At 39.5% G+C, this 72089-nt stretch overlaps 3 protein-coding genes across 4 annotated transcripts; 2 read left to right on the forward strand and 1 right to left on the reverse strand.

Moving 5' to 3' along the window:
* The first annotated feature begins 537 nt into the window (after positions 1–537).
* LOC149822065 (putative transcription factor KAN2) lies at positions 538–5427 on the forward strand. 2 transcript variants are annotated; one of them, XM_089981003.1, is made up of 6 exons: positions 538–1117; positions 1370–1446; positions 2188–2233; positions 2399–2549; positions 3821–3881; positions 4967–5427. In XM_089981003.1, exons 1-6 carry the CDS (start codon positions 586–588, stop codon positions 5057–5059), a joined length of 960 nt encoding a protein of 319 aa, XP_089837129.1. In that variant the 5' UTR covers positions 538–585; the 3' UTR covers positions 5060–5427. The 2 variants fall into 2 exon arrangements, with proteins under 2 accessions (XP_089837129.1, XP_089837130.1); XM_089981004.1 differs by lacking the exons at positions 3821–3881; positions 4967–5427 and adding an exon at positions 3289–3635.
* Positions 5428–39778: 34351 nt separating this feature from the next.
* Positions 39779–47781, forward strand: LOC149822066 (4-coumarate--CoA ligase 2-like). Its single transcript, XM_089980719.1, has 6 exons — positions 39779–41013; positions 43838–44036; positions 44398–44543; positions 44704–44771; positions 46582–46684; positions 47400–47781. Exons 1-6 carry the CDS (start codon positions 39958–39960, stop codon positions 47511–47513), a joined length of 1686 nt encoding a protein of 561 aa, XP_089836845.1. The 5' UTR covers positions 39779–39957; the 3' UTR covers positions 47514–47781.
* Positions 47782–60110: 12329 nt separating this feature from the next.
* LOC149822067 (uncharacterized) lies at positions 60111–61262 on the reverse strand. The gene has a single exon (XM_089980210.1). It carries the CDS (start codon positions 61260–61262, stop codon positions 60111–60113), a length of 1152 nt encoding a protein of 383 aa, XP_089836336.1.
* Positions 61263–72089: the final 10827 nt, after the last annotated feature.

Genomic DNA, 72089 nt, shown 5'->3' on the forward strand with positions numbered 1-72089 from the left:
GTTTTTCAAGATTAGGAGACAATTTTAATAATTTTCCCCAACAGAGAAAAATGATTGGGTTTGGGTCCGTCCGAGTGTTAATGAGAGTTGTGAGACAAACCCACAAGGTAAAAAGGCAAAGACAAAGTCTTTTTGTCTCAAAGAAGAAAGAAAGGGGAAAAGAATAAAAGTATAATAAACTCATGCCCCTTTTTATTTCTTCTTTAATTTTTTTTTAACTTTATTTATTTATTTTTTCCGTCCATAACCATAATCATAACCATACGTACACAAATTAGGTCCCGTTTTTTTTTTTTCACCATGCATTTTTTGTTTCTTTTCCAAGTAGAGAGAAAGAGAGAGGGGCCTTCCTACATCTCTCCGCTATAGCTGCTGTAAGTGTCATTTTCTGTTATATCCTCTCATACCAAGGTGCTCAAAGGAGCTCAAGAATCATCCTCTCTTTTTTTTTCCCTCTCTCTCGTGTGTGTGAGAAACTCTCTGAAATTCACCTGAACCATCTATCCGTTACTGCAAATCTCGCCAGAAAACCAACCACCAAGCCGGAGATCCAAGTGGGGTCATAACCTACCCAACCTCTCCTCGATGGAGCTCTCCCACCCACCGCCCGATTTGTCCCTTCAGATCAGCCCCCCAAACGCCAAGCCCACCCCCACCTGGAGGAGGGACTCAGACCCAGATGCCCACCACATGGCCTTCTGGCACCACCCCAACCGCCTCAACCCCACCAAACCAGAAGCCTCCTTCGAGCTATCCCTTCCGAGCCCCAGGCCGCCGGAATCCGACGCCATTCCGGCAAGGTTGTTCCCGGACCCCGCGGAGGGAAAGGCCTACCACTGCATGGGTCAACACCATGGCTACGGATTCAGGCCTATAAGGGGTGTCCCCATCTACCATTCTCCTCATTTCCCCTTCCTTCCAGCCGAAAGTTTCACCACCTCCATCCCACCCGATTCGCTGTCGTTACCGTCTTTATCTCCGGTGGCTGCAATGTTTAGATCGAGGTTCGCAGCGAGGTTTCCCGCGAAGCGCAGCCTCCGGGCACCGCGGATGCGGTGGACGAGCTCGCTCCATGCGCGGTTCGTTCATGCCGTGGAGCTCCTGGGAGGCCATGAGAGTAAGCCATTGATGTTTTTGCTCTTTTAGTTGGGAAATATTGGTCTTCTGTGTGCTGCTATAGTTCCTCAAGCCGATCCAACGGCCGTGGATGCAGTTAGTGGGAAAACCAACGGTTGTTATCTTCCACAAAGAAGATGCACGTTGTCTAGCTAGTAATCAGGAATTGCTATTGCTGTCATTGTGCTTTCCGCGGTTTTTCTTTTTTATCTGGATTGAGTGGGGGATTAAATTTTCAATCTTGTTTCTAAAGGAGCAACACCAAAGTCTGTTCTCGAGCTCATGGATGTGAAGGATCTCACTCTAGCCCATGTAAAAAGCCATTTGCAGGTTCTCTCTCTCTCTTAATTTTTTGACCTCATAGTAAGGTTTATAGCTACACCCTCTAGGCACTTTGGAATGAAAAACAAATTAATGTTTATTTAGTTTATAGTTGTGCAACATATTTTGAACTCTAGGGAGTTCTATAGATGATTTGGTTCCTGACAAGAACAAATTCTGAACTCTAAAAGCCACCAAGATGAAGTTTTCAGCATTATTTATTTATTCATCTCCAAAACCATCCAGAAAACATGCCTTAGTGAATAGTAGATGTTTGTCTTCTCACATGACTCGAGATTTAGGGAAATGGGAAAGAACCCACAAAAGAAAAGGTGTGGGGAGCAGAAACTGGGACGATTCTGATACAGAAAACTGAGTGGAGACTGAGTACTGTGAGGCTAGCCGACGTGAGAGGTCCTAATATGAACAGTTTTCTAGGACGGTTTTCTAGGAGCACATCTCAATCATAAAATTATAATGAAGAGTTGAACACAAGGAAGAGAGAAAAATTTCCTTGTTCTCTTTTTGAAAGAAAAAGCTGGTCATCATTGCACAATGATATATTCCTTTTATGCGCTGACCACAGATAAACCCATGGTCAGCCGAAGTGGGCGAAACCATGACAAACCCTAGTCTTATGTAACTTTTTCCTTTATTTTTTAAATAAATGTTTCAATTTCGTGGTAGTAACAATTATTTATTTCTTATAGTTTATAAATTAGAATTATTATTGTTTTTTTCTGATTACAGATGTATAGAACCGTGAAGACCACTGACAAGCCTGCAATATCTTCGGGTGGGTATATATATATATATATATATATATATATATATATATATATATATATATGAGCTGTTTTTTTTTTCTACATATTGTTTTTGTCATTTTTGTGGCTGTTCTGGGCACAAAGTGAAGAATATGGTATGGAAGAAATGATGGGTGGTCTTCATCTTGGTTCAGGGAAGCTGGAGGGACTTGAAACGGGCCATGGTGGGGAAATTTCCGATGAGTTTTCACCGAGAAATGCTGCATCAGCAGATGGTATCAGTTCTAGCACCGCTGCTCGAGATTTCCAGTCGATACATCAGAGTTTATGGAGCAATTACTCCAGGTGAAATTCCTACACCGGCTATTGCCTTGGTTTATTATCTTTGATCACCTCAAACCATAGAAGACATGTCATATAGTGCATTTTGTTTGGAAACCAGAGTCATGTCATATGGATTACATATTCCTTATTTTGAACGGCATCCTGTATAAGAGAATAGAAGATGGGAACGCCATATCTGTAAGATGGTTCTGAAGAAAAAAACTGCAGAAATTGGTGCACGTGTAAGTTAGAAGCCTTGTAGTCAGCTAATTTGTTTATTGTGCCTTTGTTTGCAATTTTCACTTTGTACACTTACATGTTTAAAAATATACTTGGGCTGGAGTGTTGTGGAGTTGGTTCCCATTAAAAGATGTTGAAAATGGCACCCTTTTCTTTCTTGCCTGCAATCCAACAAATATTGGATTATCTAAATACTAATTCATGGCTGCGCTTTGGTTTTCACAAAACGAATTTGTAAGCTAAAAAACATATAAAGAAAACACTGATTTGCATTAACCATCACAGAAGAGTGTAAGCCATGGTCAACAGCTTTCATATCCATTTCTTTTATGCAATCATTCTTAGCACTCATTCATTTGTGCTTATGTGTTGATATTTTCAATCACATGAATTTCTCAATAAGGTAAATGAAGAACTTTTGGTTCAATATTTTATTATTTATTGTTTTAACTGTTAATTCAAGAGATTGAATTATCCTGATATGTTCTTGTTATGTCTTTTTTTCTTTTCAATATCATAGCAGTGTACGAAAAAATAAAAGTACAATGACACTGAAGGAGAGCCGGAAAAGGAAGGTTTAACCAGAAACTTATGTTTATCTGGCCATCATTCTAATAGTGAGTCACTGCTGATGATGACCATGAAAAGAGAGGATCAAAGAGTCTTGTGCTATCAACCATTGGTTCTTTGTGTCCTAGATCATGGCAGCATTCAAAATAAGATGAAGAAAGAAACAAATCAGTCGTTTCAATATTCAAATTAATAGGCTGAGATCCATATCTGAATGGGAAACTCCTATTTAGAGATAATTTTGGGTGCAAGATGCTGATAAATGAGAGGAAAAGGCATTCACAAGAGCCTTAAAAGTTGAGTCTGTTGCACCTTTCATGTAATTACTTTTACCATATAGGCCATCACATGCAGGTCTCCTTTATTTTAATCAGTACATAACCAAAACTCAAAATGGTTAATAGTGAAAGTTAATGCTTTCTTTTTTGCAGAATGTCTTTTGCTTTGATTGATGGAAATATTCTCTCAATGTTGGTTTGCAGTATGGGAGCTTGGTTGCAGGCAGGTTCAGTGGATTCCCTGTCCAGCATGCCTTATCTAAAGGTACCAACTCTGATTTTACACTCAGAAAATTGCTTTTTCTATTTTAACTGAAAATAGGGTGTTACCACCACCTTTAGTTTCAACTGAATTATCAAAGTACCTTTATTATTTAAAATCATGGGCTCTCTATTTCTTCATATTGTTCATCTGAAATCTAACTTGGGGAGTGAAAATTTGGGCTGGTATATATTGGACCAAGCAGATCTAGTTGGCTGTTTGCATCGACAGCCCTGTCCACAACTTCATAAATTTGACACAAAATGCAAGAAGCTGCAACCCAAGTCTAGGAGGCTCTCAATGGCCAAATGCATGCAGTTCTCCAACTCGGTTAATTAAGTTTCCTAATTTTTCTTATATATGATTTGAGACATCCATGAAGTTCCAAGTTTTGGTCATGACCCGCACGACCTGTAAACTGAATTCTAGCAGATTCCTCCATATTTAAGGAATTCTACAACCCGTGATCTAGATGCGTATGTGCGCGCGCGATCACACACACACACACGCGCGCATGTATACATAAAAAGACATTTTATAATTAAACTAGTTAACAAACTTCAAAGTCATAGTCACAATCTTATGATAAATTAAACTATATAAAAAATATAAATCCCTGAAAAATATTGGTATCTTTAATTTTAAAATATATGCAAAAATATGAGAAAAACATGAAAAATCTAAAAGTATAAATATTGCATTAATAATATAATATTTTAAAAATATTACATTTCTTTTGGGAATTATATCAGCTTTTCAAAATCTCATAATAAAATTGCGAGATTTTCAGAAAATGGCCGATATTTGGGACTATTCTTCAAATGATGATTGACTAGAGCATCTCATAATGGTAACTATTTCATTCCTTTGATAGATAGCAATGCGAGGGATGAATATGTTAAATTGCTTATATCTCAGTTTTTTTTGCTTTTCTTTACTTTCTTTTGGCCAACGGATAGTTTTTATACTCATGTGTATCTATCTATCTATCTATCTATATATATATATATATATATATATATATATATATATATATATATATTAAAGAAATGTATATGTGACCACCACTAAAATGCGTGTATTTGCAGGAAAAGAGCAGCACCCTAGAGCGCTCAACCACCCTTTCAGGGGCAATCTACAAAAGCCCCAACTTGGAGTTCACTTTGGGGAGACCTGACTGATCTATAAAATTTCACTTGTGCTATTTCTTCTTATACAACAAAAAAAGAAGAAATGGTTAAGAAAGAAAAATACAAGAGAGAGAGTGGATGAAGGAGAGATGCTGTTCTCTAAAGATGAGATTGAAGTTTAATTATCTCTACCATTCTCAAAATGTAAGGGGTGCTTTGCCTTTATGAGCATTTAGGATTCCTTTCAAAACAAGAACGTGCATGCATGAGATATAAAGAAAAGAAAGGCGAAGGAACGATCAGATCAAACTGTTCCTTCGTGATAAAGTGTCACAAAGCAAGGATTCTTTTTCTTGGTAATTGTACTCTTGCCGACAGCTGCAGCAGCCTTACCATGAATAATCGAAATTTTCAACAAGATGACCCTCACTCTTGCAAGCACTGCTTCCTTTTCTTTTCTCTCTCTTTCTCTATATATATTTGTCTAGTGCAGATGCTCATACTGTGGGAATGAGTTCAATCTCATTTTTTTAGAGAAAGTTCCATCTCATTGATTCATGCATTTTCTTCTTTTTTTTCTATAATAAACCGATCCATGCATTTTCAAGTAGATTGGATCGTGTGGATAGGTTTAGCAGGGTTCATTTAGTACTAAAAATGTCTTCAATATAACAACTTGAATGTAAAAAACCTTTTTCTTTATATTTACATTTTTTAGCAAGGCGATAATTTTCATTTTGGTGCACCTCATTTTTAATCTAAAAAGATATTTTAAATTTTAGATTTGTTGGTTCAAGGAAAATTTAAAGTAAATGAGCCATGATAATTTGATCCAGATGGTCAGCTAAGATTTACTTAATGGTGTATGAGTAATGAGGTGCTACTCATTGATACCAAATTTGTGGTGCCCGCATCTAGGAATGCACATGAGCCGAGCCTGGGCTGTTCAAACTTGGCTAGGTTCAAAATGTCTTCGTTCAAGCTCGAACCGAGCTTAATTAGAATCGAGCTTGTATGACATTATCCAAACTTAACTCAGTTCCGAGCTCGAGCCGAGCTTCAATGGTATTCCAATAAAGAATCTTATAATTTTTTTTTTTGTAAAGGTGAGATTCAATCCCCAACCTTTTTAACATTAACCAAGTGACTCACTACTAAGTCATTGCATGTCTTTTGACTATTGTGACTGAAAAAAATATATACATACTAAACATTTTTAGATTAACGTACAACAAGAAAAAGCAAAAGATGAAATTTGAACCCAACACCTTCTGATGAAAAGTCTAACGATAACAATGACCTTTTGTATTTTATTTGTAAAGATATTATATATCGGGTCCGCAACAAACCGAGCCTTACTGAGCTTGTCGAGTCGACAGGTCATCCAAGCTCCTTCATACACTTGTTCAAGCTCGGCTCATTTACGAAATGATCGAGCCCGATCCGGCTCGGTTTGGTGTGCATGCATCCCTACTCAGGTATGCACCAAAGAGTCTCTCTCTCTCTCTCTCTCTCTCTCTCTCTCTCTCTCTCTATATATATATATATATATATATATATATATATATATATATATATATATAAAGTGTTACAATGCACAACCATTTGTGCATTATAATAATGTGCACAATTAATTTTAAGACAACATATGACCTTAAAAATAGCTTATTTATAAAAAAATTTAATAGTTTTTTTTGTCATTTTGTAGATTATATTATTTAATTTAAACGTCACCAATTTACCATTCCATCGAAACCCCTACACATTTCCAATGCATGTTCCTTCTTTCGTTGCCCATCGATCACCCAACCAAAAAAAACATTGAAAAATAACAGCAATTCAATTCAGGGTGAGTACCAGCCGATTGTCTGTCACATTCAACATCTCTCTCTCTCTCTCTCTCTCTCACACACACACACACACACACATTTAACAGCAAAAAGAACATCATAATGCACCTGATTTACACTTGCAAAGTAGAATCAGTGCTGAACAAAGGCCCAAAAGCAACACTAAGTTGCAAATTGAAATTATGACCGGCTACTTCATCTTTGCTGCAGAATAACCCTGTATTAACAGAAACCGCCATGTTCGTTACCTTATGTTGCAGATCCCTACATTCTCATTTACTAAGACATTCAACTCTGCTGGATGTTGGGCTTGATGAGCTTCCGCTACCTGGTAGGGTTAAACTTCATCTAGAGCAGGGCTTTTGTCCTTTGTCCGCTTCCCTAGATAAGGTATTGGCATTGTCGCCAAGTGCCAAGAAGGGTTGCATCTCTATCACTATAAGGAAAAGTTTTTTTACCAGCACGTCACCATAGGCACCAGTAAAAGAGCATTTTCACTTGCGCTATTTTACTTAGTGCCAATGAAAAAGTGAGTTATATTGGCGCTAGATGTACTCCACCAATATAATAAAAAAATTTGTGCACGTAAAATGTTTGCGAGTGTAATGACTTTTTTTTGGCGCAACAAAGAAATGGGCTAGTAAAAAAAGTTTTTTTTGGCATACATAAAAATTGCACTAGTAAAAAGAAACTCATTATAAAAAAAAAGCTTTTCGCTCATTTGCAGGCTCTCTCTCTCTCACTTTGTGTCTCTATGTTCATCCACTGCTATGGTTGGCGTCCTCTCTCTCCCTCTTTCTCTTTGTCTCTCTCCCTTTCTCTATCTCTCTATGTTCACCACCACCGTCAACATCCTCTCTCTCTCTTTGTGTCTCTTTGTGTTCCCTCTTTATCTCTCTATCTGTCTAGCACCGTGTTCGATTGCTTATCACTGGTGGCATCCTCTCTTGTGTCCTTCGCTCTCAACGGAATCCTTGCGGCATCCACTTCGGCGTTCTTACCCAAGCTATGCTACATCTGATTTTTTATACATGCTTTAAATTTTAAGGATTTTAGATTATAATATATTTTTTTGTAATTTATTGAGTGAATGCATGCTAAATCTAATTTTTTAAGGTATATTTTATATTTTAGGTGTTTTAGATTATAATCTATAATTTTATAATTTATTGAGTAAATTCATTTTAAATTTGATTTTTTTTCTCATGGATGCTTTAGATTTTAGAGGTTTTGTATTTTAATTGATATTTTTATAATTTATTGACTGAATGCATGCTAAATCCTATTTTTTATGTATATTTTTTATTTTAAGGGGTTTAGATTATAATACATATTTTGTATTTATTGAGTGAATGCATGTTAAATATGATTTTTTCTCATGTATGCTTTAGATTTTAGAAGTTTTAAATTTTAATTGCTAATTTTATAAATTATTGAGTGAATGCATAATAAATTTAATTTTTTTCTCATGTATGCTTTAAATTTTAGGGGTTTTGGATTATAATCCATAATTTTATAATTTATTAAGTAAATGCATGTTAAATAATTTTTTTTTGTTTCAAGTATGCTTTAGATTTTAGGGGTTTGAACTATAATCCATATTCTATGCAATTTTCTTACTGAATGCATGTTAAATCCGATTTTTTTCATGTATGATTTAGATTTTAGGAGTTTTGCATTTTAATTTATAGCTTTTTAATTTATTAAAAAATTGCATGTTAAATCAATTTTTTTCTTTATATATGATTTAGATTTTAGGGGTTTTCTATTTTAATTCCTAATTTTGCAAGCTATTTAATAAAAGCATGCTAAATTTGTTATTTTTTTCATATATATGATTTAGATTTTAGGGGTTTTGCATTTTAATTCTTAATTTTATAATTTATTTAGTGAATGTATGTTAAATTTAATTTTTTAAAGTATTATTTAGATCTTAGAGGTTTTGTATTTTAATTATTAATTTAGAAATGCATAGAGTACTTTAATTTAATATGTATATATAACTATATATATGCATAAAGTACTTTAATTTTTTTTACATGATATCCAAAGTATAAATATCGATGTTGATATAAATTGAGTCAAGATATATATCCCTGGAACAAACATTGAAATTAAGCCCAATTAACATACCCATAGAAGAATGTCTACATGATAGTGGTAGGTTTTCATTTATTTGGTGATATGTTTGTGCTATGTTGTGATGTTCATACTTTTGTAATATATTGATTGAATGCATCATAACCCAGATTTTTTTAAGTATGATTTAAATTTTAGGAGTTTGCATATTAATCTATATTTTTGTAATTTTTTAGTGAATGCATGCTAAATCTAATCCATATTTTTATAATATATTTATAGAATGCATGCTTATTTTAAATCTTTATTTTATCATAATATTATTAACTTATTATTAATTTTTTAACAGATTCTTCATAAACATGTATCATTAAAAACATTGACATAGGAATAAACACATAAGGTTGACATTAATATGTATGACCAACCCATAGGATGCGAAACACAATAGCTAAGTAGTTTAATAGGAACAATCACACGAGATCCTAACCACACACCTTTATATTTTTTTCCTTGCATGCATTACCAAATTTTTACAAGGAGGATATTTAAACTTCTGTGGTGGTATGTATATTCCTTATACATATAGTATAATTTTTTAAAATTTTAGCATTCATTCAACTATATGTGATATATATATATATATATATATATATATATATATATATATATATATATATATATATATATATATATATATTGTTATTGCAGAAAAAGTTTAACATTTCTGAGATGATGAAAGTATAGGTGTTAAAGAAATATGCAAAAGCTTGGAGAAACTTCAGGTGCAAGCTTAGGAAGATCTTCAAACATCATAGTACACTCGATGAGCGCTTGACAACACATCCACCTTACATCTCTTCTGATTAATAGAAAAGTCCGATGCGTTATTTTAAATTATAAAACTTTAGGTTATGAGATGTCATCATTTCCTTATTTCATCAATTATAGAATTGTTTATACATATTTGAAACAAAACTTAATTCTTATTTTATTAGCTGAAGTTGTCTAATGTGTTAATTCATGAATTTTCTCTAATATTCTAAATTTTTAAGTTCAAATATAAATATGGAAGTTATGGAGGTTGAAGTTCTAGAGGGTTAAAAGAAGAAATATATATAGTTGTTTGTGTATGTATGCTTTAAATGTTATGTTTCTTGTAAGGTTAAAAATATGAATGTTGAAGTTATGGAAGTTCAAATATGAATATTGGAGTTAAGTAGGATTTAAAAAATAAATATATATAGTTTTGTGTGTATACGCTTTAAATATTATATTTCTTGCAGGACTTTAAATATAAATATTGAAGTTATTGAGGTTCATTATGGAAGTTGAAGTTATGGAGGATTGAAGAAAGAAATGTATATAGTTATATGTGTATGTATGTTTTAAATGTTGTGGTTCTTGCAGAGCTTCAAATGTAAATGTTAGAGTTATAGAGGTTCACTATTGAATGAATGAATGTATGAACTAATGTATAAACATATTCATTTGGTGATGAATGAATGATTATAAGAGTTGGTTTATATTAAATACAAAAAGTGTATGTATGTATGAGTAGATTCATTTTAGAATAAATGAAATGAATGAGCAAGATCATTTTAAATGAATGAAATGAATTGATGTATTAATTAGTTTATTTTTAAATGAATGAATAAACGTATGAGCATATTCATTTTTAACTAAATGGATGTATGTATGAGCATGCTAATTTTAGAATGAATGTATACATAAGCATGTTCATTTGGTGATGAATAAATAAATGTAAGAGTTGGTTCATATTAAATACAAAAAATGAATGTATATATGAGCAAAATCATTTTACAATGAATGAAATAAATAAGCAAGTTTGTTTCGAATGAATAAAATGAATGAATATATATATATATATATATATATATGAACTAGTTTATTTTTAAATGAATTAATCCATGAATAAATGTATGTATAAGAAAGTTTATTTTTGAATGAATGCATGAATAAATGTATGTATAAGAAAGTTCGTTTTTGAATGAATGCATGAATATATATATATATAGGTGTATGCTCAATTATTGAGTACTCATGAGTGCCTAGGCTTTAGGCTGCCTTTTACATATTCCAAACAAGCACACAGTATGATCCATTGACAGAACAGTTACTTGAATGCGTACAGTCACTAACAAGGAAACTAGGCACTGGCAGACTGCTTGGTGAGACATGAAATTGCTAGTGTTACAGTGCAGTGCCAAACTTCATTTCCATATGCTTGTAATTGGAAAAGTTGTGTGCAGTTCCTTTAAGGTACAAAAAGGTGAAACCTAACGAGACAAAGGAGATTGAAGCATAAAGAGACAAAGGGGAATTCAAGAAAACAAAAAAAAAAATCATAGTGGTGCAAAAAGCATGAGCTCATATGCACCGTGAAAGAATGTCAGGGTAGTACACATGGGCGTTCTGAATGTGTTAAAAAGGCTATGTTTGGAATTGCATGAAATATGACCAAGTTCATGAACCCCTAATTAGCTTCTTCATGTGATAACAAACATTGTTAACAATAGAGATCATGACGATATTGACGGTCACGATAATGTCAACAATGAGACTAACAGGCGGTTATGATGACCATGGAGATCACGATAATATTGGGCATGATAATGAGATTCTACTAGGTGGAGATCACAATAATATTGGGCATGATAATGAGACTCTAACAGGCAGTTATGATAAGGCCAAATGTGAGGCTAATACGGTGGAGACTAAGATTATCGACTAGCACAAATATGAAGCTAATATGATGGAGACCAAGATTATCGATAATCTCGATAATACAAAAGGAGAAGCTAATATGGTTAGAAGTGAAGGAGATCAAGATAGTAATCTTATCAAATGTAACAATCTTATCAAATGTAACAAAGAAAAGAAGAATTTAGAAAATCAACTAAGTAAATTCGATAGTTGTGTAATATTTTTAAATAGTGGAAAACTCCACATATGAGTCAGCATTGAGTGGAGTATCGTGGACATAGGTGATCGCTCACCGAACCATGTTAATATTGTGTGTTGTATTTTCTCTTTATGGTTAGAGCTTATTGCATCTTTGGTGATTGTAGTATCCTCAATGACGTCAACATCTATTGAATGCTCCACCAAATTCTCATATCCTTTCAACCTGAATGTGGCGAATTTCGTCTCAATTAAACTCTATCATTCAAATTTTTTGTTGTGGAAAACACAATTGCTTGGTCTTATTGAGAGCCAAACATAATTGGCTTTATAGATGACAATACTCCAATCCTGGCTCAAATCATAGATGGCATCTCAAATCCAGAGTTTATTGCCTGAAAAAAAAATTGACAGGCTGCTGTGAGGATGGATCATGGGTACTCTATCCGAGGAAGTGTTGGATCTCATCGTTGGCTGCCAAACATCCAGTGAGGTATGGAATACTCTTATCAAGGCTTTTGCTCACGTCTTCAAGGAACTTGAATTCCTATTAACGCAAAAATTGCAGTCATATCAAAAAAGGAGTCTCTTGGTGAATGAATATGTCAATGGGTTCAAAAAAATCTATGATGAACTTGTGGCCATTATCCAGCCTGTGAAAGATGAAACCATGGTATTTTAGCTCCTCAATGGGCTTGGTTATGAGCATGATGCATTTATTACAACTATACTAAAGCTGCTCGTTCCATCGTACGATGATGTGGTTGGCTTGTTTCAAGAGCATAAAACCATGTGCACCATACTTAAAGAAGGTGTAAATGAACACTCTACCTTTTTTGAGCAAAAATTTATCAATCAAAAGAATCTAGTTAACACAAAGCAACAGTTTAATTCAAAGGGATGTGGCTTTATCCAAGCTAGACAAGATAACAGTCAATTCAATAGAAATAAAACCAAATCCGGTTTTAATCAACCAAATGTCAAAAGAAATCAAGGAAAAGAAAAGGGGATCTTATGTCAAATATGTGGCAAGATAAATCATAGTGCTATCAACTATTGGCACTGCTTTAATCATGCCTATCAAGCTGAAGATGTTCTGCATGCTATTGCGGCAATAAAAGTTGCTAATAGCCAAGATCAAGATTTGTTTCATGACATGGGAGCCACCTCACACATTGTTGTCAATCCAAATAATCTCGAAACTTGTTCAAAGTATTATGGGTAAGAAAAAATTATGGTCAGAAATGGTGCTAGATTAAATATTACCCATGTTGGGTCTACAAAAATTGAAAATGGTGACCATTCTCTTCACCTGAACAACGTCTTGGTCGTTCCTGATATTAAAAAGAATCTGGTGTCTGTAAGCCAATTAACTTCTGATATGCCCTATTTATTTAAATTTTTAACTGATGGTTTTGTAATTAAGGACAAGAGCACGAGCAAGCAAGTGGTGATAGGGAGTAGAGTAGGAGACATGTATGGATTTGACAACTCAAGGAATAAGGTTGATGACAAAAAACAAGTTTTCTTTTTATTTATGATTTAGAAACTCCAGTTGGAAAGTTTGGCATCAACTACTTGGGCATGTGCACACACAGATTGTTGACTTTCTTGAAAAAAATAAATCTATTTCAATAACATCAAAGTCCGTTAAAAGTGATATATGTGCATGCTTCCAAATGGGTAAAATAAGTAGACTTCCTTTCATTTCTATTGATGACTATTGCACAAAGTTGTTTGAAAGAGTTCATTGTGACTTATAGGGACTTGCTTTTGTTATTTTCCATCAAAGTTTTAAATTTTATGCAGTCTTTATTGATGAATATTCTATTTTTTCTTGGATATTTTCTTTAAGACATAAATATGAATTATGCAACAAATTTATTGAATTTCATAAATATGTTTAAACTCAGTTTAAAAAACAAATAAAGATTTTTCAAACAGATAAAAGAGGCGATTTCAGGAGTATTGAATTCCAAACTTAAAGAAGAATGAGATTGTTCACTATAAAAGTTGCCCATAAACTCTAGAACAAAATGGTATGGCTCAATGAAAGCATTGGTCTATCATCGAACAGGGGTTGACCGTATTTTTTTATGCTCAAATTCCAACTCGATTCTGGGTGGAAGCTTTCTTAACAGCAGTATCAATCATCAATCGGTTGCCTACGCCCAACTTATCTATGAAAAGTCCTTATGAGAAGGTGTTTAAAAAAAATAGGACTATACAAGCTTGACAGTTTTTAGGTGCTGATGTTTTCCATATCTCTAGGACTATGCTACTAACAAATTTGATCTAAAAACGTTACCATGTATTTTTCTGAGTTATAGTGATCATCACAAGGGCTACCATTGTCTTTTCCCCCCATTGGGCATGTTTATACATCAAGACATGTTTTTTATGAAAATGTCTTCTCATACCATAAATCATGACTTCTCTTCTCTACAAACCAACACAGAAGTTAGCTTATAAGTATGAAAGAATGAACCACTCAGACTAACTCCAACTTGGTTGAGTCTAATGACCCATAGGATCTAAGAAACATTACATGTGAGTCACCACATGATGAAACGGTCATACAATGTGAGCCTATTCAAAATGACTTGGTCAGTGTTGCTTTTGAAGGTTCTCAATCTTGTGATCCTTCTCCTGTTGACATTAGCCAGTTGGTTGCCATTAGGGACAGTGTTGAAGGCCCCTCTGTCATTCCTTATTCTCAAATCCATCATATGGTCATTCGTATGAGGGACAACATAGTAAAACCCAATCCCAAATACTTTATTGCTCTCTTTGTGCCTCTAGAACCAAAGAGTCTCAAGGTTGCCCTTGATCATAAAGGGTAGCGTGATGCTATGCATGAAGAAATGTGTGCTCTTCATATCAATAACACATGGAAACTTATGCCCAAGGAGCCTGTCATGTATATCATCTGGTATAATTGTGTTTATAAAACCAAACTCAACAGTGATAGCTCTGTCGAATGGCTAAAAGCTCATCTTGTTGCTAAGGGATTTAATCAAATCCCAGTTGTTGACTTCCTGAAAACCTTCTCTCTGGTGATCAAGCTTGCCACCATACATATTGTTCTCACCCTTGCCTTGGCTTATAACTGAGATATTCGTCAATTGGATGTTAATAATGCCTTTTTACATGGTTGTTTTAATGAAACAGTGTTCCTTGAAGAACCTCCAGGATTTCAAGACCCTCAACGACCAGAATTTGTTTGTAAACTGAAGAAAGCCCTGTATGGGCTCAAGCAAACTCCTCGGACGTGGTATGATCAATTTGGCACATTTCTTCTCTCTCTTGGTTTCTTCTCCAACATTATTGACCCATCTTTATTTATTTGTAAAAATGGATCCATGGTAATTATTGTTCTACTCTATGTTAATGATATTATTTTGACTGACAATGATCCTTAGTTTCTTTGTCAGTTCATCCACGGTGTCAGTTAAGAGTTTGCAATGAAAGATCTCAAATTCTTGCACTATTTTTTGGGCATTAAAGTTCATTGATCCTCTGGAGGCCTATTCCTAAATCAAAAGCACTATGCCTATGAGCTTCTTGACAAGGCTCAAATGGTTGGCGTCAAGCCTTTCTCTATGCCCATGGTGACCCATGCTACTAGCACTATGGATGGTGACTTGCCTTTTTGGGATGCTATTTTTTACCAAAGTCTGGTTGGCGGCCTTAAATACCTCACTATGACTCGCCTTGATCTCTCTTTCAGTGTTAACTTTATTAGTCAGTTCATGCAGAACTCAATCAATGCTCATTTTTAGATGGTTAAGCGTATTCTTCGGTTTGTTCACGATACTATTGATCACGGGATCCGGCTGATATCCAATACATCCTTGTCATTATATGCTTTCTCAGATGTTGATTGAGTCAGATGTCCAATTACCTGATGCTCTACCTCCGGCTTTTGCACATTTCTCGAGAACAATTGCATTTCCTTGACTGCCAAAAAGCAACCTACTGTTGTCCAATCCAGTTTTGAAGCCAAATACCGATCGATGGCATCCACTACTGTTGAACTTATGTAGCTCACATTTTTTCTGTGTGACTTGAGAGTCTTTTTTCATCAAGCCCCTGTCCTCTTTTGTGATAATATTTCGTCACTTCAGGCTACCATCAAGCCCGCATTTCATTCATGCATGAAGCATGTTGAAATCGACTATCATTTTGTTCAGGAAAAAGTTATCATGGGGACTTTCATCACTCGTTATGTGCCATCACCAAAACAACTTGCCGACATTTTTACTAATCCATTACCGTGCACTCACTTCCTTGATCTTTGAGTCGAACTGGGTCTCTCTGCTCTGCATGTGACCAGTTTGAAGAGTACTGTTAATAATAGAGATCATGACGATATTGATGGGCATGATAATGTTGACAATGGGATTCTAACATGCGGTTATGATGACCATGGCGATCACGATAATATCGAGCACAATAATGTGACTATAATAGGTAGAGATCATGATAATATTGGGCATGATAATGGGATTCTAATAGGCGGTTATGATAAGGCCAAATGTAAGGCTAATATGGTGGAGACTGACATTATCAACAATCACAAATTTGGCGCTAATATGGCCAGAGATCAAGATTATCGATAAGCATAAATGTGAAGCTAATACGATGGAGACCAAGATTATTGATAATCTCAATAATACAAAAGGAGGAGCTAATATGGTTAGAAGTGAAGGAGATCAAGATAGCAATCTTATCAAATGTAACAAAGAAAAGAAGAATCTAGAAAATCAACTAAGTAAAGTTGATAGCCGTGCAATATTTTTAAATAGTGGAAAACTCCACATATGAGTCATTGAGTGGAGTATCATGGACGTAGGTGATCGCTCACTGAACCACGTTAATATCGTGTGTTGTGTTTTCTCTTTAAAGATGTCTGTGTAGTAGAAATGCTGGTGTTCATGAACTTAATCACATTTTCATCGTATGAAACTGAGTCCCAGATTTGTTTTTAGAGTGAAAAGATTAACCTTTTAGAAAGAAAATTGCAAAAAGTGTATATCGGTTAGAATTCAGGTGTATTTAGGACTAAAGTAGGGCATCCAGTAACTACCTGAGCAATTTAACTTTTGAAACCACTTGGTGCACTCTGACATTCTCTGTTCAGATTTTAGCAAGTATGCAGCTCTGTATGGTCTGCAGTATATGAGAACCATTTGCATTATGTGACAAAGGGGAAATGCTTCTTGCAATGTGCTTCCAAACAAAGATCTCTGTAATGTGAATAACTTATTCATCCCCATAATATTTTGTTCATTTGGGGACAAAGAAGTGAAATTTGAGTATAAAGGAAATGTGCTCATTCTAGTTCTCTGAATCATTGTCAAAGCCATGGGCATCTTGGCTTAGAGTAGGTATCATCAGTCCTTTCATGTGGGCACTGTTGTAACAGTTGAACCCAGTCATGGATGAGAAAAAAAAACGCAGAGCAGTTCTTGAATACCACTTGTTAGTTGCATGTCCAATGAGCAGCTAGACACTACCTCTACAAAGGCCTTGACTTGGATTTGGAGGCACCATTGCTAGGGCTGGAAACAGACGAGTCTCTCATGTCTCGGCTCGATTTTGGCTTGTAAATAGCTTGTTTAGACTTGTGAAATAGGCTCGGCAAGCTGAACATGAATAACAAGTATTTGCTTGGCTCATATAGGCACGTTAATTAGTAATAAATATATTTTACATATGTTTTATATCATAGAGTGTAGATAGTTGAAGTATTTGGCTTGCAAGCAATAGGTTTAGAGTTCAAACCCTATTGCTTATAGCTTTGGAACCATATTTTTATTTTGTAAATGAGACTAGTTTAAGTTTGATTCAGTAGGCTTAGAATCCAAATTCCGTCATTTTCATATTTGAACAATGCATTAGTTGAAGCTCAGCTCATTTGACTCGGGCTTGACATAAGAACAAGCAGAGCTTGAACACCCTCTGTTTGATTCATTTGTCTTGTTTACTAGCCCTATCATTGGATCTTGTATGTGTTTTAATTAATTACCACTATGTTGGCGATACCCTGTAAAATCAACATGGACAGGGAGCATACCTGAATTTGCCATTGTTTCTGTAGGAAGTTCGGCGTTCTCCTCAGCCGGTCGACACCCACAATGAGCCCAGGCCTTAGGTCGACGGTGAGCAGGACCCTATTCCGCTAAGTCTGAATGCGGAACTGAATTTTGGGCAAGATAATGGCTATGAACACTCATCATCTTCGTAGCCCCTTAACCCCTTATTTGTAATGGGAGATTAGGCAGTTACGTGAATGTGGTATCTCCACATTCACGTAACTCCCACCCACTATCTCCATTACTTGGCCACTTACGTGACCCACTAGTAGGTGTCAAACCGGGTCAGACTGTGGGTTGGACCCGTAACTCAAAATGTCCAACATTCTCCCACTTGACCCATTGACATCAAAAGTGTACTAAATTGAGGTATATACTGTTATCTCGATTTAATTCTTCATGTGGGTTCACATGCCACCCTTTATCACAAGGATGAATCGTATGAGTCAAGGATATGAACACCCTTTTATGAAATGTCATATTTTCTTGTACTACACTACAATTCACCTTCAGTGCTTAGGCATGTAAAGAAATTACCTTTATGACTAGGTTGGTCTCATACCTATTCTTTTGGTCCTTTAATATTGTTATTATGCTATTCTCTCTAACCCATATGAGAGATTCTTTATGCAAAATCAACAATAACACAAAACCTTAGATAATCAAAACATAAACAAAAATGTGATCACATAATGTATTGTCATACATCAGAAGGAATAAAAAATACCCATCCCCTTTACATGTTGGGAATACAATCTCGGTGCTAGCCCTTTAGTAAGGGGATCCGCAGTCATTTCCTTCGTCCCAATTGTATCAATACATACCAAATGATTCTTAGTCCTTTCTTTAACAACAAAATATTTTAACTCCATGTGTCGACACGATGTTGAGCTCTTGTTGTTATTTGAAAATGACACAACTACTTCATTATCACAAAAGATCTTTAGTGGTCTCTCAATAGAGTCCACTATTCCAAGACCCATAATGAAGTTTCTTATCCAAATGGCCTGAGATAAAATCTCGTATAAAACTAATAATTTCTGTCCCAATGGATTTCAGAAATTCCTCCACTGTCTTGCAGTGAGAGATAACACCTCAAATATTCTAAGCCACTCAAGATTGCAAAAAGCAACAGGCTAAGATTATTCGAATACTCCCACTTCTCATAGACATCATTTTGAGCGCTCCCACTTCTCATAGACAACCTTCAAAACAGTTGTTCTATTTTCCATATAAGTGGGGGATAAATCGCTCTATACGAGATTTATATTGAAAAGGTAAACATGAGACCCCTTATTATTCACCTTTTCTGAAACAAGCTTAGTTGAGTCATTATCGTTCCACTTTGGTGAAAACGACAATACTCATAGTTGCTCCGTCTCTTCAATTCTCAAGGAATTGACTTCAGTTGGTGAAACTAGCAGATCATGTAACCAGAGACAATTTGACACTGTACCTTTGGGTACGAACATGCTTCATGGGCTGGAATACACATCTACTATCACACCCTGTGTAAATTTGGAACACAACGACCTACCTTTGGGTAGAATCGATGTTTCATAAATTCACACACAATCATAATAACGAATCTTAATACGGTCCAAAGAATCCTTAATTGACACGACTCAGATCACTTTGGTGATTACAAGAATCGATCAATCAAGATCTTTTACCGAAAAATTCTATTCGTATTATGGAGCACGCCCATGCACACATTTTAATGCATGTATATTCATGACATAATACCAATTCGTACTTCAACAAAAATGCATAAACTAATTGTCAAAAATTTAGTTACAATTCATGCTTAAAATCATCATGCATAACTTAACCAACGCAAAATACATGAATTAACATGCATAAGTCATGCATTATTCAAAATAAATATTTTATAAAGCATGAAAAAATAACAAAAGCATGCTCATATGGGTAAAACCCAGGGTCCACAAGTAGGAACCGGTCTAAAAACACTCTGAACCGGTCTAAAACCGCCCCGAACCGGTCATCTAAGGGTCCAAACCGGTTCTAAACCTTATAAACCGATACTTAATATGAACAAAAGTTCATAAAACCCTATAACCATATGCAAAAATCCCTGTATTTCTTTATATTTATGAAAACAGGGTCTCAGCATCTCGGAACCGGTAAAAAACTAGAAAGAACCGGTCAAAAACGGCTCCGAACCGGTTTCGAAAAGGGTCGGATTAGGTTCCTGATCCGATTCAGTCTTAATAGTGTTCGGATCCTGCATTACATGGATCCGATCTGGTTTAAATGGGATCCGGGTCTGACTCTACCCATACTTAATATGGGTCAGACCCGGCCCGAACCAAAACCCGGGTTAGACCCGGTCCAAAACAAACCCAGGTCGGACCCGGTCCATAACACAACCGGGTTAGACCCGGTCGTAAATGAACCCGGGTTCGACCCGGACCTCGGGTACGACCCGGTCCAAACCGGATCCCGGGTGCAACCCGGTCCAAACCGGATCCCGGGTGCAACCTGGTCCAAACCGGATCCAGGGTGCAACCCGATCCATAACAGAATCGGGTTAGACCCGGTCCTATATGGACCCAGGTTTGACCCGGTCCGAAACGGACCCCGGGTACAACCCGGTTCTTAATAGGTCCAGATCAAACCCGATCCAAAAGCAGACCCGGGTTCGACCCGGTCCTAAATGGACCCAGGTCAAACCCTATCCGAGATAAAGACCCGATTCTTTCCGGATCAGACCTAGACCCGGTACCATTATGGGTCCGGGTCAGATCCAAAAAATGAAAAGCAGACCCGATCTACCCAAAAGGGTTTGGATCGGGTCTGTCATCGGGTCTCCTCGCCGGACCCGATCCGGTCCCTTTAAAAAAAAAAAAACAAAAATCCGATGGTTTCTATTTCATTTTTAGGGAAACCGAAAAGGGGGTTTCCGCCCTTTTTGGTTCCACGGTGTCCCACGTCGCCGTCACGGTGACTGAGCCCAATGATCGGCGACGTGTGTCACCCCACGGTGACACCAATTCGGCGACAACCCCCCGTCAGAAGACGTCGCCCCACGGCGACGCTTCGCAGCTTCGCCGTCCAATGGCAGAAGACCAGCAGCGCCTGCCAGTCAGGCGGCAGCCCCAGCGACATCAGCAAGGATGCCGCCGACCAATGGCTGCCCTTGCCGGCAAAACGCCCCACGGCGAACCCCGGCGAAACCCACCCCTCCGGCGACATGTAAGGGTTAAACATTTTTTTTATTGTTGTCGCCGGTTTTGCAGGTTACTCCGGCAATGGGGTGGGTAATCCGTGGAACTAGCAAGACCGCCGCTGTCACCTGTAGTTTTCCGGCAAAAGCCCCTTGCTTGACGACTGAAATGGAAAACAGAGAGAAAAGGGGTTTTTAAACCCCTTTCGACATTTGTCGGTCACATTATCAGGCGATGATCCCGACGACGACAAAAACCTCCCTGCAGCCGGCCACAGGTATAAAAGGATTAATTTTTTTATGAGGTTTGCCTGAACCGGGAAAATTGATGTCGCCCTTTTCGGCGATAGTAGCCGGTGAAGACTGTCGCCCCACGACGACAATCTGCAGCTAATCAGTGGTTGTCGCCCCATGGCGACTCCACCGACGCCAAATCGCCGAAATGGCCTACACAGCCACACGCAGCGAAAATGCGTGGCAATGTGGGCCCATAACCCAATGTTGGTGATACCCTGTAAAATCAACATGGACAGGGAGCGTACCTGAATTCATCATTGTTTGTGTAGGAAGTTCGGCGTTCTCCTCAGCCGGTCGACCCCCACAATGAGCCCAGGCCTTAGGTCGACGGTGAGCAGGACCCTATTCCGCTAAGTCTGAATGCAGAAGTGAATTTTGGGCAGGATAATGGCTATGAACACTCATCATCTTCGTAGCCCCTTAACCCCTTATTTGTAATGGGAGATTAGGCAGTTACGTGAATGTGGTCTCTCCACATTCACGTAACTCCCACCCACTATCTCCATTACTTGGCCACTTACGTGACCCACTAGTAGGTGTCAAACCGGGTCAGACTGTGGGTTGGACCCGTAACCCAAAATGTCCAACACACTATACTGAAGCCCTGCTATGACATGGACATGGGTGTATATGCACAACTAGACTTCCATTAAAGGTAATTTTTTCACATGTTTATAAAGATGGTCTAATAGATTGTTGGATTCTTTCAAGTTTGATCATCACTATTTCCGTCCATCCAAGAATCATATCTTGGGGAGACAACTTCATGTGGATATATTCAATCTTCTTTCTATCTGATAAGATTAATCCAATCAAATATTAGTCCGAGCCTTAATTGGTGGAGCACCGGAATCCTTAAGCAATGTTTATGTTTATAACCCCCCCAAAAAAAAGCGTTGTCAATGAGGACACAGTGTTGGTACTGAGAGTTTTACAAGGTGAAATTCTCTTAAGCAGACCTAGAGTGGCATTGATAAGTGTTCTTCAATGTCATTTGCCAATATCGTGTCTTAGGGCACGTTTATGATACCCTTTGATTCTTGGGGGTGTATTTGTTACACTCCCACTCAAGGGAAACCACCTTCCTTTGAAAGATCCACTTTGGAGGGAAAGTGCATTCTGATGGGAGAAAGTATGAACCTATTTTGACAGGAAAGCTACATTTTTTTCATTTATTATGTGGGTCCCACCATATATTTCTGATAGACATGGTTGTTTCAATCTTAGTAGGAAGGATACCTTATTTCTTATGAAAGAGCGCCTCTTTCATAGGAAAGAGAATGAAACAAACACCCCCTTAGATTTTTTCAGCTTCTTGTGACTGCATATCACAATTGCGACAGTTTTTCAAGCTTAGTGAAACATGAGAAAATGTAAGTTGTTATTGTGATTCCCATTTGAGAATCCATCTCCCATGAATTCTGTAGAAGTTAGTCACAAGACTGAATTTGTGACCAATAATCACAACTTTTTAACTTCTATACTGTGATTGCTCATGCCACTTATGACCAAAGCAAACATAAGTTAGGCTCACCCTTGGACTATCAAGCATATTAGGCTCACCCTTGGACTATCAAACATATGGCCCTCTGACACCCAGATGCACTGATGAAGATTTCTTTCTTTATTCCCATCTGAGAATATTTCAAGGCCAGGACATTGTTCTGTAATTTTGTTAGTCCCATTTCACTATTAGAAGATGGTATTAATGTCCTTGTGATATTAAGCGCACTAAGTCACAAGAAAGGTGATTGGACTCCCTTACGACAGGAGGGAACACCTGACAATACGAAGGACCAAACACAACCCGTGTATTTTGGCTTCGGGGGACATCGATCCTTTTCATCCTTATGCGCATCTGTGGGCAAGATAGACTAATATTTGGTACCAAAGTGACCCTTTCATTTTTTTAATTAATTGATAAAGAAAATATTAGAAATAAGGTAAGATAAATATAAAAATCTGAAAAAGTGATGTATTAAATGCACACTTATTATTGGTGCTTTTGGATGGGATGATTTTAGTTGTACTGAGACAAGAAAACACAACTTATTCCTGGTCTTCTTGTAGATATATTTAAGTTTCACAGATAATTTGTTTCTTGAAATGAGAAAGGTAAGTCCATTACCAACTTTGAGGTACGCTATTTTCGTATTTTACGGTTACTACAAACTCTTTTTTTTTGTCAAAAAATAGAGAAACCCTTATATTATCATCATGCTCCATGATCTCTACGGAATGGATCAAATTTTATCTGATATCTGACCGAACCCTACTCTGCTTAGCCAGATTTGGTAAGCTAAAATTATATTCGGTTATAATTGGATGCATATATGGTTTTGAGTTTTGATTTTTTAAGACTGAATCCCATGAGTATCTGGATTTGACCGATATCCAAATTTGATAATATGTAAAAAGCCCTGATTTGGTATGAGATTTTCACCATTTGCATACTAACCTAAGTTCCTATCCGTTTAGCAAACATCTGATTAGTCCGATCTGGTACCACATCTGAACCGTTTACATCAATTAAACATTTATTTGAAACACTAGGACTCTCTCTCTCTCTCAAACCTTCTGTCGAGCACTGGGTTGCTCTTCAGCTTATCAGCAAGCTTTCGCGTCTTGCTAAGGATATCAGGGCTTGGATCCAAAATTGCATTGTTGTGAAATTTCAGTATTTGGATGCCTGGGAGAGTGAGCTTTCTGAATTGTACCAGTCTATGTCTTCCCCTGACGCTTTTTCTGAACCTCAACTTTTGAGTTTCCAGGCCAGGTCCATTGAACTATCTATGTTGTTGAATAACTGGAGAGTCAGGGATAAAATCTGTTGGAAGCAACGATACAAGATGAATTGGCTCAAAGCCGATGATGGCAACACTAAATTTTTTCACTCCTATGTGTCCCATCATCATCAGAGGAAGGCCATCCCTTCTATCTCCATTGAGGGCGTCTCTTTCTTTGATCAGCTTGTCAACCAGGCCGTCACACGCTCTTTCAAGTCTATTTATGCCTCTTCAGTGGTTGCAAAGGAGAATATTGAGTCTGTCATGATACGAGTGATCTTCGATGACCAAGCCTGTGCTTTACAAAGAAGATTCTCGGATGTTGAGATCCTTTGTGCTATCAAGGATCTGTCTGGTTGGAAAGCGCCCGACTTTGATGGGTTTCATGTTGACCTTTTCAGGATTTTCTGATATTCTGTCAAACCGATTGTGGTTAGCCTCTTCGATGAGTTTTATCGCAATTCTAGGTTGTCCTACCCTTTTCATTTAGCCATTATTTTGATTATTCCTAAAGACGCTGATGCTTTGGATATCTCTCGGTTCTGCCTAATCTCGGTGATGAGTGCTCTTTACCGTATGATTGCCAAGGTTTTGGCAAACAGGCTAAAATCAATGGCTCAACAGATCTTCTCCAACTCTCAATTCGCCTTCATTCATAATAAGATGGTTCATCATTCTTTTATCATAACAACTGAGGTTGTGCACTCTTTGCATCTTTGCAGTCAGCCCTCTTTTGTTCTTAAATTAGATTTTCACAAGGCTTTTGATTTTGTGCAATGACCCTTCTTATTTCAAATGTTATCGAACTTTGGGTTTGGTCGTCGGTTCTCGGGTTGGGTTAGGGAACTAGTCTTGAATGCTCAAGCTATGCTGAATATCAATGGCACTCGGGAAACGGTTCAAGCTGAAGCAGGGTCTGCATCGAGGTTGCCCTCTTTTGCCTTTATTGTTCAATGTGGTCGTTGAGGGTCTTGTTATGTTGCTTAAGCGGGATGCTCCCTACAGTTTCATTGATCCCTTACCGGTCTAGGACTTTCTTGCTCATGCTTTTATTTATGCTGATAATATGATCATTTTTTGTCGCGGTAGTGTTCAACAAATGCTTCGGTTCAAGCTTACTCTTTAAATTTTTTTCTCTCTTTCTGAGCTTTCTCTCAATGAGCAAAAGTGTTCTCTTTCTATGTTCCACGTTCAACCCTCTATGTTAGCTGCTGGGATGAAGATTTTTAACTGTGTTATATCTGAGTTACCGATGTTGTACTTGGGTTTGTCGTTACAAGTTAAGCGTCTTTTTTCTGTGACTTGGGCTCCAATGCTTCTTAAAGTTAAGTACAAATTACTCTTGTAGCAAGCTTCTTATCTCTCGTACGTTGGCCACTTAACTTTAGTGAAGCACGTTCTCTCGACCATTCTGTAATTCTTCATGTCCATGTTTCTGATGCCTATGGGTGTGGAGAAGCAGCTGACGCATCTGCTGGCAGGCTTCCTTTGGTCTCGATGTCATCTCAAGGGTAAGTGCCACCTGGTTGGCTGGCGTTCGGTGGTCTTACCACATTCTATGGCCGATTTAGGTGTTCCTGCGCCCAGACTCAGGAGTATTGTCCTGGTCTCTAAGCAATGTTGGCTTGCTCATCAATCAGATAATCCTTGTGTTACTTTTCTTCTCTCTAAGTATGGGCCTTCGTCTCTCCTTCCAGTTTTTCTTCGCTCGCAGCGTAGAGCATTTTTCCATCTGCGTAAGTCATGGTTGTCGGCTTTAGCTTTCTTCAACGACAATTTTGATGATCCCGCCGATATTGGTAACTGGGTGCATTGAGCTATTGCTCCTACTGGGAGGTTTCTGACCAACAAAGTCTATAGATCGTTGCTTCTTTCGGAGGCGGCCTGATTGCCTGAATCTGCGCTCTGAGCGAAAGTCCCTTCACCCTGTTCTCGGGTTCTGGCTTGGTTAATTTTGTACGATAATGTTCAAACTCACCCTACCTTAAAAATGTGGGGCTTCCAGCTTTCGAGCTGGTGTGTGCTTTGTCATGTTGTTGAAGAATCCTCGTTCCACCTTTTCTGGTATTGCCCTACCTTTGTGAAGATCTTTCATAGGACTTGGAAGCACCCGGAGGTCCTGGTTACGGAGGAGTCCTTTATGCTAGACCTCATCTTGGGTCCGATTTACCTTCGGTGCAGTAAGCGGTGGCGGTTAATTTGAAGGTTGCAGTTGTTTACCACTTGGTGGTTTGTTTGGATGGCGTGCAATGATGCCCTTTTTCGAGAATCTTCGATTGACATTAATCATCTTGCACATAAAATTTTAGTGGATGTTTACGCGATTATGCGTATTCATCTTCTCGATCTAACATCTCTTCTTGTTGTCGTTCCGCTCCCTTTAGACCTTATTGCTTTTGTGGCTCCTACATGAGTCGCTTATTTTTCGTTTGTTTTGCTCTTGCTTGTTTCTGTTTTGTTTTTGTTTTTATTTTTGTGTTTATGTTTTCTTTGGGTTTGGTTGACTCTTTTTGTGACTATATTGAAATCCTGTTTAGGCTCTCTTTCTCTCCCCCCATTGGCAGACAGGAACTTTGGTTGTCTTGGCCGCCTTTAGTCACTGTCAACCACTTTTTTTATTAGTATATCTCAATCACAAATCTTACCTTTCCAAATCATGATATTATAACTCGTTCCTTATTCTGATTCAGCTAATAACATAGTCTCGTTTTGTTGACAGAAAGCTAAAGGTTGCAAGAAGGAGCACAAGAAAGAAGTGCACGCCAACTCAACCCAATCCCTCCCCCAAAATGATCAAATAATTCTCGTCCAGTGCAACGCAAAGCAGACGCGGATACTCATTTTTTGAAATGGTGTCCAGCCTCGTACGACCCCCTCCCCCAGTTAAGCTGCCTCACACACCTATTGTGTGGATGGAACGTCTCATGTGTGGCCACTCGTCCCTGTCCACTGTCTAAAAGAAGAGCGAAAAAACAAAGAGAGAGAGACTACCATTAGACTAAGGAGACAACGTACCACCCTTAGGCAGAGAGAGAGAGAACGGAAAGAGTACCTTTACATGAGTGTGTGTGTGTGAGAGAGAGCAGCTTTAGATGAGAGAGAGACGGTACTGGAAACGTGATTGGTGGACACCTGCGCCTTCGTCAAATGATGTGGTAATGATGTGCCCGTCCTGCACGGAGGACGCTGCCCGGACTGCCCCCACCGTTCCCATGTCCCGTCACATATGTGGGCAGTCCTGGATGCTGAAACTTCCTTCGCTCCTGCCACAAGATCCAGTGGGCCCCACCTCCCTCCCTATTGGTAATGGGACTCCACATATTCACGTTCTTTTCTTTCCCCCTCATCTGGACCACCCGGATTGATCCGTACCCGATTGGATATTCTGATGTGATTCGAATTGGTCAAGCACTCGTTTGCCTCGTATGCTTGAAGTCCACGGCCCAGACTTATGCAGAGTCTAAGGACTAGTAAGGCCTTTTCTTTGAGGGAGTCGATATTTGTGCTTAGGGTTGTAACGTATTCAATCTGGGTCTGATTCAGGTCTAATAAAAAATGGGTCTGACAGAACCTGGTCTCACTAAAAATTGTAGAGCCATATGGGTTAACTGGTTCGAGCATCCGGCACAAACAGATCAGCCCTGAAACAGATCCGTTTTCTAAATTAAGTCTGAAAATTGGACCGAAATTAACCCAAAACCAAGTTTATTCATGTACGAATCCAGGTGGGGGTAAAGCCAGTGTTAATAAGAGTTAATTAGCACAAAGAACTCTAATGATGCTTTTATTAATGATGAGTACACATTAGTTTGAGAATTAGGTCGAGTAATGGATCAGCAGGTCCAATATGGGTTCAGATTCAAGTTTAGGTCGGTTTGGGTACAAATTGTATAGAACTGTTTGGGTCGAGTACAAACAGTATAGAATTGTTTGGCTCTGGTCCAAATGGTTCCAAGTCTATATTTTTCATGCCCAAGAACTGACCTGTTGAAAGAAAAGGTGTAGATGTTAGACCCGACCTATACCTCTATCAGGAATGAGTTAGGACGTAGGGCTGGTAAACGAGCTGAACGAGCTGAACGACCCGAGCTTGAAGTGTTCAAGCTTGGCTCATTCTTGTGCCGAGCCAAGCCAAGCTCGAGCTGATAATCAGTCCGAATTAAACAAGCCAAGCTCAAGTTGTAACTCTCTAGACAACTAGTCTCTACTACTCGGACTTGAACTGGATCCTACTTATATTATTGAACCCGGATAATATATATCCAAATCCTATTCAGATTCAAAAGAAATGTCGTATGGATCCTGGCTCAAAACCAAGCAAATAAAATGTGTTCAGAGTGAGGTCTAACCTGACCCACTGACCAGCCTGTATTGAGCAGATCCATTACCACAAAGTCCAAATCTAGGATTTGGGTTGAAACTAGGCAATAAAATGTATTCAGTGGGGTCTAACCTGACCCACTGACCAGCCTGTGTTGAGCAGATCCATTACCACAAATTAAGTCCAAATCTAGGATTTGGGTTGAAACCAGGCAATTGACCAGCTTGTGTTGAGTAGACCCATTACCACAAAGTTCAAATCTTGGATTGCTACTATAATATCAGCCAACTTCGGGTAAACCATATCCTATCTGTAGTTTTTTACCTCAACATTTATGCATCCCATTTAGTTTTCCTTTCAGCCGTGCTATTGGACACACTAAACCTCGCAATTTTAGTGAGGCAATGAAGCATCAACACTGGCGAGACGGTATAGCTGCAAAAATTCAGGCTTTAGAATTTATGACCCATGGACCACACACGTTGATTATCATGATACTATTGCCCGATTGTCAAATCGGTAACCATTCATTGTCTACTTGCTTTGACTTTTTATTTATGATTAAAACGTTTATTAATTTGACGTAAACAATGCTTTTTTGCATGAAGATCTACGTAACTTCTTTTTTATTATATATAGTCAGGGAAGCAACTGCTCAATAAGTCACTTTGATCTCAAACAATCTTCCTGAAATTTGTTCACCAAGTTGACCCTTGCTTTAAAGTAGGCTATTTTTTTCGATCTAATGCAGATTATACCCTTTTTCGCTTAGAGGTTTAGCCATATGTTCACGATGCTTCTAGTTTATGTCGAGTATATAGTTCTTGCCAAAAATGATGCCTACAATATTGCCCAATCAAAGGACTTTTTATAATTCAAATTCAATCTAAAGGATTTGGCAAAGTTAAAATATTTGGACATTGAGCCAACAGAAGTACTCTAAGATACTAGCATTCTTGATCACGCCTAGTAGATTTTTTTCATGGATAAAAAATCAATTTTTTCTGAGGATACTACAAGAAAAACGTCAATTAGCGATGAAAATTTGTGACGAAAAAAATTCGTCGCAATTTTGCGATGAATTAGCGAGAGAAAATGGGTCATTCCTAAATTTAGAATTAGTTGCGGGATTTGCGACAGAATCATTCTGTTGCACAATCTGTCACTAAGTAGCGACGGATATTATTCCGTGGCAAAATATGTTAGAACTTAGCAACAAATATTATTTCGTCGCTAATTAGCGTTGATGTTGGCGACAGAATTGTGCCGTCGTGAATCCGTCGCTAATTTTCGATGTAAAACGCCCATCTAGGGCACAAAATTGTGTTTGCTCTCTATCTCTCTCTCATCCGCATTGCTCGCCCCGACCACCTCCGGCTCTCTGACGACCGCCCCAGCCACCTCCCGCTATTCAGCGATCTCCGCACCTACTCTTCCGCCGACCGCCCCCGTGCTGCTCTCCGGCGACCGCCCCGACCATCTTCACCCCCGCTCTTCCACTGACCGCCCTCGCTCTCCGACGACCCACCGACAGGAAAGTGCGTCGGTGAGCTTGCCTCCCGTACCCACGCCTCCCCTCTGTCCCTCTTTCTAACTTGTCAACATGGGACTTGCCCCCCTGTCGCTGGTATTTTCTGGCAGCGGGGGAACCCCCCTGCCCATGTTTAAGCAAGTGCGACAGGGGATCCACCCCCCCTGTCGTTGGTATTTTTCGGCAGGGGGGGCACCCTTTGCTCTTGTTTAAGCAAGGGCGGCAGAGGATCCGCCCCCTTTCCGCTGGTATTTTTCGGCAGGGGGGAGAAGATGCCCCCCCTGGCCTTGTTTAAGCAAGGGCGGCAGGGGATCCACCCCCTTGCCGCTGGTATTTTTTGGCAGGGGTTGAAGCCCCCCTGCCCTTGTTTAAGCAAGGGCGGCAGGGGATCCACCCCCTGCCGCTGGTATTTTTTGGCAGGGGTTGAAGCCCCCCTGCCCTTGTTTAAGCAAGGGCGGCAGGGGGATCCACCCCCCCTGTCGTTTTGTTTGCTCGACCGGCAGAGGCGGGAGCTCCCTTGTCGCTGGTATTTTCCAACGATAGGAGAATCTGCCTGCAGGGGGCGGAGCCCCCCTGCCGCTGCTTTTTTTCGGTGTAAAAGCGAGTTGTTGACAAAGTGGTTTGAGATATTCTATCGATGACAAGCTAATGCATTAGGTTGTTTCTCAATTGGCTAAGGAACATGAGTAAACCAATGTGAGATTTATTTCTACTAGTTTGTGTGCCAACTCACAGGTGGAGCGTAGGGTTGCTTTGTGCACAATGTGGAACGTGCACCTTTGGTTATTCAACAGGATAAATTTGCACCTTTGAGTAAGGGAAACTCAATCAAACTTGTATGTTCTCTCCCCAAGTGTCTGATCCGGATGATGTATGCATGAAGCAGAAATGTCTATGGATAGGATGATGGAGTTATGGGTTTGTGAAGTACCCACCTCTCGAGCAAGATATTCTTTGTGTTGGTCTGTTGTATTTCGGTAGTTCATCTTTAGATTTTTTAAATGTAAACAGATTCAGATATCCATCAAATTTGGATATTTCTTAGATTTGGTAGCAAACAATCAAAATCATATCTGCATCTGATATTGTTTTGGCTTACCAAATTCAACTAAACCAAATCAAATTTTGTTAGATATAAGATAAAATCTGGTTCATTGTCATCCCTATCGGTAGGGGTGACTTAGTGAACATCACCAAGTTGATGGCACACCCCAAGTTTGAAACCTAAGGGTGTGCATCTTTTGCTGTGACTACCCCTAGTGGGCAAGGAAGACCAGGGAATTTTTTTTTTCCTACAGAGAAAGCTGGGGTTAGGCAGACTCCTACCATTTATACAACCATACCATTTGGGGTTCGAACTTGCAACATCCTAGTACAAGGTGACATGCACTAACTGCTCCCGTCAGACAAGCGGAACCCCGTAGAACTTATTGAGCAATGGTTTTCTGTCAGCTTTAAAAAGAAGAAGAAAAAAAACTTATGCTCCTAGTGAATATTGTGGAGCATTTTTCTTCTTCTTTGGTATGTTTCAATCTTCCTAAAAAAATGATAGTCTTGAGGAGAGTGAGAGCCTTAAAGTAGAGTAGAGCTGCAAAGGGATCAGATATGGTTAGGATATCCACACAGAATAAAGTTCGTTCATGTAAAACTGGTTTGGCAGCTATATAGAAGCACAACAATTGGTAGTCACAATACAATGTCATTTGTTACTATATATTGATGAAGACCAAGATCTGCCAAAAGAGCTCGCAACTAAATTAATTCACAAGTAGCAGTGCCAGAGGAAAGAAATTATAGTATGCTTCTTTTTAAGTCATGGGACAAGCATCCCAATCAGAATCACAATATGCTACAAGTTGCCCACTATTTATTGGGCAACTTGATCACCCTAATAGCTGCATCTATTGCATAAATTGACTAAGAATATGTACAAATCAGAATCACAATATGACAGTAAGATATAAAAGTCGACCAATCATTATTACATATTGGGTCGGATCTTATAGTAGATCTCTCTAGTCCTACTACAAGAAAAATGCGTATTAGTGACAGATGCTATCCATCGTAAAATCCGTCGCTAACGTGTTTAACGATGGCTTAGTGACGGATAGCGTCTGTTGCATAATCATAGTCACTAAACTGTGATAAAATTTATTTGTCGTCAGTCCATCACTAATTAGCGACAAATCATATCCGTCGCTAATTTGTTGCTAAATAAAGACTGATTTGGTTATACGACAGAATTTAATCCATCACTAAACTGTAACGAGAGATATGTATATGTCACTAATGTCCATCGACAATTTGGCAACTGACATTAGTGACGACTTAAATTTTGTCGCAAGCCATCGACTGATTTAAATTGGCGACGGATAATATTTGTCACTAATTTTAAAAAAAATCAAAAAAATATTTTTTTAAAATATGAAACTCGAGAAAAATTTCTCGTTATACAATTCATTAAACCTGCTTATAAAAAACAAAGTACACATAAAAAATAAAAAAAATACATATACAGGTGAAACAAATTTAACACAAGTTCTAAATTAAAGAACTTTAACAACCAAATACAATCCTTGCCAAGTTATAATTACTTACAAGTACGTCAAACAAATTAAACACATCAATCTAATCCTCGCCAAGATTCGAGGCATCATCCTCTTCATTTTCTCGATCTGCCCCTCCCTTCATGCCTTCATCAGCTCCTCTACATTGATCATCTTCAACATCCTATAAGAGAACCAAAATGTTAGTATTTATAAACAAAATATAATGAAATAAATTATATGCAATGCACCTAATCTAATGCAACAAAGTAAATGATTGAATGACACATAGACTAGCAATAAACTGAAGGACATTAACAGAATTCAGATATGTGTTCTAAGACTGATTTTTTTTTTATAGTGATTCAATCATGAAGATATGTGTTCTAAGGTTGTCAAAGAATGTCACAGTGATTCACGCATGCATATATGGTTTATAAGGCTGTCAAATAAATGTGTTATGTATCACAATCATGCATATATGTGCTACAAGGCAGTAAAAAAACTTTCATAGTGATGAAATCATGCTTATATGTGTTCTAAGGTTGTCAAAAAACTTTCATAGTGATTCAAACATGCTCATATGTGTTCTGAGGTAGTAAAAAACTTCTATATTGATTCAATCATGCATATATGTGTTCTAAGAAAAATTTTATAGTAATTTAATCATGCATATGTGTGTTCTAAGGCAGTAAAACAATTTCATAGTGATGAAAACATGCTTGTATGTGTTCTAAGATTGTCAAAAAACTTTTATAGTGATTCAATCATGCATATATATATTCTAAGGTTGTCAAAAAACTTTCATATTGATTTAATCATGCATATATGTGTTCTAAGGTTGTCTAAAAACTTTCATATTGATTCAATCATGCATATATGTGTTATAAGAAAGTAAAAAAACTTTCATATATGCTAATATCATGCTCATATGTGTTATAAGGCAGTCAAAAAACTTTCATAGCGATTCAATTATGCTCATATGTGTTCTAAGGCAGTCAAAAAACTTTATATGTGATTCAATCATGCATATCATGTTCTAAGGCAGTCAAAAAAATTTATAGTGATTCAATCATGCATATATGTGTTACGAAAAGTACCAGCGGCAGGGGTGCGGTGCCTCTTGTCGGCCGAGCAAACACAACGGCAGGGGGGGAGGATCCCCTGCCGTTGTTGCTTAAACAAGTGCAAAATTTGATCCGTTTACATCCCTACTACTAGATGAGAGGAGCCATAAGAGTTGGTTGACTTGACTCCTATATTGTGTTTGCCAAAAGAGAAGGGAGCAGAAATAGCAGCACTCCTATATTGTGTTTTGGGTTAAGCTAATTTTATCGGTTTCTTGGGGTTATAAATCGAAAAAAAAAAGCTTTGGAATGTGTTTCTAACCCAAACAATTCCAAGGGTCTGTTTGGATATAATGAGTTGAAATTCTCAAGTTCGATGAATTGACAGGAGAAGCAACTAAATTGTGCAGTGGCTGGTAGGGATGCAAACGGATCGAATTGGTCAACTAACACATTTTTTTTTAATGTAGATCCTGAAAATATGTGTATTCGGATGAGATTCAAACTCTTATGAACTGACTTTTCTGGATCTTCAAATCGAATCATTAATTTTTGTTGGGTTGAAATTCAGATCCAGATAAAAATCTGACCCATTCGCTATTTTTACATGTGCAAACGTTTTTTCAAACTTTTTTTTTACTAGATCCATCACTACCCTATAATGCACACATCTGGTTTTGATGCTACTACACTGGTTTTATTTCAGATCTGGATTCAGACACGTGTCTGCTGCTTAAAACAGATCCACGTTTGGGTCTATCATGGTTTGGCCTGTATCCAACCCGTGAGTACCCGTAATGTAGTGCCTGCCCAAAAAACTATACATTGCATTGAAAACATTAATTCAATATGATCCGCACAAGTACGAACACTAATTCAATATTTTTCATAGTTTTTAATAATATTTCAAAAAATATAAAAATATACCTTAAAATACAAAATGGAAAATGTGTCCTCATTTCCTATTTTTCACAAAATTTTTGAACTCGTCTCTCGAGTCGGGTCATACCCTTATCTTCGTGACACCTATAGGTCTAGAAATTAGGATAATCACCAAACCATGTTTCTTTTAACAATAAAAATTTCCTAATTTACCCTACTTTTTTTTGGACAAGCAGCTTGAATAGGCAGTCCAACACAAATAAGCTCGTTTAGCCTAATTAAGCTCGGCTCACATAGTTATAAAAAAAATTAGATTTATATATGTATATATTTTGCTCATAACATTATCACAAAGAAGGGTCTTACTTTAATGGACAAGTCTTTGGTCATCTTTGTAAGTGACATGAGCTCCCAACCCATGGTTGTTCAATCTCGGTCCGAGCTTGAGCTGAGTTTGAACAACCAATTTTTCTTCCCGAGCAGAGCCAAGCTAAGCTCGGCTCATGTGGATCCCTACTTTGTTTGTTGAACAGCAGCATATGAGCTTAGCTTGCAACCAACCCGGCTCATGTGCATCCCTACTTATGCTTGTTGAACAGCCACATAATATGGGCCATAGATCCCTGAGAGCGAATGGTCTTGATTTGCTTCCCTGATGTGATTCCAAGAAATGAGGGCCCTACTCCTTGGGATGATCAAACTTGAGAATTTTTAGTTGTAAGAGAGGTTAGATTACCGCAATATTGCTTGGACAAAAAGTTAATTGCTCGTATATAAATGTACAAAAATTCTTTGAGAATCCAAGTAGGATGAAATCTGTAAAAACTGTAAAAACAGTCCAAAGAAGTTGTAGTCAACAAAGATCGGCCCAAGCTTTCCTCCATCCCATAAGACAATGATAGTGCAGAAATTCTTTGTGGATAAGAGAGAGAGAGAGAGAGAGAGACAAAAGTAATTCAACATTACCACTCATGAAGATCAACAAAATGTTGAACCCATGAACTGAACAAGAGCAAAAGCCAAAACAAGTAAAGAAAGCACAAGAGAAAAGAACATCAGACAGATAAAATGGGCTCACGTCAAAGCCACTTGCCCAGATTGCGACAAAGGATAGGTAGCATCAGCAAGAGGGAGTAGAAGATCACTAAGATGCATACGCAAGATCGCATAAACATCTACCAAGATTTTATGCACCAGGTTTTGAATGTTAACTGGAATATGACGAAAATGAGCATCGTTTCGCGCCATCCAAACAAACCACCAAGAAGTAAGCAACCACGTCCACCAGATGAACCTCCACCTCTTGCTGCGTCTAATACAAACCGGCCCCAAGATCAGATCTAGCTCAAAGGACTCCTCCTTAACAAATACTTTTGGATGCCTCCAGGTCCTGTTAAAGATTTCCACAAATATTGGGCAAGACCAGAACAAGTGAAACGCAGATTCTTCTGCAGCTTGACAAAGCATGCACCAACTCGAGAGCTGAATGCCCCACTTCTTTAAATAGAGAGAGAGAGAGCAATGGAAGATCAAAATTTGCTTTATTGATAAAATAACGGTAGCAAACAGCTTTGTATAGGAATCAAAATAAAACAAATAAAATATACAAACAACAAGGTTGAGCTAGCTGAACAAATCCAATCCCACATTTTAGGCCTTGGGATCCTCAAGCACAAGCTGTTCATGAAAGTTATTGAGACTAGCATGAAGAATGGGTCTTTCACTCGATTTGGCTTGTGCAAAGTCTGCTAAAGAAGGATGGTTGCATGTATTCTTCGTGTTGGTTACGTTTATATGCATAATATTCTATAAGGCTGTTAAAATGTGTGTGTAGTGCTAGGTAGCGAGACAAGTTACCTGTGGTTGAGCTCATAAAAAGCTTACTTGAACTCATAAAATAGACTTGGCAAGCCAAGCACAAACAACAGGTGTTAAGTCTTGTATGGCGCATATAGAATCATCAAGTAATAATATATATTTTAAAGTATTGGCTTCCAAGCAATAAATTTAGAGCTAAAATCTTACTGTTGTTGGCATTGATTGTTGGATTTCCATGACATGAGATGTGCGCAATGAGAAAGGAGAAGTAGGAAGACAGAGGAGAGAGGCTAATGGTTGATTAGGAAATGACCTGCGTCAAGGGGGATAGTTTTTCTGACCCACTTTTTGAGTACAAGTGCAGGGATCATATATAACCACCCTAGGTGTAGCGGTTGTCATCCCAAATTTTAATATATTTTTAATTCACACGTTTGGGTTTCTTATGAGTTATGGGCCCACCATTTCTGTGGCTTTTGGGACACACTGGATATGTTACATGGATCCAACATTGATTTTTCTCCTCTTCTTATTTTAACTAGTTAGATTGAGTTGAACTTGGCTTGATAGGTTTAGAGTTCAAATCCTATTATTTCTATCTATGAAACAATTTATCTAATTTCTAAATGAGCCAGCTTGAACTTGGCTTGTTTAGCTTGAGCACTTCTTTGTTTTTTGAAAGAAGAGAAGCTTGAGCTCATCTTCTCTCACCTCAAAAACAAACCATTATTACCGCACAATAACGATGCACAATGAAATCATATGGTGCTAGTAAAAGAGCCAAACACAGTAAACTGAGGTATTCTCAAAAAAAGAAAAACAGAATACCTCAAGTTCAATGTGTTTCTCTTTTACTAGCCCTATATGATTGCATTGTACATTCTTGTGTGGTGATAATGTCATCTCCATGAAATTCTCTTTTTTTATGATGAGGAACCCTCGCCGAAGCAAGAAAAATGCCAGGTGGGCCCCCACAATCTCCCTGCCTTATGTAGCCCACTAGTAAAAGCTATGGACACACCCATGCGCCAGCAGGGTTTGATCTGGTGCTTTCATCTCAACGCCCTCATAACCACTATTCCTTGTGGTGTTGAAGTTGAAAATGACAGCTTTCTAAGAAAAAACAACTTCTTATGTTTGTTATCCCTAGAGAAAGCAACGCCTGTGGTAGAGACTAGAGAACACTGGATCTTTCTAGATCGAAATTTGACTGCACAAACTTTTTTTGCTTGAAGTGTAATATTTCGATGTGTCAACATTTACCTTGCACCATGCAGTCGGTGGCCTTGGCTAGAAACCAATAAGTTGGTAGATTCCATCAAGTATTCGCATTATATGCAGTGTCGCCGCATGGTGGGTATGCAGCGACCAACCTTCTTGACAACCACCCATTTTGGCATTTCTCGAGATGAGTGTGGTGTCCATCAATAGGGGATTTGCATATCCCTGCATTAAAAAAATCATATATTTTATCAATTTCATGTGCAATCAGTACCTGGACATGTTAGAAAAGTTTTAAAATATAACTATAAAATCTTGGTGATTTATTGTTTCCCACCAAAAGTGCTTTGAAAATGTTTAGTCCTATATCTAAGAGAGAGAAGTTTTTCAAGTGGTTTAAATAGAGGCTTTGTTCTCTATTCTTTACTTTGGTAATCCTTGAGTCTTTAGGTGGCTTGTGAACGTTGTTGCGCATTGTGCCACAATGGATGTGTTGTTCACGCACGCGCGTGTATGCGCAAGGGCGCTTGAGGCACAATATGGCATTCTGATGGTGCACTTTACACTTCGCAGCAACGCGAGGTGCAAATGTCCATTTTGACTTTTCAGTTTTGAGATGTCTAGCCGTTTGAAAGATTTTTAATTGCATTTATATAGAGTTTATGGTGCATTGTGGCTGTTGGATGGTTTTGAAGGCCTTTAATCAACAGTCAAAGGTGGGTGACCGTTCAAGGACCTTTTCATCCTAATTTCAAATCGTCAGATTTATGGCCATTAATCTCATTTATCACAAAATGTTTTATCCTTTCTAAAAGTCTATAAATCTCTTTGTTTTTCATCTTTTAAAGCATCCGATTTTCTGACTCTCCAGTTTTCTCATTTTTTTCTTCCCGGTTTGGCTTGCAAAGTTCAAGTATGGGAAAGGTCATCTGTTCTTGCGAAGCAGTGACTATCTTGAGGTTCAAGCCTAGTTGTATCTTGGGAACTCAGTTGTAATGAACCCCTTTTTGCATCTTCGAAATTCTCAGAGTGGGGCGATTAAAGTTCTAAAGATAGTGATGTTAAGAACGTGCCTCTAGGTTTGAGATCTCTATTTCCTTAAATCCTTATTTGTCACTTGTTTGCAGTAACAGAACAATGCCAAAACATGTCCATATCTTACATGTGAAGACAGTTACAACAAGATGGCATAGATCTAGCACATATTGTGATTTCACCGTAAGCCCCCATGTAATGCATTGCTCACCTTACGTTCTTAGGATCATGAACCACACGTTTGAATTTCCTGACCAATCAAACAACATGGCCCTTTTTTTCAATAATGATGTAAGCCCTGGGTACTGGGCCTCATGCCTTATGAGTAGGGGTGTCATCGAAGCCTGTTTACCTGGACCCGTACCAAACCCTACAGGTCAGGATATGGTGAACCAAACCACACTTCCAAACATGCTAAGTGCATTAGTTTTTTACTTTTTGAAAATCAAGCTGGGGTTAGGTACACCCCCACCAGTTATTATTCAATCATACCACCGGGGTTTTGAACCTGCAACGTCCCACCACAGGGAGACGTGCACTGACAGCTCCTACCAACCACACAGAGCTCGGTTGGTGCTAAGTGCATTAGTGGATTGAACAGACAGATTAATCTTTTTAAAAGAGAATGAACGATAAGTACTGATGGTAAAACTAGGGTTAACCAGAAACACACTTACATGTGGGAAAGTCGTTTCTTAGAAAACCATTTCCAAATTCAGAAACCTTGCATTTTTTAAACTTGTGAGAAACATATTTCCCATTGGGTGAGAAACTCGTTTTACATCATATGGAAAACTTACTTTATATGAAAAATTCATTTCTCTTATTTGGAAGAAAATGTTCCATACATTTTTTTTGTAAGTTTTTCGTAAATAAAGATTTTTTTTCAACAAAAAGTTGAGATATATGTGTTATTCAAAATTTTAATTACTTGTTTAAAAAAACAAATTTTGCATATAGTTTTTTTAAAATTTTATCACGCATCCCTCACAGATGGCATTATGTCATTTAGCCGACCACATGATCTCGTCTGTCGTTTGTGGAGAGAGAGAGAGAGAGAGAGAGAGAGAGAGAGAGAGAGAGAGATGTGTGGATTGAAAGGACGATGCGTGGTATCAGTTGTTAACCGTCCTCACCATGGTATGGAGCCACCTGGACCATCTACCATCGCTTCCCTCACCTACCCCCCACATTTATTTTCTCTCTTAAATTATAGCCTACTTTCCACCTCCAATAGTTTACACACCTTTTGCACCTCTCTCTTCATTTGACTTCAGTCACCAGTGAGAGAACCACACAACCAACCATGATCAAACTTGCATCACCTGAAACACAACAGCAGATTCCCCACCCAACTGAACCCACTGCAGTACGTCCACAAGAGACCATCTTCAGATCCAAGCTCCCTGACATCCCCATCTCCAACCATCTTCCCCTCCACACCTACTGCTTTGAGAATGCATCAAACTACCCTGATAGGCCCTGCCTCATCAATTCCTCCACCGGCAAAATGCACTCTTTTTCCGACGTCGATCTCACCTGCCAGAAGACGGCTGCTGGGCTTGCGAAGCTTGGCATCAAGAAGGGAGACACCATCATGCTCCTCCTCCATAACTGCCCCGAATTCGTCTTCACATTCTTCGGCGCCTCCATGATCGGTGCCATTGTCACGACCGCGAACCCGTTCTACGTGCCTGCGGAGATACACAAGCAATTCACGGTCTCCGGCGCCCGACTCATCGTCACTCAATCCGCATACGTCGAAAAATTAAAGGACCTGATCACATCAAGCGATTCCGTGGCCGAAATTCCGGTGATCACTATCGACGAACCACCAGAAGGGTGCCTGCACTTCTCGGTGCTATCGCAAGCAGATGAGAGGGACCTCCCATGTTCCGTTATCGAGCCCGATGACCCGGTGGCGCTGCCTTTCTCGTCAGGCACCACCGGGCTGCCGAAAGGGGTAGTCCTGACCCACAAGAGCCTGATCACCAGCACGGCTCAGGTGGTTGATGGGGAGAACCCCAACCTCTACTTGAATTGTGATGACACAGTGCTCTGTGTGCTTCCCCTGTTTCACATATTCTCTCTGCAGTCTGTTCTGCTCTGTTCAGTGAGAGCTGGTGCAGCAGTGCTACTGGTGCCCAAGTTTGAGATTGGTGCAATCCTGGAGCTCATTGCTAGGTACAAGGTGACCATGGCAGCGGTCGTGCCACCGCTGGTCCTCGCGCTCGCGAAGAACCCGATGGTCGAGAAGTTCGACCTCACCTCCATCCGAATCGTGCTCTCTGGTGCGGCCCCTGTAGGGAAGGAGCTTGAGGAGGCTCTAAGCAACAGGGTTCCTCAGGCCATCCTTGGGCAGGTGACAGTTATTACTTTGCTTCCTTTCTGGTAAAAACATGTCAATTTTTTGTGGGTGTTGGTTAGGTAACGTGGAACCTTCAACATTGATCGATCCATCACGTTAGCTTACACACCCTTACTAACACCTAACCATGAAAGTGGTAAAAGTTTCCCAACTCGGTACTCTCCGGTAAAGTAACATTGAGCTGACTGAATCAAGTGAATACTAATTCATCTTGGTGATTTGGACCCGATTGGTTGCTACACCTAACCTTTACTGTCACCATCCTCACCGCACACACTCGGATGACTCTGATGGGTACGGACATTATTTTAATATTATTTCAATAAATATGCATTTTTACTTATTAAAATATCAAAAATAGTTTTTATTTATTAAAATTTTGTACCACCAAATTCTATCTTTTTATTTTTTGGCATAGCCTATTCATTTCTAACATTTTATGTCGATTAATAATTAATGCAGTACGGCAATTGTCCAGCTTCTATCTTATTTTATATAGGCAATCATTTTCTTGAAAATAAATGCCAGAATTTGTTTTTAAAAATTACTAGAAAATGATTGCACTAAGATGCAACTATAAGTAAAAAATATTCACATCCGATTTTTTCACGTAATCAACTCTTATAAGGCAGACCCAAAACCATCCTTTCCTTGTTTCATTTTTCAATCTTCCTGATGTTTTGAAATGTATGAATGATTTGGAAATTAAAATAAATGTTTTTGGTATCATCTATGAGGTAGGAGATGAATATCGAAGAAAACTCTTTTTCAAATAGAGAACAAGATTTATACTAGGGCACGTTCAGTTGGATAATTCTGATTCACTTTCTTATTTGAATGAGAAAGTAGTGAATCTCATTTGTATAAGCAGCTGAACATAAAAAGTTTAAGCGGTGAGAAAATGAATCTCATTTGCCTTTGCAAATGAGAGTCATTAATTTCTAATTTGCTTGAGATTCAAAAATCACGAGACCTCATGTGATTCTGAATCTCAATCAAATTGGAAAGTGATTCTGAATCATGTTTTTAGAAAGAAGCAGCCCAACGTATGCTGTTTGATTTGCAGAACCAACTTGTTCAGGATAACTGGTTCAAACCACTAGAAAATGCATGAATAGGTGAGATTCTACTCATTTGTATGCACATCCTCACCATACAGATATTGTATTGACCACTGTTGCTAATTATCTTGTTTATCTGCCTGATTGTGTTAAAAATATTTTTTTTTCATATTTTTCCTCAATAAACTGTGTCACCATTCCTGTGGAGTAAACGCCAGGGCCGAGACCCTCACCCCCAGGGCCTATGCTGGGCTTCTTCTTACACAAGGGGTAGCCCCCATGGGGTCGAACTGCTACTGCCCATGCCCAACAGCCAAGGTCCACTCCAACTACGCTAACCCTTTTGGAAGGAGTAAAAGGAAAAAGAAAAAAAACGTGTTCTCTGATTGTGCTCGAATACTTCAGGGTAGTTATTTAGGCACGAATCTATAAAATGGTCGATTTATTCAGCCGGTCAGGTCTCAGTTTTCATGTTAGTCCAGATCTATGTCCAATCCATAAAAAGATGCCAGATTTAGTATCATGAGGATCCATTCAGATCCTCATGTCAGATCTGTTTGCAGCCTGCCCAAAGATAACCTAATCTGAGCCCAACCCATCTGGATCAGCCATGTGCCAGACATCTTTTCTTTAGAAAAGGATTAGAAATAATTTACAAAACGCATGCTCTTATTGGCTATTCACAAAAAGCAGCAAAAAAAATTGGATTATTAATTTCAGCCATCTAGTTGTTGTGAATGCATTTCAAATACCCGCTTGAGGTATAAAATGACATTTCTAGACTTTCATTAACGCCACTCATCTTTTATGGTTTTTGGTAGAACAAATAAAAAAACTTTTTAACTAAATAAAAGTCAGCTGACTGGTTTTAGGAGATGAAGGGTGTCTCTGAAACATAAAACGTAAAATCAGGTAGCTAAATGTAATAATCAGAATGTTTAACAGCTTTTCGTAAACTACTCAAGGATAAGGTAAGGGAACCCAAGCACATGGGTTAGAGTTAGGAGTGTCAACGGGTGGGGTTTACCCAGACCAAATCTTATAGGGTCCGGGTATGGTGACAAATAAGAAAACCCAATTAAGATCCGGGTACGGACCTGAAGGTCCGATTAATACATGGATCTGGGTATGGTTTATGAAATTTTAGATTAGACTCTGAGCCCGACCCGAGTTCTGATTAAGACCCGCAATTTTTCAATGTAAAAATGATCAAAATATTATTTTACCGGGTATGATCTGGGTCTGGTTCATGTAGTTCTTATCGGGTTCTGGTCCGGTTTCTCTTATAGTAGATCCGATAAGACCCGGGACTGAACTTGATACCATACCTGATAATCTGGTCCAAATCTGATACCACCTGAGTCCGAACCAAACCCGACCCATTGACACCCATAGTTAATTAGAGGATGTGGGTGAGGGGAGCAATCATGTCTTTTATCCTGACGGCATGGATCATGTCATCCATGTATCAATTCACGAGGTGATGTTGCACCAAATTTGTTCGAGCCACAATGGGCCTGAGCTCAGCCCAGCTTCCACCGTCTCAGGATAGGCCGAGTTCTTGTATATCCAGCCGATGAATATTTTGTTGTGGGTTTAATATTTTTTTTGAAAGACTAGCTGAGGTTAGGCAGACTCCCACCAGTTATTCAACGTACCACTGGGTTTTGAACCTGCAACATCCCACCACAAGGACACGTGCACTGATAACTCCTACCAACCACGCTAAGCCTCCCATTGGTTGTGCTTAATTGCAGGGCTATGGCATGACTGAAGCAGGACCAGTAGTGAGCATGTCCCTGAGCTTTGCCAAGCACCCATTTCCGACTAAGTGTGGCTCATGTGGCACCGTGATGAGGAATGCAGAGCTAAAGATCATCGATGTCGAGACCAGAATCTCTCTCCCTCGTAACAAAGCAGGAGAGATATGCATCCGTGGTTCTCAAATCATGAAAGGTGAGAGATGAACATGATGATTGATGTGTACATTATTATGATTTTGTTTGCACGCATGCAAAAAATGAGATTTTTATTAATTAGCTTTTAATTCTCAACTGTCACATGGATATAGGGATCTTTTAATATGACTAGCTAGTATATAAAGGAACATGAAACAAAGCTCAAAATAGAGTATCCTTGTGACATAGATTTTGAGCATCACCATGTGAATTCTTTGGTCTCATGAAGAGATACCATCGTGATGCACCTTTGTCAAAGTGAAATTTATGCTGTTTTTTTTTTTTTTTATAAAAGAAATGGTGTTGGCTGTTGCAACTTGGTGATGTTGAGTCATTGACATATGGCATGTAATTTACAGGGTATCTGAATGATGATGTGGCCACATCATTGACCATTGACAGTGATGGATGGCTCTACACAGGTGATATTGGGTATGTGGACGATGATGATGAGATATTCATTGTTGACAGGGTGAAAGAGCTCATCAAATACAAAGGCTTTCAAGTGAGTCCAATTTTCATTCTTTCCTTTGAAAGGTTTCTTTTTCTTCTTTTCTACTTATTTCCAATCCACAAAATAAGCTTCATGGGTGTGTGAGAGACTAGCAAAAGAGAGAGAGAGAGAGAGAGCATCATATTTACAGTAGTGATGGGGGATGTTGCAGGTGGCTCCAGCAGAGATTGAAGCTTTACTCATCAGCAATCCATCCATTGCAGATGCTGCCGTTGTCCCGTAAGCAATCTATACCTTGAAACAAAGCCACTATATATATGGGAAGCTACTCGACTTTACCGATTACTTGGGATCAGTGTTATAAAAAACAAGCTTTGAGGTGCAAAAGGCACGGCCCTATGTGCCTCAAGGCGCAAGGCACAATTTTTTTTTTTTTTACAACAAGATTTCAGAGACATAATCAACAAAGTTTTTGTAGGTTAATCTCATATATTTTCCCGTTATTTCAGTTATGTAATAAGTTTACTAGTATATTACTATATTTTAACTTTTGTTGGTTAATCCCGTATATTTTTCAGTTATTTCAGTCATGTAATTAGTTTCTTAATATATTTTAACTTTTGTTGGTTAATCTCATATATTTTTCAGTTATGTAATCAGTTTTTTAGTTAATTTTATATGTTAATCTCATATTTTTTAGAATAATCTCATATATTTTAACTTTTGTAGGTTAATCTCATATATTTTTCAGTTATTTCAGTTATGTAATCAGTTTTTTAGTATATTTTAACTTTTGTTGGTTAATCTCATATATTTTCTAGTTATATAATCAGTTTTTAGTTACTTTTATATGTTAATCTCACATTTTTTAGAATAATCTCATATATTTTAACTTTTGTAGGTTAATCTTATATATTTTCCAGTTATTTCAGTTATGTAATCAGTTTCTTAGTATATTTTAACTTTTTTTTTTGTTAATCTCATATATTTTCCAGTTATGTAATCAGTTTTTTAGTTACTTTTATATGTTAATCTCATATTTTTTAGAATAATCTCATATATTTTAACTTTTGTTGGTTAATCTCATATATTTTCCAGTTATGTAATCGGTTTCTTAGTATATTTTATCTTTTGTTGGTTAATCTCATATATTTTCCAGTTATGTAATCATTTTTTTAGTTACTTTGTTAATCTCATATTTTTTAGAATAATCTCATATATTTTCTAGTTATTTCAGTTATGTAATCAGTTTCTTAGTAAATTTTAACTTTTTTTAGTTAATCTCATATATTTTTCAGTTATATAATCAGTTTTTAGTTACTTTTATATGTTAATCTCATATTTTTTAGTACTTATTTGAGATTTTCTATTTATTATTGGTAGTTATTTCATCAATAAAGCATTTTTTACTTATTTGTATTTTTAGATATTTTTTTAAAATTTTCAAAAAAAATTGAGGCTTACGCTTTATGCCTCGCCTCTGTTTTTGGTGGAGCGTCTCGCTACGCCTCAACGCTTTTCACAACACTGCTTGGGATCATCAATTTTGGGTGTTTTTTCAAAATTCTGACCTTACATATGTGTTCAGCATGATTGGATCATTTGATTCTGATGCATGAATAGGTTTTTATAAGGTTCAAAAATCAAAGGTCTACAATTTTCATAAATTTTTGAGGCTTTAAATACAGTTTTTTTATCCAAAATATATGATTCAAGTGTCAATTTCTAGTAAATCAATCATGTTGAACAGTAAGGTCAGAATTTCAAAAAAACACTGAAAATTTTCTTAGTGAGTAGCAGCATGGTTATTCTGGCGTCAACACACCCATGAATACAAACCCCCATTAGGGATGCCCCCCATGGGTTTCGAACCGTGGTTATCTCATGTCAGCTGACAAATCCCCGTTGCCCCTTGCCAGGAACATGGAGCACTTAGTCTCCATGCCAGCTTGCCTATCAGAAAAATAAATTGTCATGTTTGGCTAATATTGCCTACTATTTGTTGGATTTTGAAACCTGATCAAGGAGGTTTGTGTCTCTAGGGAGTATAAAAGAAACTAATCAGAGTTTCAATTCTTTGTATTTACAGCCAAAAAGATGAAGTGGCCGGAGAGGTTCCTGTGGCATTTGTTGTTCGGTCCAATGGTTTTGATCTCACAGAGGAAGCAGTCAAGGATTTCATTGCCAATCAGGTATAAGCATATTAAATGAACTTGGATGCACAATTAAATAATCAATCAATCGTTTCACACACACAAACACACACACACACACACACACACACACCTAATGGAGTTGAATGTGATCAAATGTGAGAGGTGAACTATTAGAGACATGCAATGGGGCTCAAACCAAGATGAAATTAGGTGATATTGAAAATCAATATCCACCACCCATCCTGGTGATGCCAATTAGTTCACCATTCAAAAGAATTTTAGGTGCAAAACACTTGAAAAACACCATCAATGGTGATATTCAATATTACCTTATCCAAAACCGCTCAAACCCGAGATGGGTCTAATTATCTTCTGCCTTGTCGCTAAATTTGGTCCTCGTGGCCAATCACATGGCAGCATTGGAGATCAAGTGCAATGTGATTGGACACAGAGTGCTGCTGATCACCCGCCATCTTTGTGGGTGATCAGGTGCAGCAGCAGCACATAAAAAGTGTGCACTCACATTGCACCTGGTCCTCCCTCTAGCAATGCATGGACACCATGGCAATTGAATGTGGACCTCACTCGAAGGGCCGCTACATGGTTGATCCAAGTAACTGAATTATGGGATAAGAGATCAATATTGGATCCCATGCATCTCGCCAACCCCACCAGGTCCCAATATTTATCCACAAAAAAAAAAAAAGTGTTATTCTATTGAAAAAAATCATTTTTCTTCTCCTATGAACAGGTTGTGTTCTACAAGAGGTTGAACAAGGTTTACTTCACGCATGCAATCCCAAAGTCTCCTTCTGGCAAGATTTTGAGGAAAGAATTGAGGGCAAAGCTGTCCACGCACCAGTAAAACAAATTGTACGGATAATATTTTTATTATGTTCTTCTCTTTATATATTTTTTATTTATCCATTGTCCAATTGACTTGCGTTGTGGACAAATTTAGTTGTTTTTGGAGTTGTGCTTATATGCAATATATGATCTTAATCGGAACAGTGAAAGGGAAAAGAAGAACATTTTGTTGTACAATTATTTATTTATTTTTTTTATTCAGATGGCTGAATTTTAGCTGTATTTTAGTGGTTCAAGTATCATGAAAGTGTGGAATTTTTGTCGTCCCTATTGCTTATAGGAGCATCCATAATGAAGGAACTCGTCTGAATTTTATGTCACCGGATCTCGGAACACCCAAAACCAAGAAGTTTGGATTTTTCCATGATATCGGAACTCAACCGTCTTGAATGTAAACCAAGTCTATTATTAAGGCCAGAAAAGCCACATATCGACAACTAGATGGATGGAAATGCACTTCTCATTTACTCTTTTGTACTTTTTTTTTTAAAATTTAGTTAAAATGTTTTATATGATAGTTAAAGAAGAATTCTTGCATGCATGTTGTCCCAAAGCTACTTCTAGAAAAAATTTGAGAAAAGATCTCGGGACAAAGTTGTCAGTATACCCATCCAAAACCACATTGTACAAAAAGTTTCCTGTTTCCATTTAATTAAATTTAGAAAGGATTATTTACTGCTTAATGGTGTTCTACCATGCATAATCTTGAGTAAGATGTTAAAGAAAAGGAAGAATAATTTTATCTTTTGCACTTCACTTTTTTCAAAAGTTCATAGACTACATTAGCAAATGAGGGGGGTAAAAAAAGGAACAAAAAAATCACTGTGGTGTGTATTTTTGTTTTTGTGTTCATAGTTTCTGCAATAAATATACTAATCACCATCTAGACTCAGGCTGTGTGGATGCCAGTAAAATCCAGAATTCATGAATCTCCCACTTCCACTAGGAATAACCAATGCAAGATGTTTTGGATTTTCAATAACACTAGACCATGTCCTTGGATGTGAAAAAAAAAATTGTAGAATTTTGGATTCTTGGAAATTGGCATCCGTGCTTATAGGAACATAGGATTCAAGAAATTCAGGAAATAATGGATTCCATGCACCCTCCACAATCAGATCAGATTGCCTTTAATGTAGCCATGCATAAATCTGCATCTAACCAATTCCCATGAATTCTGATTGTATGATGAATAATTAGTGTCAACATATAGCTCGCAGCTGTAGCAATAAAGCACAGGCTTTTGGAGCTCAATTAAGCACGTAAAACAACAAAGTGTGATAAGTACCAAGTAGAGTTAGAAGCATGATTCGGACATGGCTTAACATGGTATTTCTGTGACATCCTATCTGGTCACCTCTGTAGTTCAGTCAAGCACAACACAAACTTCAAAATCTTACAGGAATCAAGAAGAGTTAAGGTGATGTTCAGTCACAAAAACATCAAGTATGGTTTTTTTTCTTTCTAATACCCATCCTCTAAGGGAATCGAACCCATGTCTTCGACATGAAAAGACGATGTCCTAACCACTGGATGAAAGGGACCAAAAACCCATGCTTTATACAACAAACGTCCGCTCCGAGAATAGAAGTGGTTTCTATATAAAGTGACCTATATAGGTAGAAGGAAAATTTTTCCCAACCTAGATAAGATTGTTGTTCAGGATCAATGTCAAGCCAGGTTGGATTCTTAGCATGGACAAACTTTCAGAAACATGGAGAGAATTCAAATAGTCACAGAGAACATCATCACTCACCAGCACAACTCTTGCATGTTCATCAATTAACACAAATCGCAGCAGTAGTTAGCATCTTTTTGGAGACAAATGCGATGAGGCACAAAGTTGCCAAATCCATCTCTTTCCCGAAAAGAAAATCCTTCCACATCAGAAAGTGTCAGAAAACACAATTTCTGATTTAGATAAACCTTCCAATTTGAGCTGCCAATTCATCAGCACCGGAACTAGGAAATTCTCAATTTTTAAGCCAACTACAGCAGCAGCAGCAGCAGCACAAATTACAAACAATGCAAACTAAAGTCCTGACAGAACATTAAGAGAGTACCAAGCACACTGGAATGTATAAGTATAATCATGGAAGTGCAACATAGACAGAACGGCTAAAGCAAAATGCCCAAGCACACTGGAATCTTTAAGAACAAAAAAAAAATTCTTTCATGAAATTAAGGTAGTGGCAGAATGATTACATCATGGTTACACACAAAATAACAAGAATGCATAACGAATATGCACTAAAAATGAAGAAGCTTAGACAAATTTTACAAGATTACAGAAGGAAACAAATGAAAACTTGGAAAGGTCTGAGAACAAACAACTTCTGCGTTTCTTCAAAACTGAACAAGCAGAGCGAAAAAAATAAAATCAACAAGGATGCTCAATATGGAGAAACACATAGCACATTTTTGCAGTTCCCCAATAGGATTAAATCTACAAATTAGCAATATACCCAAAACCCTACTGCAAAGATTCATGTCATATTGTCCTATGATCACCAAAAGGAGGGAACATCTTACACCTCTACTGTTAAGGACCTGAGCAACTCAATTTCAACTGAGAAGAATTCCTCACCTAAGCCATTACCTCATTTTCAGCTTGTTGAGACACGAATTCTTGAACCTGTTTAGCCCTGTCTCTCATAAGACTAATTAAATCCTCATATATATCTTGTATCTGTTTCGGCAATCATCTCTCCATCCGATCCAACCAATGCCCCAGGGTGATCATCTCCATATCCTTGCTCAAACCAGGCGCATCGGTTGCTCCCCGCCAACCTCTTCCCGAACTCCATCCCCAATTCCTGATTTCCACACAGACAATTCAACAACTGCTGCACCATTTTCCATCTTCCCGCAATTGTCATCCTCTACATTCAGTCTGGTAGAAACTTGCTTCTCGCCGATATCAACAGAACCGGAATCGTTTTTCGAAACCTTAGTATTTTTCGTACCAACATCGACAGAAGCCAAAATACTCTCGAGGACCTTCGCGCCCCCATTGGACGCAGCGGCTGTTCCTCGCTTGGGCTTCCCTGACCCCAACTACAGGGGAGGGGGCTCCACCCCAATGGCGTCCTCTTCCCCCGAAACCCGAACGAACAACAATGACCTTTCACCGATCATGATCACATCACCATCCTTCACAAAACAGGGCTTCTGCAGAGGAATCCTCTCATCATTCAGTCTCCTCCCGTTCGAAGTGCCCAAATCCGTGGCCACAAATGATAATGCAACCTCAAGTCCGAGGACTCCGAAAAACCATGTTATCCTACTCAGAATGTTCAATCATCAACCTCCCTACTAAACAATCACCACTATAATGAGTATTTACAGAAGAACACAAAATCCCTAAATCTATTTCGGATAACAAAATGAATTCATTAAATTAAAAATATTCAAATATAAATAAAACTCAAATAAAAACCCTAAACTGAAAGTATCTCTTTGATCCGAACTGCACGTTGACTGCCCTTGCATCTTTGAAAAAGACCTGTCTTCAAGCTTAGATCTCCCTTACGCTTCTTTCAATTTCTCTAAGAAACGATTAACTATTGCAACTTTTAAAAGATGCAGATCTACTATAACTAATGAGATTAAATCCAAAAATTGCCCATGCAAGTGCAGAATGATTATTGGATCCCCTAACGGTGGATGTAGTAGATAAATGAATGAGTCTTTATTTGAAGCGGAGACCAAACTAGAAAAAATCCAACTTAAGAGGCGCTTGGATCCAATTAAAATAAAATGGATCAAGGTATACTTAAACTGCGTTCAAGTAGTCTTGGGTGGGTCCGAGGTCAAATGACTATGATAACATATGGATTTGGGCTAGGTTAGGTTTAAAAACCAGGCTCAGATTTCGGATGGCATTTGGGTCCAAATGGGTAAACTTTAGACGAGTTTGGATCTAAGTTGGGTTTTGGTCTCGGATAGCATTAGGAAAAAATAGTAAGGTTTGGATCCAACCTGATGGAGTCTGCACCTTGTAGAGGACCCACATATGCCGGTGTGCTTTGGGCAGGTGAAAGACCTAAACCCGTTGAAATCAGGTAGTTTGGGTCTGAACGGGCCTAGAAGTTGGTTTTGAGGCTGCACCCGTTCAAAGAACCGGTTTCATCTAAAGAACCTGCCTAGGTCCAGACCTGGTACTGGCACCTCAAGGACAGATCCTGCTTCAGACTCACTTGGGTTCCAACCTGACACACCTAATTTGAGGCGTGGGGGTATTCTGGTTGACTTTCAATCGGATCAGATTTTTAAAAGCATTCAGGCTGACCCAGTTTTGCTCTAAGATGCATTTGATGCAAGACGGATAGGTTTCCAAAGTGGATCCGACATGAAATAGTGTGGCACCATGGTAGGGGTTGCAAATGGAGCCAGTTTTATCGGATCTCTAATGTGAATCTGACACTCTACTTTTAAATACAGATCCTTAAAATAAGATATAAATATGTGTTCAGGTTGGATTTGGATTTGATTAATTGAAACATTTTTTTTAATTGGAACATATATATGAGTAATGCGTTCCTTAGGCCCTTTTTTGGTTAGGTCTCATTAGGCCCCTTTAAAAATAGTAATTTTAAGTATTTTTTCTCACTGTAAATGTGATATATAGGTTCTGTTTAGTGGGAATCAACTTTTGGTATATACATGTTTTTCTGGTGATCCAAAATCAATGGCTATGAACATACCAGTTTTTTACGGCTTATAAAAACATGTTTTTCGTCAAAAAAAAAAACACATGATCCAAGATTTGATTCCCATTAAATCGATCATTGTAAACACATCTAACGGTTCAAATCTATTACAAAACACTTAAAACATATAGGGGAGGACGAAGCAGAACTAAAAATGAGGCCTAATATGTTCCGTTCTCTCTCTCTCTCTCTCTCTCTCTCTCTCTCTCTCTCTCTCTATATATATATATATATATATATATATATATATATATATATATATATATATATATATATATATATATATATATATATATATATATATATATATATATAACAGCACTTTGCTCTCTTTCCCTTTGTTCAACACAAATGAAATATCTCGCATCTCCATAAGGATCCATTTAAATCCAATTCATATTTTCTATTTTTACTGTAGATTAGAGACGGGCGCTATCCATCGCTAAACTGTTTAGAGACGGAATGGCGATGGATAGCATCCATCGCAAATTTTTGGTCACTAATTAGTGACAGAACTTATCTGTCGCTACTTTCGTCGCTAATTACATAAGTCTGTTGTTAAATAAGTATAGATTTGGTTTTGCGACGGACATTATCCATCGTTAATCCATCGTTATTTTAGCGATGAATATTATCCGTCGCTAATCCATCGCTAAATTTAAAAAAAAAAATTTGCTCCCTGTCGGGCGGTATTCTGACAGCAATAGGCCGGACTTGTACCACACCACACAGCCACTGCGGGGTCTTCTGCACAGAACCGGTGCGCTCTTCGGTGCGCTCTCCGGCACCCTCTCGACCTGGTTCCCCACTTGTCCAACCCGACCCACCACTGCAAAGAAAAGCACAAACCGTATCTCATCTATAATGATACACACAGAGAGAAAGAGGCACATGTACCTTTCGTCGTCGGCGTAGGAGAGGACGTATCCGGCGATCTTGCCCACCTTGCTCATCACCTCCCTCCAGCCCTTCACCTCCTTCCCTTCGGATCGGACCTCGTGCACCCGACACCGTTTCAAAGGGTCTGTTCTGACGCCGAACGTGGGAAGGATCGACGCGATAGAAGACGGGAAGGATCTTGACGACATTTTTACACCGTGTGACCACGGCCAGACCCGCGAGGTGCCGCTCCGAATCTGCGTAGGATCCGGGGATGAAGATGGCCAATCCCTCCACCCTCTCCTTGCAGAGCCCTCACTCACATGCCTTGCTTGAAAATGGCCTGCTTGTCTCTTGCTTACTTGAGAACCTCTTGACTGGTACGATGTTCCCTGACGAGTCCTCATACTGCAATATGAATAAAGTGATTACTAAAGTTTACTTTTGCTTCCACACAGGTTTGCACATTTGTCATAAGAACTTACTATTTATTAATAAAAACAACATTTTTACAACTTTTCACGGGTTCTTCCATAATACAACCTGTTACTTACTACTATCACTAGGCAACCATAGGCCTTTATTACATGATTTAAACCAAAACAAACACTAAGGTGACGGGGTACGAGGGGTGTAAGTAGGTTCCTCTTCTTCCTCGGAGTCTGAAGGAACCCTAACTGGTGCTGGCACTGCCATGTTGTTAAGAGCACTTAAGTATGTGTGTCTATTCATATGTCCCCTGCCTCTCCTTAGTAAGGCCATTCCTCGAAGAGGTTGCACTGATTCTCTTATTTGTTCATTCTCTATGACATTAGTGTCTCTACCTTGTTGCACCATCGACCCTTAACACCCTCATGACCGGATGCACCGGGTTGCTCCTGACTTCTCCCGTTACTGATAGCATTGCTCGGTCCTGCCCTATATTGGCCGAAACGAGACCTGTCGCAGCTTGATCAACATGCTGCAGCTCCCCTACCACCTCGATTTGCCAGTGAACCTCTTCGGACGTGCCTATATGGAGGACGTCTTCGTGACCCTGGCGATTCTCCAACAGATGGTTGGGGTGGTGCTACCTCTTCCTCTCGATCATTCTACCCCAAGTTGTTGATTATGACTGAAACTGGGGCTGGAGAAAGAACGAGAGGTGTCATACTCTCCATTGCCCTAGTGATGTCAGTCATGGCCGTCATGAAGAGCGAAAGGACGACAACCATCTGATCCGTCTGGATCACTTCAGGATGTCTCTGCCTCCCAGAGCTCCTACCGCCTCTACGGTTGCTCTCGTTGCCACTATCATTGTTAGTATCCATTCCTGCTAACAAGAGTCACTCATAAGTTCAGGACCTTCCTATGACTCTTTTGACATATATTCCTTTGGATGGTTGTAATTATCGTTCTTTTAGGACCTTCAACTTATTTCAAATTCAAATAAAATTCTTCCTCTACAATCCAATATTGAAACCTGGCTTTGATACCACTTGTAACGACCCGATTCGGGGCCTCTCGAGCCCGGGTTCGTGAACGTTAGTTCCCAGAGGGAAATTACTCAATAATCTCAAAGATAGCTCAAAATCGTGCCAGATTTTTTTTCTTTTATTCAATACTTGAAGGTCCATACATCCATTTACAATATCATAACCATCCAAAGACAAAAGCAGAATAAAAAGTAAAGGAAAACCGTACTTCTGATGTGGCTGATGTGACAGAGTCGTACTAAGTCCTGTGAGTGGTGGCAGCAGTCCCTGAAATAGCCTCCTCGGGCGTAGCAACCCATGTAGATAACTCAGAGTGTACAATGTTGGCCAGACTTATGAACCAGTCACAAACAACATAGTCCAAACCGGCCCAGACTACGGACACAGGTGCTGCAGTAGCTCGCCGGTTGCAAGCCGGGAGCGAAGGGACTCAAACGGTAGCTAGCCGAAGAGCCAGGGTGGCTATACCTGCCCCAAAGGTGTCTCAAGGAGCTATACCTGCCCCCAAGGTGTCTCAAGGAGTTATACCTGCTCCCAAGGTTTTGTGGTTCATGCTACGTCCTACATGTGTCTAGTGGACAATGTTTTAACCCCTAAGGGTCACCTAGAAACGTCTGTAATATTCCCAGATTACTCACGAGGTATACACCTCAACATTACCCTAGACCATGCCTCCTAGTAGAGTTCACATCACACACCGGGTGGTCATCCTATAACAACTTTTACTCAACATTCACATCTTGAATTTAGTGCGTTATACAATCCTCAATGTATATCCACCATGTACTTTTAACACATGTTTACATGTCTGAACTGTTAAGGATGGCAACCCACCAGAGATTAATTCATGACACTTACAATGCCCCTCCCAAGGCATAAGCGTGACTTTTCCCAAGGTAATACCTACCCTGAGACTCTGGAACTCTACCCTCAATTTTCACATAACACATCAATCTCATACATGCAATCATGTAATGGCACTCTTATTTCATAACTCAGAAATTATGCATGATCAGGTTTGAGCATCACACTTGAACTTTATAGATTCCTAGGCATGCAAAACAGTGTCTCTTTACAATAAACCAAACTAGCATACTTAAAGCACATGGAATCATATATAAAGATGCCTAAACTAATTAGCATGTGTTTTAATCAACTAGGGAGAAATTTGCAAATGTTCACTTACCTGGAACGCTTAAATTCCAATTGCAATCCTTGATCTGAAAACAACGAATACCTCGTATCATCAAAATTATCAAAACACCCTTAAACTTAATTGTCAAACTCTGACTCCATTTTGTTCACAAATCCCCTACTAATAGATTCTACACAAGCAGTAGAATCCTTGGATTCAAGAATCACATAGATCTGACATTGGGCACTTAGCTATGCCTTGTATATTTTGTAGGCATATCAAGGGCAAAATGGTCTTTTTGCTCTTTCAATGACCTCTATGTCATCTTTACTTCATGTTACTTTAAGATCCACACTCAGAATAACATTTGACCACTCAGGTCCTCAACTCAGCTATGATTTGGATCATGGATTCATTATTCTTGATCCAAACCTGCTTGAAAAGGGTTTGTCTGGATCTAAATCAGGTCGTCTTAACGAATCCATTTGAGTTTTGGGTCCAAACTGAGATCCAAACCCGAATCTAATTTGTAATGGAAAAATCGAGTCTTTGCTACTTCGATTTTTCCACCGCACTCTATAAATCAATCGCACACACATCTGATTTATCTTGGTCTAGACTTAGTCGGTTTGACTCATATTGGGTCCACCTTTGGTCTGGGCCAAAACGGTCCACCATTACAAACCCGACTCAGTCTGCTAACTACTTCAGACCCGACTCGATCCGTATAGACTAATATGGTCTGTTGTCACAACGCACCTATCCACTTCATCATTTTTTTTTCTGCAACAGTTCCGACAACATCATTGTTGTCAAACTGTTGCAACCTCTGCCGATGGGCCGGTGCCTGCGGTGATGAGGGCAGTGGTCAGACCTCCTGCCTCCTTGCGGCAGGCGGTCCTTCCTTCCCCGTTTTCGTCATCAGTGGGTGACAACAGCAGAGGGAAAATCCCTCAATCCCTCTCCTTCTTCTACTGAAATGCAGGGACAGGGTTCTCCCTGTCCCTGTTTTGCTGCAACTCGCCGGCAACTGTGAGGTTGCCGGCGACCCCCGTGTTTAGATCACCAACGAAAGGCAACAACAAAGGGGAAACCCCTCTGTCGTTCTCTTCTATCGCAAGGCAGGGACAGGGTTTTCCCTGTCCCTATTTTGTTGCAACTCACTGGCAACTGTGAGGTTGCCGGCGACCCCCCTGCATTCAGACAACCCGCGAGAGAGAGACTTATCTGACGGCGACCGACGATGGATGCAACACCTCCTCCTGATTCTCCCTACACGCTCCCTCTCTACTCCTCTGGTGATCGAATGGGGAAATGAGAGACGCTCCCCCCCCCCCCCCATGGCTTTTATAGCCATGGGTGTTGCTCGGTTAACCCCTCCCACCTTCTGTATTAAATGGGGGCAGCCCGCTTCTTCTCCCACGATCTGATTCGTGGGAGAGGAAGGGGCGTCGCCCCCTTCTCCTTCTGTAACCCCCCCACGATGTTGGAAGCGTTACAATTCCACCCTCCTTACAAAAAGATTTGTCCCGAATCTTTCTCGAAAATAATTGGGGAAATTGTGCGTGCATATCTGCCTCATTCTCCCATGTAGCTTCATCTTTACTGTGATGCTTTCATCTCACTAGGACCATTGAGACAACCTTGTTTTTGAGTTTGTGCTTCTTAAATTCAATTACCTCAATTGGTTTTTCCCGAATGCTTAAATCTTCTTGGATGTCTAACACCGACTCCACTGTATCCAGTATATGTGAAGGATCTGGCACGTACTTTCTTAACATGGATACATGAAATACGTTATATATTCTGGAAAGCGATGGGGGTAATGCCAACTGATAGGCTGTAGAACCTATTCTTTTCAAAATCTCGAATGGGCCGATATATCTTGGACTTAGTTTGCCCTTCTTTCCAAACCTCATTACCCCTTTAAACGGTGATATCTTTAAGAAGACGTGATCACCTAACTCAAACTCCAACTCACGTCGCCTCTTATCTGCATAACTTTTCTGACGACTTTGGACTGCTTGGAGTCTTTCACGAATGAATCTGATTTGCTCCTCCATTTGCTGAACCAATTCAGGTCCTAAGGTTTTCCTTTCACCAACTTGGTCCCAGCATAGCGGCGTTCTACAACGTCTCCCATATAAGGCTTCATAGGGAGTCATCCCAATACTAGCTTGGAAGCTGTTATTATAGGCAAATTCAATTAGCGACAGAATATCGTGCCATGAGTTGCGATACTCTAGTGTACAGGCTCTCAACATATCTTCTAATATCTGGATGGTCCTTTCTGACTGCCCATCCGTCGGCGGGTGGAAAGTTGTGCTCATTTTCAACTGAGTTCCCATTGCTTCTTGAAAGCTTTGCCAAAACTTGGAGGTAAATTTTGAATCTCTATCAGAAACAATGGAGTCTGGCACTCCGTGCAATCTCACTATCTCTTTTATGAAAAGACAAGCTAATTGTTCAAAGGAACACGTTGTCTTGCACGCGAGAAAATGTGCAGACTTGGTCAGTCTATCAACAATTATCCAAATAGCATTCATTCCCTCTCTGGTCTTAGGAAAACCTATAACAAAATCCATCGTTATATCTGTCCACTTCCATACAGGAATAGGTAGTGGTTGCAATAGTCCTCCCGGCCTTTGATGTTCAATCTTTACTTGTTGGCATATTAGACACTTGCTGACATACTCAACAACATCCTTCTTCATTCCATTCCACCAAAAATTATTCTTCAAATCCCTGTACATCTTTGTACTTCCAGGGTGAATGGAATACTTAGAATGATGTGCCTCGGCAAACAATTGCTTCTTAAGTTCCTCATCCTTAGGAATACATATCCGATCCCGAAATCTCAGCATACCTTGGTCGTCTACTTTGAAATCTGGATCTTCATCATCGTTTGTTGTTGACCTGATTCTTTCTAACTCTTGATCTAAGAGTTGCTTTTCTTTGATTTTGTCCTAAATTTCTGACCCTAAGGTTGTCTGGACAAACATCAGTCGACCCGGAAGACATTGTACTTCTGCTTTTTGTTCTACAATGCTCACCAGCAGACTTGATATGGATAGTCTTGTGACTGATTTTGCTTTTCGACTAAGTGTGTCGGCTACTACATTAGCCTTCCCTGGGTGATACTTCAGCTCGAAATCATAATCTTTTAATAATTCTAGCCATCGCCGTTGTCTCATATTCAGTTCCTTTTGAGAGAACAAATATTTTAAGCTTTGATGGTCAGTGAATACCTCAAATTGTTTTCCATATAAGTAATGTCGCCATATTTTGAGTGCGAATACTACTGCAGCCAATTCTAGGTCATGAGTTGGATAATTTATCTCATGCACCTTTAGTTGTCTTGAGGCATATGCGATAACCCTGCCATGTTGCATCAGAACGCAACTTAATCCTTTATGTGATGCATCGCTATAAACGGTAAAACCCCCTGTGCCCGAAGGCAAAACTAACACTAGTGCAGTGGTCAATTGCTTCTTGATTTCTTGAAAGCTTTTCTCGCACTTTTCATTCCACTCGAACTTCATTTCTTTCTTTGTCAGCTTAGTCATGGGAGCTGCCAATATAGAAAATCCTTCTATAAAGCGTCTGTAGTAACCAGCTAACCCAAGAAAACTTCGAATTTCTGTGGCATTCTTGGGTGTAGGCCAGTTGGTTATTGCTTCAACTTTTGCTGGGTCCACCATCACTCCCTCTTTACTAATAATATGTCCCAAAAATGACACTTGATCAAGCCAGAATGCACACTTAGAGAATTTAGCATATAGCTTCTGATCTCTAAGTATTTACAAAACGATTCTCAAATGTTCTGCATGTTGTTCCTTACTGGCCGAATATATGAGGATGTCATCCACGAACACCACTACGAACTTATCCAAGAATGGTTTGAATACTCTGTTCATTAAATCCATGAATGCAGCTGGTGCATTCGTCAGCCCAAAAGGCATGACTAGGAATTCATAATGACCATATCTTGAACGAAACGTTGTCTTGGCAACATCTTCTTCCCGAATCTTTAGCTGATGATATCCAGAACGTAGATCCAACTTAGAAAAACAGGATGCACCTTGAAGTTGATCAAATAGATCATCTATCCTTGGCAGGGGATACTTGTTCTTTATTGTCACTGTATTTAATTTCATGTAGTCGATACACATACGCAATGACCCATCTTTCTTTTTCACGAACAAGATCGGTGCGCCCCAAGGTAATACCGATGGTCGGATAAATCCGATATCCAACAACTCCTGCAGTTGATCCTTGAGTTCTTTGAGTTCGGCAGGTCACATCCTATATGGAGGAATAGAAATGGGCGTTGTACCTGGAGCTAGATCTATCTGGAATTCGACTTCCCTATCTGGTAGAAGACCTGGAAGTTCTTAAGGAAAAACATCCACAAATTCTCGTACAATCTCTACCGATGTGACTGAAAGTTTATCGTCATCCTCAGTCTTCATATAAGCCAAGTATCCAATCCAGCCCTTCTGTAGATACTGGTTGGCTTGAAGACATGAGATGATTGTCGGTTTTGCAAGTTTTCTAACGCCTTGAAAGGTGATAGTTGAGGTTTCAGGGTGTTGAAAACTGACACTTTTTCCTCGACAATTAATCGTTGCATGATGGTTAGATAACCAATCCATGCCCAAGAGAACGTCCACTCCCTTAAAGTCCAGTATTAGAAGGTCTACCGACAATAGACGTTCTTCGACTTGTACCATACATCCTTGGATGACTTCATCTATATACACCGACTTTCCTACCGGTGTCTCTACTTGATACTTTATTTTTAGAGGTACCGGTGAAACAGGTAATAGTGCAACAAAAATAGGGGTGATGAAACTATGTGTAGCACCTGAATCAAATAGAACATGTGCACTAACACCAGAAATTTGGAGTGTACCTTCCACTACATCAGGGCTAGTCAAAGCTTCCTGTAGAGTTGCTGCATAAACTCGTCCTGGAGCAACTGGTTTCTCCCTGGGTTTTGCTCCTTCTCCTCGTACGGTCTGGGGACATTTCCTTGCAATGTGTCCCATTTGACCGCAATTGTAGCATTTAATATTATTTTCATCGCAACGACCTTCATGCTTGAAGCCGCAAGTCCTACAGTTGTTGCTCTTGGAAGGCGCTCCTCGGTATTGAGGTTTCTTAGCTTCTGGTTGTTCAGGCTTCTTCCCCTGCTGCTTATTGTTGTTTTCTGCATTGCTTCCCTCCTGTGGCTTCGAGGATCTGTCGTTGCCTTGCCACTTCTTGAAAAACCTTCGGGATGACGAACTAGTTTGTCCTTGTTGTACTTGCTTAGGTTTCTCCTGTACCTCTGGTTTTGTTGTTCGAGCATCCCAAAACTCGTACCGAGATGCCATCTCTACCAACCTGTCGAACCTCCGAATTTGCAGAGGTCCCACCATCCTCAGAATTTCAGGCTTTAATCCGCGCTCATATAGCTTGCATTTTTGCTTCTCAGTAGATACTAAAGCCTTCGCAAATCTGGATAATGAATTGAACTTTGCGGTATAGGCTGCTACACTCATACTTCCCTATTTGAGCTTTCTAAATTCTTCTTCTTTCTCCATCCTCTCGATCCTGGGAAAGAATTGTCTATAGAACTTGTTCCTAAAGGTAATCCAGGAAACAAACTCTCCACTTCCCAAGACATCTCTGATGGATCGCCACCAGTACTCAGTATCCCCAATTAAGTTTGATGCAGCGACCCATGCTTTCTGTTCCTCTGGGCACTGTATAACATTCAGTGCTTTCTCCGCTTGCATCATCCATTTCTTTGTTGCTACTCCTCCAGGAGTTCCGTCGAATGTGGGCACTCTCATATTCTTGAACTTCTCAGCCCAAGAATTGCTTCCTGATGCTACTTGGTTTTGACTTTGCGGCAGTGAATTTTGTAATAGCTCATACAAAATTCTTTCTGTGGTATAGCTGGGAGGCACACCACTACCAACTGTAGCACGTTCGTGTCGAGGTGAAACTGGTGAAACACCGCCACCTTCTGCTCCCATGCTTCTTGGAGGTAGACTATCTGATGCGTGTGGAGACACAGGACCAATGGGGCTTGCAACACTTCTCCTTGCAGAGCTCTCACTCACATGCCTTGCTTGAGAAGGGTCTGCTTGTCTCTTGCTTACTTGAGAACCTCTTGACTGGTACGATGTTCCCTAACGAGTCCTCATACTGCAATATGAATAAAGTGATTACTAAAGTTTACTTTTGCTTCCACACAGGTTTGCACATTTGTCGTAAGAACTTACTATTTATTAATAAAAACAATGTTTTTACAACTTTTCACGGGTTTTTCCGTAATACAACCCGTTACTTACTACTATCACTAGGCAACCATAGGCCTTTATTACATGATTTAAACCAAAACAAACACTAAGGTGACGGGGTACGAGGGGTGTAAGTAAGTTCCTCTTCTTCCTCGGAGTCTGAAGGAACCCTAACTGGTGCTGGCACTGCCATGTTGTTAAGAGCACTTAAGTATGCGTGTCTATTCATATGTCCCCTGCCTCTCCTCAGTAAGGTCATTCCTCGAAGAGGTTGCACTGATTCTCTTATTTGTTTATTCTCTATGACATTAGTGCCTCTACCTTGTTGCACCATCGACCCTTGAACACCCTTATGACCGGATGCACCGGTTTGCTCCTGACTTCTCCCGTTACTGATAGAATTGCTCGGTCTTGCCCTATATTGGCCGAAACGAGACCTACCGCAGCCTGAGCAACATGTTGCAGCTCCCCTACCACCTCGATTTGCAAGTGAACCTCTTCGGACGTGCCTATATGGAGGACGTCTTCGTGACCCTAGCGATTCTCCAACAGATGGTTGGGGTGGTGCTACCTCTTCCTCTCGATCATTGTACCCCCAGTTGTTGATTATGACTGAAACTGGGGCTGGAGAAAGAACGGGAGGTGTCATACTCCCCATTTCCCTAGTGATGTCAATCATGGCCGTCACGAAGAGCGAAAGGACGACAACCATCTGATCTGTCTGGATCACTTTAGGATGCCTCTGCCTCCCAGAGCTCCCACCGCCTCTACGGTTGCTCTCGTTGCCACTATCATTGTTAGTATCCATTCCTGCTAACAAGAGGCACTCATAAGTTCAGGACCTTCCTATGACTCTTTTGTCACATATTCCTTTGGATGGTTGTAATTATCATTTTTTTAGAACCTTCAACTTATTTCAAATTCAAACAAAATTTTAGCTCTACAATCCAATATTGAAACATGGCTTTGATACCACTTGTAATGACCCGATTCGGGGCCTCTCGAGCCCGGGTTCGTGGACGTTAGTTCCCAAAGGAAAATTACTCAATAATCTCAAAAACAACTCAAAATCGTGCCAGATTTTTTTTTCTTTTATTCAATACTTGAAGGTTCATACATCCATTTACAATATCATAACCATCCAAAGAGAAAAGCAGAATAAAAAGTAAAGGAAAACCATACTTCTGATGTCGCTGATGTGGCAGAGTCGTACTAAGTCCTGTGAGTGGTGGCAGCAGTACCTGAACCTAAAGTTGCAACCAAAAGAATGGGGTGAGTCTACAACCCAGTAAGATTCCATTTACAAATAGACACGATCGTTGCAACTGTAGTGAGCTCTAAGCTCCTAGTCTTAGTTTAGTTTGCTACTTATGCACACATGTTAGTTATGAGTTTTACCCCCTTTACCGCATCTCTATTATCATTTTCAAACAACTCTTCTACTCTAATCGGCTATTCCGGACATAGCTTCCTCGGGCGTAGCAACCCATGTAGACAACTCAGAGTCTACAATGTTGGCCAGACTTATGAACCACTCACAAACAACGTAGTCCAAACCGGCCCAGACTACAGACACAGGTGTTGCATTAGCTCGCCGGTTGCAAGCCGGGAGCGAAGGGACTCAAACGGTAGCTAGCCGAAGAGCCAGGGTGGCTATACCTGCTCCCAAGGTGTCTCAAGAAGCTATATTTGCCCCCAAGGTGTCTCAAGGAGCTATACCGGCCCCCAAGGTTTTGTGGTTCATGCTACGTCCTACATGTGTCTAGTGGGCAATGTTTTAACCCCTAAGGGTCACCTAGAAACGTCTGAGATATTCCCAGGTTACTCATGAGGTATACACCTCAACATTACCCTAGACCATGCCTCCTAGTAGAGTTTCCATCACACACCGGGTGGTCATCCTATAACAACTTTTACTCAACATTCACATCTTGAATTTAGTGCGTTATACAATCCTCAATGTATATCCACCAATTACTTTTAACACATGTTTACATGTCTGAACTGTTAAGGATGACAACCCACCACAGATTAATTCACGACACTTACAATGCCCCTCCCAAGGCATAAGCGTGACTTTTCTCAAGGTAATACCTACCCTGAGACTCTGGAACTCTACCCTCAATTTTCACATAACACATCAATCTCATACATGCAATCATGTCATGGCACTCTTATTTCATAACTCAGAAATTATGCATGATCAGGTTTAAGCATCACACTTGAACTTTATAGATTCTTAGGCATGCAAAACAGTGTCTCTTTACAATAAACCAAACTAGCATACTTAAAGCACATAGAATCATATATAAAGATGCTTAAACTAATTAGCATGTGTTTTAATCAACTAGGGAGGAATTTGCAAATGTTCACTTACCTGGAACACTTAAATTCCAATTGCAACCCTTGATCTGAAAACAACGAATACCTCGTATCATCAAAATTACCAAAACACCCTTAAACTTAATTGTCAAACTCTGACTCCATTTTGTTCACAAATCCCCTACTAATAGATTCTACCCAAGCAGTAGAATCCATGGATTCAAGAATCACATAGATCTGACATCGGGCACTTAGTTATGCCTTGTATATTTTGTAGGCATATCAAGGGCAAAATGGTCTTTTTTCTCTTTCAATGACCTCTATGTCATCTTTACTTCATGTTACTTTAAGATCCACACTCATAATAACATTTGACCACTCAGGTCCTCAACTCAACTATGATTTGGATCATGGATTCGTTATTCTTGATCCAAACCTGCTTGAAAAGGGTTTGTCTGGAGCTAAATCAGGTCGTCTTAAAGAATCCATTTGAGTTTTGGGTCCAAACTGAGATCCAAACCGAATCTAATTTGTAATGGAAAAATCGAGTCTTTGCTACTTCAATTTTTCCACCGCACTCTATAAATCAATCGCACACGCATCTGATTTGTCTTGGTCTAGACTTAGTCGGTCTGACCCATATTGGGTCCACCTTTGGTCTGGGCCGAAACGGTCCACCATTACAAACCTGACTCAGTCTGCTAACTACTTCAGACCCGACTCGGTCCGTATAGACTAATACGGTCTGCTGTCATAACGCACCTATCCACTTCATCATTTTTTTTCTGCAACAGTTCCGACAACATCATTGTTGTCAAACTGTTGCAACCTCTGCCAATGGGCCGGTGCCTGCGGTGATGAGGGCAGCGGTCAGACCTCCTGCCTCCTTGCGGCAGGCGGTCCTTCCTTCCCCATTTTCGTCATCAGTGGGTGACAACAGCAGAGGGAAAATCCCTCAATCCCTCTCCTTCTTCTACTGAAATGCAGGGACAGGGTTCTCCCTGTCCCTGTTTTGCTGCAACTCGCCGGCAACTGTGAGGTTGCCTGCGACCCCCGTGTTTAGACCACCAATGAAAGGCAACAACAGAGGGAAACCCCTCTGTCGTTCTCTTCTATCGCAAGGCAGGGATAGGGTTTTCCCTGTCCCTATTTTGTTGCAACTCACCGGCAACTGTGAGGTTGCCGGCGACCCCCCTGCATTCAGACAACCCACGAGAGAGAGGCTTACCTGACGGCGACCGGCGATGGATGCAACACCTCCTCCTGATTCTCCCTACACGCTCCCTCTCTGCTCCTCTGGTGATCGAATGGGGAAATGAGAGATGCTCCCCCCCCCCCCATGGCTTTTATAGCCGTGGGTGTTGCTCGGTTACCCCCTCCCACCTTCTGTATTAAATGGGGGCAGCCCGCTTCCTCTCCCACGATCTGATTCGTGGGAGAGGAAGGGGCGTCACCTCCTTCTCCTTCCGTAACCCCCCCACGATGGGGGGAGCATTACAGAATCCCTTCTACTAATGTTTCATAGTAGACCAAAGGACGTGGGAGTGCATCCACAGTTCTTCGCTACTCCATGGAGTTCTGCAACGATGGAGAACTCATTGATGGCGGGATCCCATTCAGAGCTCATCAACTGGCCGAATCCAGTCGGTCACTGCGTCCTGCCTGCCAAAGGCGACACTGACATGGACAATGTGGTGGTGGTGGACGGTGTGGCTGGGAAGGACGGAAACAAACCAGTTTCGTGAATTGGTTCGGTTTGTAATGGTCTCATATATCGGGTCAAGTTAGTTTTTCACTGGTTCTCGACTGTTTTGAGCCAGTTTGGATCTTAATTAGACCGGTTAGCTAGTCATGCACATCAATTTATGCCTTTAGGACTTGGTTCGTTCGTCAAAGAACCTAGTTTTTTTATTTCTTAGATCCCAAGCCATGTTCAGAACCAGGTTCACTTCTGTTTAGATCGAGTTTCACCTTATTTTTTTATCCAAAATTTAAGTCCTCTAGTTATGGGATCCAAAAATCTTTCCAAAGCCATGAGTTTATTTGGAGGGCATTGACGACAACATTTGGAGCAAGAGGTCCATATCAATCGTTTGTTATCAAACCAGCCCTAGAGTCCAATTTATTTGATCCAAATCAATATCGAGATCCATATAACTATGAATGGTTTAGGAAGAATATTTCAAGCCTCCAAACACATACCAAAATGGTTTGGACTACTCAGTTTGAAGACCAACAATGGTATCTATTTTTATATTGTTGGAGCAAGGTGGAGCAGAATTGGAAGAGATGCAAGTGAGATCACAACTTGAGAGCAAGGCTTCTCCAACCCTAGGAGAATGACTTATGAGCATAACAAAAGACATGGGTCTATAAGGTTTCATTTGAATCAAATTCATATTTTAGATTTTTATCATTTGAATCTTTTGTATTTTGGGTCATTTATAATGGATATTGAATTTATGTATTAAATTCAATATCCAAATTTTATTAGATTAGGATAAATTTATCTTTTAAGATAGTTATCAGGGGTCTGTAGATGGTTAGTTGAAGTTTCATGATTGATTATTATTATTTTTCTTAAATTTTATGCAATTTCATTGTATTTCCCTATGTTCTTTTGATTCTCATGCCTAGGAGTAACGTAACTGAGTGTTTTTTCGTGAATCAGGGATTCAATTTGCATTAGCAATTCTTGGCTAAGTAGACATCTGGTGACTTCTGAAAATATTCGGTCAGTCATTCTTAAGCTAAGCTCTGGCTCAACTTATTTGAAAGAGCTTGTTTTAGGGATGGCAGTGGATAGGGAGACAACGGGGCTCCGCCCCGCCTCGGCCCTTTTGGACCAAGGATGAAGGGCATGAAACGGGGATGGAGGGGGGGATGAAGGTTAAAATCTATCCCCGTGCGGAGATGGACTTACGCTTTCCCCTGCCCTGCCCCATCCCCATCCCCGTCTCAATCTTCGCCTTTCCTCGCCCAACTCCATCCCCAATCCTTTAAGGAATGACTATAGACCGAGGGGAAACGATTTTCCGCCCCACCTCACCCCCGTTTGGACTGGGGATGGAGGATATGAAACGAGGATGGAGGCGGGGGTGGAGGTTAAAATCCATCCCCGTGCGGGGATCAACAACAACAATGCCTTCATCCCAAACAATTGGGGTCGGCGATATGAACCAAAAAGAAAATCATTTTGGGTCCTCCACATGAATCCTTCTCCTCCAATCATTTTTATCCAATGTCATGTCCTCGGTGAGGTTCAAAGCTTTCATATCCTTTCTTATCATCTCCATCCAAGTCTTCTTAGGCCTACCCCAACCTCTTTTAGCTAATATATTTTCCAATTTCTCCATCCTTCTAACCGGAGCATCATTAGGCCTTCGTCGAATATGCCCAAACCATCGTAAACGATTCTCACTCATCTTATTTTCAATGGGTGCAATGCCTACCTTCTTACGTATTTTCTCATTCCAAATCTTATCTTTTAGTGTCTTTCCACACATCCATCGAAGCATACACATCTCAGTTACACTCATTTTTTGAAAATGATGTCTCTTGGCAGCCCAACATTCCGTACCATATAGTAAAGCGGGTCTACACTACAAGAAACCTGTGGATTAGCGACGGCCTAAATCCGTCGCTAAACAGTTTAGCGATGGATAGAGGTCATCGCGAATTTTTGCTCGCTAATTGGCGAAAAACTTATCTGTCGTTAATTCTGTCGCAAATTTGCGACAGATTAGCGACGAACATTATCTGTCGCTAAATTTAAAGATAAAAAATAAAAAAAAATTGATCCCTGTCGGGCGGTATTCCGGCAGCAATAAGTCGGACTTATACTGCATCCGACAGGCATTGCACAGACTTGTATCGTCCTCCGTGAACCGGTGCTCTCCGGCATCGCCGTCCTCCGTGAACCGACGTTGTCGTCCTCCAACAATCGCTCAGCCTCGTCGCCATCCACCGTGAAACGGCGTCCTCCGAAGTCGTCGCCGTCCTCCGTCGTCGCCGTCTTCCGTCGTCGCCGTCCTCCGGCGTCGTCGCCGTCCTCCGGCGTCGTCGCCGTCCTCCGGCGTCGTCGCCGTCCTCCGGCGTCGTCGCCGTCCTCTGGTGTCGCCGTCCTCCGTGAAACTGCGTCCTCCGAAGTCATCGTCGTCCTCCGGCGTCGCCGTCCTCCATGAAACTGCGTCCTCCAAAGTCGTCGCCGTCCTCCATCGTCGCCGTCCTCCATCGTCACCGTCCTCCGTCGTCGTCGTCCTCCATCGTCGCCGTCCTCCGGCGTCGTCGTCCGCCGGCATCGCCGTCCTTCGTGAAACTGCCTCATCGCCGTCATGCTCTCCAGCGCGCTCTTCGAAGGGGAGAGAGCAGTTTAAATCGTGCGCGGTCAATTTAAATTTCGAACGAGGAGAGAGGGAAAATTTCGCGCTCAGTTTAAATCGAAAATTAGTGAGGGAATTTTTTCGTCGCTAATTAGCGACGGATTAGCGAGGGAATTTTTCCGTCGCTAATTAGCGACGAAAAAATTCCCTCGCTAAATCCCTCGCTAAAATGGTTTTCTTGTATTGAGAATTAGCGACGAAAAATTGTTGTCGTTAATCTATTGCTAATTAGCGACAGATTAGCGATGAAAGTTGTTTCATCGCTAATCCGTCGCTAATTAGCGACGGATTCATGAAGAAAGTTTTCTCTAGCTAATTTGTCGCTAATTTGCGACGAAAAAAATCCGTCGTAAATTTCCGTCGCTAATTAACAATTTTCTTGTAGTGCTAATTGTCGTCCTATAAAACTTTCCCTTCAACCGCAATGGCATTTTACGATCGCACAACACTCCAGTTGCACTTTTCCATTTCATCCACCCAACCTTAATCCTATGATTTACATCTCCATCAATTTCTCCATTCTTTTGAATGATAGATCCCAAATATTTGAAACAGTCATCCACCGCTATTTCTTGCTCACCAAACTTCACTACATTCTCATCACTACTTCATTGCTTACTAAACCGACATTTCATATATTCTGTCTTACTCTTACTCAACGTAAAAAGGTAAGCGTTTATAGTGCACTCTCTCTGATTAGAGTGCAGACCTTGTCTCCTGCCCCGGTCCACTGTCATCCCTAGCTTGTTTATAGTGCACTCTCTCTGATTAGTCACCCCTATCCAATGTTTTTTCGAATTTGGGGGTTGATTGGAAGATATGACTATTAATTGATTCATATAAAGGTTTTTCATGTGTTGGTAGAGATGAACAATGAGCCAAGTTGGTTTGGGCTTGACCCATTTAAGCTCGACTCAAACTCATTCAAAGAAATAGATGAGCTAAGCTTGAATAAGGTTTTAAGCTTGGTACACATAAGCGAGTCGAGCTTGAATAGGCAGTCCAGCTCGGATAAGCTCGATTAAGCTCAGTTGGCATAGTTATATAAAAAAAATAGATTTTATACACGTATGTGTTTTGTTCATAATATAGTCATAAAAAGAGGTCTTACCTTAATGGGTAAGTCATTGGTTATCTTTGGAAGTGACATGGGTTCAAATCCTATTGTTTTTCTCTCTTTTAAAAAAGTATTTTTACACAAATTTCAAAAAGTTGGAAAACTTTTTTAAATTAAAGGTGTTCAGCTCAAGCTGAAACAAGTTGTGCTTAAGCTCGACTTGAGCCGATCCTGAGCAAAGGTTGTTCAAGCTCAACTAGAGCTTGAACAACCAAATTTTCTTTACAAGTCAGCCAAACTGAGCTTGAACAACCATATTTTCTTCACAAGCCGCGCTGAGCCAGCCCAAGCTCAACTTGAACCCACCTTGTGTGCATCCCTATGAGTTGGTATGATTTTCAGTAAGAAGCATCATAAAAGGTATTTCTAAAGCTTTTGGAAGGGTATAATGGTAATTTTTTGTTTAAATGTAAATTTTGAAAAGTTAGGCATGCATTTATAAATACATGAAAAGTCAAACATATTTTTATTACACACACACACACACACATATATATATATATATATATATATATATATATCTTTTCGACCATTTATCTCTCGTGCTATCTCAGACCTCTTTAAAACACATGTGTAAGTTTTTTTGCTTAAATTAAACCTATAAATGTTTATCATTGGTTATTTACTGAAAATCATGCTTTGGATCAAATCAATTTAACAAAATTATTGATTTTTCATTAATCAATTTTTTTTACGAAATATATACAGTTAATTTTTTATTGAGCTAAAAATGCATCTAAATATAAAAAATGATTAAACTAATATATATTTTCTACAAAATAATGTATAGGGATCACATCTATAGGTTTAGATTACATAAAAAGTACGTGCAAATATGTTTTCTAAAAGCGTTTGGGATGGTATGAAAGTTACACATTACTCATGTATATATTAGGGATTGTGTTGCATTGTTTTTTTGTTAGGTCATGTTAGAAAAATCATAGATTTAGGTAGTTTATACTAGATCTAAACCATTTGATGTGTTTATAATTATTTATTAAATAAAAAATAATGCTTTGCTTGAGCATCTTTATTCTCAAATGTATTTTAAAAAGGTAAAAAAATCAATGGTTGACAGTGTACTAAAATTTGATGATAAAGTATTCACTTTTTTACATCAAATCAATTCAAAACAAAGTTTGTTTCTTAATTAATAAGCATGATAAACACATCTAATTTCACAACCATCACAAACTGCTTAAAACCATAGATTTTCAAAGGTTCTAAAGGCAGCACAATCCCCATTCTCATATAATGGCTCAAACCTTTGTTGTTCAATGCAGTTGCTGAGGGTCTTGTGGTCTTGCTAAAGCGGGTTGTTGTATCGGGTTTCATTGATCCTTTGCAGGTTTCCGACTTCCCGGGTCATATTCTTACTTATGCTGATGATATGATCATTTTTTGTCGTGCAAATGTTCAACAGATGCTTAGGTTCAAGCTTATCATTCAGTTCTTTCTCTCCATGTCTGGGCTTTCTCTAAATGAGACCAAATGCTCTATTACCACGTTCAATGTTAATGCCAACATGCTTGCAGCTGGAAAGAGAATTTTTAATTGCACTACTTCTGACTTGCCTATTATGTACCTTGGCTTGCCGTTACAAGTGAAGCCTCTATCTTCAGCGGTTTGGGCTCCGACGCTTCAAAAAGTGAAGCGCAAATTGCTTTCGTGGCAGTCGTCTTATTTCTCTAGCGCTGGACGTCTAACCTTAGTCAGACATGTTCTTTCAACTATTCCAGAATTTTTCATGTCTCTGTTTGTGATGCCTGTGAGAGTAGAGAAGCAGCTGACGCGCTTGCTGGCAGGCTTTCTTTGGTCTGGGTGTAAACTCACAGGTAAGCGTCACTTGATTGGTGGGCGTTCGGTGGTTCTACCTCGGCGTATGGGTGGTTTAGGCATCCCGGTGCCCAGACTGCGAAGCATTGTTCTTGTCGCCAAGCAATGTTGGTTGGCCCACCAACCGGATAACCCTTGTGCTAGTTTTCTTCTTGCTAAATATGGGGATCCAACTCTTATTCTGGTTCGTCTGGGAACCCGAGGTTTGGCGCTCTCGCACTTGCGTAAATCGTGGTTGAGGGCTTTAGCCTGCTTTAGAGACCATTTTGAGGTCTCCGGAAATTTTGGTCAGTGGCTGCAGTGGGCGTTGGCACCAAGCGGAGAGTTTCTCACCAAAAAAGTCTATAGATCGTTGCTACCGCCAGGGGCTGATTGGTTGCCCGAGGATGTGCTTTGGGCGAAGGGTCCTTCCCCCCGTTCGCG

Source organism: Nuphar pumila, chromosome 11, assembly GCF_984573655.1.
Source record: "Nuphar pumila chromosome 11, dmNupPumi1.hap1.1, whole genome shotgun sequence".
NCBI lineage: Eukaryota > Viridiplantae > Streptophyta > Magnoliopsida > Nymphaeales > Nymphaeaceae > Nuphar > Nuphar pumila.

Excerpts from the sequence above, each read along its gene's own strand:
- LOC149822065 (XM_089981003.1), top strand. The coding sequence starts at position 586 with ATGGAGCTCTCCCACCCACCGCCCGATTTGTCCCTTCAGATCAGCCCC. Across the intron at positions 1,447-2,187 it reads ATGTAAAAAGCCATTTGCAG|ATGTATAGAACCGTGAAGAC; the intron begins GTTCTCTCTCTC and ends TTCTGATTACAG. Across the intron at positions 2,550-3,820 it reads TTATGGAGCAATTACTCCAG|TATGGGAGCTTGGTTGCAGG; the intron begins GTGAAATTCCTA and ends GTTGGTTTGCAG.
- LOC149822066 (XM_089980719.1), top strand. The coding sequence starts at position 39,958 with ATGATCAAACTTGCATCACCTGAAACACAACAGCAGATTCCCCACCCA. Across the intron at positions 44,772-46,581 it reads GCAGATGCTGCCGTTGTCCC|CCAAAAAGATGAAGTGGCCG; the intron begins GTAAGCAATCTA and ends TTGTATTTACAG. Across the intron at positions 46,685-47,399 it reads AGGATTTCATTGCCAATCAG|GTTGTGTTCTACAAGAGGTT; the intron begins GTATAAGCATAT and ends TCCTATGAACAG.
- LOC149822067 (XM_089980210.1), bottom strand. The coding sequence starts at position 61,262 with ATGAGTGTAGCAGCCTATACCGCAAAGTTCAATTCATTATCCAGATTT.